The sequence below is a fragment of the Mustela lutreola genome, chromosome 1, assembly GCF_030435805.1.
Source record: "Mustela lutreola isolate mMusLut2 chromosome 1, mMusLut2.pri, whole genome shotgun sequence".
In the NCBI taxonomy this organism is placed as follows: Eukaryota; Metazoa; Chordata; class Mammalia; order Carnivora; family Mustelidae; genus Mustela; species Mustela lutreola.
The window spans coordinates 38,953,996-39,026,084 of record NC_081290.1 but is presented as its reverse complement, the minus strand read 5'-3'; positions in this window follow the sequence as shown (position 1 = coordinate 39,026,084).

Genomic DNA, 72,089 nt, shown 5'->3' with positions numbered 1-72,089 from the left:
TTTTTATGAGATGTATGTTTACTGGGCAACTATCAAACAAATTTCATTACTGTCCTTTTTAGCAAAATAAGAGGATTTATTAAAAATATAATAATGAGCCTTTTAGTAATCCACTGTAAATTAGTTTTCACATAAATAAAGACTTCCACAGGACCAGAATTATAAAACTGATGTAAAATAATTTAGTTATACAAGAATTATATTTTTGTTTTAACCTTCTCTTGAATCAGCAATTAATTTTAATCTTACAAATACATTTCTTTTTTAAATTATTTTTCCATTTGCCAATTTTCTCGGTATACACAGATGCACTGCATAATGAATGAAATAACATCACATACAGTGTTTGATGTAAAGCAGTAGAAACTGTTTCCACTGCTTAGAATGTTTAATGTGATTCTGCCTCTGAGTGTGGTCATAACAAACATTAAATAAAAATTTTAGGAAACTTACAATATAATTTTTAAATATGAGGCGAATGGACAACTCAACTTCAGGCTTTGCCAGTGGTAGTTGTCTGTGTTTGTATGTGTGGCAAACAAAGTTTGCTTCATCGATAATTTAATGAGTGATTGTGTATCAAGGATGTAGGGTTCTTGATTGTGTGTTTTTTAACAATGTTATATAGAAAATGTGACATGTCACTTATCATATAAAACAGAAAGTTATCGATCTGTCAACATTTATATTTTCTTATATATCTTAAAAGACTTTAGTTGTTTTTGTATATATCACTAACATACATTATCAAGATGAAGCGCAGTAAAAACCATACACACAGTAATATTAGGTTACTACTAGATTTTAGACTAATTGGTAGTGTACATGGAAAATCAAATTTTCCTATGCAGGTTTTTTTTTTTACATATGGTGCTCAGATAGTAATGTTCTTCAGTTTTTCAAAAAGCTCACGAAGGATTATTTTGTTTTGCTTTTAACTATATTATTTATATAAAATATAAAGTATATGTAAAGACTAAAAGATTATACAAAGTATATGAATATAAAACTATACAACAAATAAAATATATCTTTGTAATTTAGAATTTTCTGTCATTAACAAGATAATACCCCTCCAAAAAAAAACCTTTGTCCTAATTGTGAATTGATTTCTCTTTCTAATTATGTATGCTGGATAAGAGTGTTTTCTGCACCTTACTATAATTAGTATAATAAGTATTTGGAATGATTTTCTTCAAATCATAATTCCTGATGATACTCTATGTCATTTCTGAGGAAAGTCCATCTAGTGGTTAGAAGGTATAGACAAGGGGGTTCTGATGTTGGTGCAGTCGGTGATTTGACCAATCATGCTGAGAGTTGCAGGGATTCGTGGGTACTCCTTAAAATCAAGACAACAGTTCCCAAATGGAGTAACTTAAGAGAGGCCTTACGTCACTAAACTGAGACTTAATTATGGCTTCGGATCTCCCCCAAAATGGCATCTTAAACCAGTCAATCAGGAATTGCCTGATCAGCACTAGTTAGGTGATCTGTCTGATGGAATCTTGTCATCCCCTAAAAAAAGTAACTTGCAATAACCAACCCTCTTTTCACCAGTATAACTTCCTTGTTTCTGTTCCCTTCTGCCTATAAAAGTCTTTCATTTTGTATAGCTTCATGGAGCTCCTATCTATCTGCCAGATTGGATACTGCCTGAGTCAAACCAATTTTTGCTCAAATAAACTCAAAAATTTTAATAGGTCTCAGTTTATCTTTTAACAGCTCTCATGTTGGATCTGCTTGACGTGTTTAAAAAAAAAACAAAAACAAAAACAAACCCTCCAAAACAAAGAAATAAGCAAATCCCAATTTTTCTGAAGGAAACATTGAGTGAACTGATGTAAAATAAATAAATAAATTCATTGTGAGCAATTCTTCCTTAAAGAAAATACAGAAATAAAGAAAACACAGTGAATTTCATCTTGTTCCTAGGACTGAACAAAATATAGTTTCTGGCAATAAATATCTTCTTCAAAGTTCCCTCATAATATGAAGTTTCACATTCTAATATCTCTTTTCCCATAAATTTCACTTGAGAATGAACTTTGGTGGAAGAGCAATTTAGAAATAATTTATGTACTAAAGCAACTTCAGCAATGCAATTCTTTAACAATGTTATATTTAAATGTTATATATGTATACACACACACTATACACCCACATGAACACACTCAATATACATATTTTATATATTATGTATATATTATATATAATGTCTATAAAAATATATATATTTTTTAATGTATTAATGGATTTAATATATATAAAATTCACCCATTCAAGCATTCATGCAATAGCCAGTTACCAAGTGTATGCTATGTGCCGGAAAATTTACTGAGGCTCAGGATGCAAACTGTGGACAGGAGGTAGAAGAGTCTACAGTCTCTGCCTGCATGGAGATTGCAATTTAGTGCAATAATCAAATAATTATTAAAAATTAATTAATTCATTTAATTCAATTGGTATAAATTTTAATAAGAAAGATAAACAGCACTGAGAAGTGACTATGAAAATTTGTAAGTGGAAGTCTGCATATTTTAATAAGCCAATCTCAGATACTCAAAATTACATCTTCCCACTGTTTTAACTAGTCTATGTTACTTGCCTTCATGATCTTAGCAGGAACTAATTTTCTAATCTGACACACAAGTTTGGATTACAACTCCCTATTTTAAAAGGGGGTTATATATGTACTGTCCCAAAAAGTATCTCTTCAACGGTTAGAATTCCCACATCATCACTATAGAGCAATGAAAATGTATGGGAAGAAGGAATATAGATGTATTTGTTGATATCATTTATAACCAATCAGACTGTGTCCCTTTAAACTCATGTCTTGAGGTCTAAAAGGCACCCTAAAAAATTGTTTTGTAACTTCTAGTTCAGTTCTTAAATCCACTATAACCAAATTAGAATAAGATTGAAAGAGAAAAAAATAAGTCATTTCCCCTCTAGAACAACGCCCCATAGTACCCTGAAACCACCCTGAGGTGGTTCATAGGATTCTGAAATAATGTATTTTTGCCAAATTTTTAAGACTTAAACTAGTTCATTGAGTTTACCTACATTATATGTTTAAGTATTTCTCTCTGGAGAGTTTATCAGTTGATCATAAAAATTTTAAAAATCACTTTGATATATGGTCGATTATGATTATTGTAATTTTGCAATAAAAAACTAGAATTGAATAAATACGTTATCATTTAATAATCATGCGGGATATTTTGACTTTCTTTTAAACATGGATCGGATACTTAATAAAATAGAATATTATACAGGTGCCTGGGTGCTCAGGGTCTTGAGATCAAGCCCCTAGTTGGGCTCCATGCTCTGTGGGGAGTCTTCTGGAGATTCTTTCCCTCTGCCCCTCTCCCAACTTGCATGCTCTCTGTCTCGAAAATAAAATGTTCAGGAAAAAAAATAGACTATTATAGTGAGGATATAACAAATGATAAATGCTCAATGCATACCAGGAAAAAATTATTTATTATTTATGAGAAAGAACATGCGCACAAGTAAGGGGAGCTGCAGAAGGAAAAGGAGAAGCTGGAGTCCGAGATCATGACCTGAGCTGAAGCTATCGCTTAACTGACTGAGTCACACAGGAACCCCTACCAGGAAAAATTAAGTGTAATTCTCATTTTCCAAAGACTTGAAAAAGTAATATGATAATTCAGTACAAAAAAATGACAATATATTTTAAGACCTAGAAATTAGAGGAACACTCAAAGATATTAAATCGAATCTTAATATTGTCTTAAATAGTACCTATATATATAGCCAGGATTAGAATCTTTGCTATTTTGTATCCATTTATTACATTTAAACTGTGTTTTCTGGAAATACACATTTTATTTCAGGCTAAATTTTTATTTTTGTAATGGAATAAAATATTAAAAGTATTAATAAGTAAAGGAAATTACAGGTTAATTCTCTTGTCTTTTTGAAAATTTTTTAAATTTGATTTCAAGGAAAAATATGAGTTCAGTATAAAGATTATTTGGGTATATAAAAAATAAATTTAGTTTTAGTTTATATAATTGATCTCATTACTTAAGATTCATTTTGAAAAAGTTCATCCAAATTAATGAAAATATTTAATTATAATCTTTATAAATTCACTTAATCTGACTGAAAAATAGTTTAACAATACATATTGAGAACACTTCCAGTATTTATAATTCTAGTTCAGTAATTTTATTTCTATGAATTTATCCTAGGAAATTTTATCAAATGCTTACAAATGAAAACCTTAATCAAAATATTATTTTTACTTTATATTTTATAAATTTTAAATTCAGAACAATGTCTCAATATATTTGTGCTGCCAAAGTCTTATTAAAGAATTAAGTTGATATGCAATACAGTATATCAATTTTAATTTTCATTTCCTTCAACACACTTTAATATTTGATATCCATAATATTCATTCTCTGACTTTTGAATATTCTACTTGTGTTCCACAGATATTTATTATGCATTATATGTTATAATATTTGAAAATATATAGTATATTTAGTATTTCAAGAAGCAGACTTCCTTCTGATCAGGGAGCCAGATATGGGGTTTCGCATGGGGCTTGATTCTGGGATTCCAGGATCATGACCCAAGTCGAAGGCAAATGCTTAACCAACTGAGCCACCCAGTGTCCCCTCTTAACATTTTTTAAAGTGTATAAAACCATATTGTTATTTACAGGCACAATGTGGGACAGCAGATCTCTAGAACTTATTCATTTTGCATAGCAGAAATTATAGCCTCTGAGCAACAATTTCCAATTTGCTCCTCCCCTCCGGCCCTGAAAACCACCATTCTACTCTTTATTTCTATAAGTCTATTTTAGATACCTCCTATTAGAGGACTCATGCAGTGTTTGTCCTATGACTGGTTTATTTGGCTTAGCATAATATCTCATGGTTTCATCCATTTTATCACAAATGCAGGATTTCCTTCTTTTAAAAGGCAGATTAATATCCTCTTTTATGTATATAACCTTTTCTTTATCCATTCATCTGTTGATAAATATTAATTATTTTCATATTTTGACCATTGGGAATAATGCTTCAACAAACGAGAGTGTGCACTTATATCTTTGAAATTTTGACTGAAAAAGACAAAACAGGAGACACTGATAACCTTTCAGGAAATAGACGATTTTTTAAAATATGTTAAAAAGATTTTTAAACTATCTCTATTTGAAGAAGCATTTATTGTCACCATTTTTAGGAAAAATGTGTTCATATGTTTTAGTAATGCAGGTGAATTTTTCCCTCATGCTTAGAGTTTTGGAATAATTCTAATAAGTTAATGTAAAAATTATTTTTCTGATTTCCCTAATTTCCAGTGATAATTTCATATTCTCATTTCAAATAATGAATGTGTGATAACATAAAGCAAAACACTTGTATTTTATGAAACTTCTGGGTTCCATATTGAACATTCAGAGAAGTTTTAGTTATACAATATTTTATAATACACAATAATAATTATTGTCATAAACATATCATTTTAGTGACATTATATATTACATATTTTTCAGCTCTTGGAAAAATATTAGAATAAAGAAAGACAAAAGCCTTGGAAAATATATGTCTCTATTAGTAGTGTCTAACACATTATATCTTTTTTCTTCTGCAAACAATTATTTCTAAATGAAGTCACATTCACAGGTACTAGGGCTCAAGACTCAAACATATCTTTTGAAGGTACACAGTTCAACCTACTGCACTAAAATCTAGAATTCTAAAATGAAGCAAATTTTCCTCAAGGTAGAGACAGAATTGTTTTCTGTCTTCATGTCAAAGGCTTGGAGCTTCATAACTGGGGGAAAAAAAAAATCTGCATGTATTCAGAAGCCAGTTCAAAGAAGAAAAGGAATTTGACCTTTTCTCCTTTCTACATCAGAACTTTTAAATATATCCAAAGGTGGTTTCAACTCCCTAAAAATCAATTCAGCCAGGTTAATAGCAAAAGTGAGCTTTTGTGAAATGGGCTGGCATATTTCAGACTGGATTAGAAATAAACCAGTCAATTATGGCAAAGGCAGAAGAAAAGCTCAGACAAATGCACTCAAGGAATATAATAATTAAAGAACTTTTTCTAGTAAGATATTTATATGCTACATTTTAATTAATCAGAAACATAAAATACCTCAGATTCACGAGAGTAGACAACTGGAAGAAAATATCCTGCCTCACTTAATCAGAATAATCCTTGATGAATATCTGTGTTACACTAGAAATTTCATTATTTGTCTACAGGTTAAATGCTATTTATCTCCTCCAACTTAAGTACTAATAACACTGTCATAGAAGAAATGAATTAGTCAATGTTGTGAAACACACACACTCAAGTAGTTATCAAACACTAATATTAAGATCTGTTTCTTATCAGAAACAGATATTTCATTTAAAATATTTGGATACATTGTATAAAATATGTCCAGTGAAAGAAGATCATTGCCCTAAAAATGCAGGAAAAAAGGATTTTCCCAATGTAAAATTAGCAAATGCACAGCTAATGCATAATAATATGAGTTTTAGAATTAGGAAAAAACCTCCATTTATATCTTGGCTCTAGCACTCATCAGGGTATAATTTTGGACAAGAAATTACTTGATCATAATAAGCCATATTTCTGTCCTGTATACAACTTGGATAATAATACAAATGTCACAGTGATAAGAAAATAGCAGATAATGTGTGTATGCGTGTGAGTGTTTACAACATATAGTGTAAAGCTTAGCAAAATGAAAGTTCACCAAGAGCTTTTTTTTTGCATTAATATTATCATATCTATGAGAAATGTTTTCTAAAGGAAAAAGGAAGATTTTAATTTTGCCTTATGTTATATAGAAATGCAGGACATGCAAGCTGTGATGAAAAGAAAGTATATATATGCAAGGAGTCCAGACAAAATAAAATAAAAATTCAAACCTCATATTAAATGTACAACACAGATCGCTGGAGCACAATTGTCAGTTCCAGAAGAAAAATTCGTTATCTGGAGAGCCAAAATAAGTTATGCAGAGGAAGTGTAACAGAATTAAAAAAAAAGAAATGCTAGGCAAGGTTGCTGGGGTGGGGGTGTGGGAAGGATGGGGTAGCTGGGCAATGGACATTGCAGAGGGTGTGTGCTATGGTGAGTGCTGTGAATTGTGTGAGACTGAAGAATCACAGACCTGTACTCCTGAAACAAATGGTACATTTTTTGTTATTTTTTTTAAAACATTAGCAAGAAGATAGGCATAAAAATCGTAATTTGTACCCTCATTTCACAAACAAGGAAATGAAATTCAGAAATATTGTGACTTTCCCAAAGTCACCAAAAATCTGTAGTTGATGAAGCTAAGTTTCATAGTGAAACAAAATTTCGCCATACGAGGTCATCATTGACAACATATCCCACTGAATAATTTGACATTTCTGACCATTAACCATGAATAGTTAACATCTATTATACATTAAACTGGGATTAAATTATTTAATGTATCAAACAACATTGACTTCAAAATGTTTATGTAATATTTCTATTATTTTTTATGGTATCCTGAGATTACTTGAGATTATCAAACTATGTTCATTTCATAATTAGACTATTAGTCACTATTTAATGAAAACCTTTACATAAAGAAGTGTCTATATTTTATATTTTTTCCATTTAGAAAAATATATAAATATATTTGGAAAATTATTTAAAACTAATTTGTTTCTATTGGTTTCTGTGCATACAATACTCTCTTTTTTTAAGATTTTTTTTTTTTTTAATTTGACAGAGAAAGAGAGATCACAAGTAGGCAGAGAGGCAGATGTAGAGAGAGCAGGAAGCAGGCTTTCTGCTGCTCAGAGAGCCCAATGCAGGGCTTGATCCCAGGACCCTGAGATCATGACTTGAGCCAAAGGCAGAGGCTTAAGCCATTGATCCACCCAGGCACCCCACAGTCCTCTCTCGACTGCTAAGATTACTATGGAAAAAAATTGCATGGTGTTAATCTGAAAGCTATTAGTAATGACTGATTAAATATTGGTCACTTATTGAAAATATAAATGTGAAGTGTGATGAATAGATGAATGTTATATATAATATATTTTTAAAATAATAGATGGATAGATGAATGTTATATATAGATAGAATGTTATATATAGATAGAATGTTATATATAGATATATAGATATAATAGATGAATGCTATATATAATATATTTTTAAAATAAAATTCATCTCTCAGCTTTAAACAAAGAAGATTTCAGAGATCACTCTTTCTTCTGTATGAAAAATGTTTACACAAATGTCTTGAGACTTAGGACTTTTTCATGGTAACCCATATAAGCAAGTTATTTAGCAGAAATTTAAGTACTTTTCTTACAAAAAGAAAGAAAAAGTCATTAATTTCTTATCATTCAACATTTATAAATTCGGCAAATATACTGAATTTTTTATGCATTTGCCAAGCACTCTCCTACATCTTGGTAGAAACTACAACACCACACAAGATCTTTCTACACCATTTACATCTTATAAAAATTTACAATAAAAATTTACATCTTATAAAAAGACAGAAATTAAATAATAAATGAATAACTAGATATCATCATTTAAATTACTAGAAGTGCAGCAAGAAAATAAACAATTTTTTATATAAAAGACTACATATCTGAGACCTTAGATTCTCTAGGTTGGTCTGAGAAGACCTTTTTTTTTTTCTTTTTTCAGTTTATGATATAAGGCATAAGTAATGAAGAAAAGCCACTTGTAAGAACATCTGGAGCCAGAAGGGAGGGAAAGACCTTGAAGGAGGAGTCTGGTGAGTTAGTATGGACTCTGTAGTCACGAGCAAAGAGAGGGCTAGGAAACCTTGACTCAACAAAACTACTTTTGTCTATTTAAGATTACATGCTCTGATATCTGTAACTTAAGTCACAATTTGAATTACAATTTAATTCCTTTTTACATCCTGATAATTAGTTCTGATTTTAAAATAGGAAAAAAAAATTTAAATAGAGAGTTTTTTATTTCTTTTTTTTAAGATTTTATTTATTTGAGACAGAGAAAAAGAGAGAGAGAGAGAGCATGAGCAGGAGGAGGGGCAGAGGGAAAGAAAGAAGCAGATTCCCCTGTTAAGCAGGGAGCCAGATGCAGGGCTCCATCTCAGGATGCTGGGATCATGACCTGAGCCAAAGACAGACACTTGACCAACTGAACCCCTGGGGGCCTCTATAGTGCTCTATTTTTAAAGAATTCACAAGTAGACACCAATGTGAACATTTTATGTTTCATATATTATGTCTCTTGAGTGAGATTTACAGTGTTTCTCATGACAACGGGGAGACTTTTCCATCCCTTGGATTTGGGAAGACCTTGTCATTTACTTCGGCCAATAGGAAAGTAGCCACACTTCAACACAAGCAAAAATTTTTAATGCTTGAAGACCTTGAGGCTTACCCTCTTACTGCTGTGTGAACACCAGGATAACCCTATAAGATGATGATGACAGACATAGATTCTATTATTCCCAGCCAAAGTCTAGCAAATATAAAACATGTGAAATGAGGCCATTCTGTACAAGTCAAACTCTAGCTAACCTGCCAACTATAAAAAGCCTATGAGTGAACACTGATGAAACTTACTGAGCCTGACAGAGAAGAGAAAAAACACACAGATCATTCATAAACTAAAATACCATTGGGGATTTCTTGTCATGCAGCAAAACTTACCTGACACTGTTACGTTGTCAGATATTTTAATAGAAATATGCTAATCAACAGTTTACAAATAATTCTAAAAATTTTGTAAGTCTCTTGTTGCCTTGCTGTGGAATAACACAGAAGCATTCTTGCTTGTTTAATGCATCTTTACCTGCCTTACAGAAAAAGAAATTTAGAGTATACTGAATCAACATATATTTATTCTCAAATAACCTTGCTTGATGGTACAAAAAATCAATATATTTTAATTTGATAATTAGAGAATTACCTTTTATATATTGCTTTTGGTATTAAATAGAGATTAAGGTTACCCTCTTCTATCAGTTTTGGAAATGAAAGAGGAAAATAGAGTTCCACATGAAGTAAACTATAACTGTAATACACTGACAAGTAAAGGGAAAAATGGGAAGGGAGATAGGAATGAGTTGTTTAGGTCGCACAAAAAGGAAATGATATTTTATACATAGCTATATATATTTCAAAGCCTCATCAATTTAATATTAATTAACCTAGTTCTTTTATTTTACCTTTGATTATTTTAACATTCTCTGCTATATGTGAAATACATAGAAATTAAAGCATTGGTGACCAGTTGAAAAGAAACATAATCAACAAGAAATTATTTGTTTTTGCAAGATTGCATTTTCGAGTATATTCTAATGTGCTTGAGACTTAGAGTAGACAAGATAGATTGAAGTTAGCTTGTGCTTTAAATTACTGTGAGGTTATCTAGGACATTCTTTGAAGGCAACCTAATAGGACACAGAGTATTTTGTTAGATCTGCAATAAGCAGTTTTATTTTACATCAAACAGAGGTAAGTTTAATAGTTTGACCTAATTTTTTATGAACAGAGCTCTTTGTGTAAAACACTCGAGAAGATTCTGTTCTACTATACTCAAGGACATTAAGAAAATAGCTCTCTGTTATGGATTTGTTTGCAGGTTCAGGAGTTGAACTAGCCTAAATGACCTGTTGTTCATAAAATGCCCTTTTAATTTGCTGATTTTGCTCCCAAGACATACAAGTCTGCTGATGTACTGATCACTAAGTTCTGTTGGGATAATTATTTCGGAATAATTTCCCTGAGTTGCAGGACAGGTCAAAAGGGAAAAAGAAAAAAAAAATACAGTTTAATGCCTAAAGGAAGGGCACTGGTAAATGTTTTTCAATTAATGGTATAGGCGAATTTAAAAGGCAAGCTAACTCCAAATAGTTACTACATTAAAATCATTGCTTACTTCTAAATAAATACTTTATTCTGAGCCCCTGAAGGGAATGATCTCAAAAGCATTTAAGATAAAATGTTTCATAAACCAACTTATGTATAAAAATTGGTGGCAGAGAAATGTACTTCTTCAACATGAGAAGTCAGGGCTTGAAATGGACATGTTCAGTCTTAACATATTTTATATTATTAATATCTTCCCTTCCCACTCAAATGTATTGAGGTTTATAGACATGAGTATTTAATTAAAATAGTGAGTGAGACCTATAGGAGGATGGATATCACCATTCTGTCTACAGTTAGCCTGCAGAAAAATCAAGAAATTTGGTCATTAAAACCCATCATGATAAGAATCTCTATATGTCTCACATAAAAGAAAAGAGACTGAGGTAACTATCTGTTGTACCCTATTTTAATAGAATGTTCAAGATTTAAATTATTTCTGAAAAGAAATTATTATACCCTTGCACACATTTGTCATATGATAGTTTGCAAATAATCTAGCACTTCTCAATCTTATTGAATTGAAATTAAAAGAATGGGTCTGAAGCACCTTATTCCTCTCTATAATATCAAAAAGATAAGAATGTAGCCCAGATTCATAGAGCTTAAATAAATAGTAGAGTAAATACAAATAGCTCATATTCAAAGAATGTTTGTTTTCAGGTACCTCTCAAGCCTTCCAAAAGGTCACATATGCTAATAGTCTTATTCAGATTAAATTATTTATGTAATGATTGGAAGAATTTTTAAAAGCCCATATAAATATGATCACTCAACTGTTCACATAAATAGGGATTGGCAATTTACTGTTTCTGTGAATGGCCAAATTTATAATTTGTTCTTTTGTGAGGCATACAGTTTCCTTAGCAACTCAGTTATAGAACAAAAACAGCCACAGAAAATACACTAAAACAAAACAAAATAAAACAAACAAACAAAAATCTGTTTAAAGCTGTGTTCTAATAAAACTTTATTCACCCAAAGAACAAATAACCCAATCAAGAAATGGACAGAAGACATGAACAGACATTTCTGAACAGACATTCAGACATCCAGATGGCCAACAGACACATGGAAAAGTGCTCCATATCACTCGGCATCAGGGAAATACATATCAAAACCACAATGAGGTATCACCTCACACCAGTCAGAATGGCTAAAATTAACAAGTCAGGAAATGACAGATACTGGAGAGGATGCGGAGAACGGGGAACACTCCTACACTATTGGTGGGAATGCGAGCTGGTGCAACAACTCTAGAAAACAGCAAGGAGGTTCCTGAAAATGTTGGAAATAGAAGTACCCTATGACCCAGTAATTGCACTACTGGGAATTTACCATAAAGATACAAATGTAGTGATCCGGAGGGGCACGTGCACCCGAATGTTTATAGCAGCAATGTCCACAATAGCCAAACTATGGAAAGAACCTAGATGTGCTTCAACAGATGAATGGATAAAGAAGAAGTGGTATATATACACAATGGAATACTATGCAGCCATCAAAATAAATGAAATCTTGCCATTTGTGACGATGTGGATGGAATTAGAGGGTATCGTGCTTAGCGAAATAAGTCAATCGGAGAAAGACAACGATCTTATGATCTCCCTGATATGAGGAGGTGGAGATGAAACATGGGGGGTTAAGGGGGTAGGAGAAGAATAAATGAAAGAAGATGGGATTGGGAGGGAGACAAACCACAAGTGACTCTTAATCTCACAAAACAAACTGAGGGTTGCTGGGGGGAGGGGGGTTGGGAGAAGGGGGGGTGGGGCTATGGACATTGGGGAGGGTATGTGCTATGGTGAGTGCAGTGAAGTGTGTAAACCCGGTGATTCACAAACCTGTACCCCTGGGGATAAAAATACATTATATGTTTATAAAAAATAAATAAGAAATTTAAAAAAAAATTAAAAAAAGAACAAAAAAAACTTTGTTTACAAAAATAACCCTGGCCCTGTTTTGTTAGTCCCTATCGATGAACATGAGTATCCTGAGATGTTGGTTAGTGAAATACATATATTTTCAAATGTGTCTGGATAATTAGCAAACTACAGCCCTTCTTTGAGTTCTGTCTCATGGTATCATATCAAAAGTTCTGAGGTTAGTTTTTTTTTGTTGTTGTTGTTGTTTGTTTGTTTGTTTTTAAAATAGATTTCATTTGTTTTTGAAAGAGAAAAAGCATAAGTTGCGGGGCAGGGGCAGAGGGAGAAGCAAACTCCCTGCTGAGCAGGGAGCCTGATGCAGGACTAGATCCTAGGACCCTGGCATCATGACCTGAGCAGACAGCAGATGTTTCATTGACTGAGTCACCCAGGTGTTCCAAAAGTTCTGAGATTAGTTTTAACAAATCACTTGAAATTTCATTTACACAGAATTTATTCAAATTATCAATTATTTTACCCTTCTAAAAAGAGAATTTTTAACAATTACTGAAATATACAATTGCAGTCAATAAATTATGTGATTGAATTAGCAATTACCAATTATACAATTTTAATAGTAAATCAGCATATATATATATATATATATATATATAGAGAGAGAGAGAGAGAGAGAGAGAGTAGAATTACTATAGAAAAGCATCCCAGAATATCTTTTTTTTTTTTTTTAATTTTTTTATTTTTTATAAACATATATTTTTATCCCCAGGGGTACAGGTCTGTGAATCACCAGGTTTACACACTTCACAGCACTCACCAAATCACATGCCCTCCCCAATGTCCATAATCCCAACCCCTTCTCCCAAACCCCCTCCCCCCGGCAACCCTCAGTTTGTTTTGTGAGATTAAGAGTCACTTATGGTTTGTCTCCCTCCCAATCCCATCTTGTTTCATTTCTTCTTCTTCTACCCACTTAAGCCTCCATGTTGCATCACCACTTCCTCATATCAGGGAGATCATATGATAGTTGTCTTTCTCTGCTTGACTTATTTCGCTAAGCATGATACGCTCTAGTTCCATCCATGTTGTTGCAAATGGCAAGATTTCAAACGAAATGGCATCCCAGAATATCTTAAACAAAGGAAAGGAGAAATTTCTTGATTTACATAATAAAAAAGTCTTCTCCCTGAATGTATGTGTGTAGCCAAGAGAACAAAGAGTTCTGATTTATAGAACCTGAGTCATACATCTTTGGTGTGGACCAAAGGAATTGACATCACAGAGACTACAAGGATTGAGTTTCCTACTAAAAAGATATATTTCTCCAATAGTAGGGAGGTTGACTAAAATTACAGTTACTTCATTCTATTTCTAAATTCATTTTATATCAAGAAATTTTTCAATAATAATTAATACTAATCATGAGCTTTGATAACTAGGGTTGTACTTCTTTCCAAGTGAGTTACATGAAAATCATGAGGTTTTAACGGATTTTTTTAACTCTTAGAAATCACTGAGTTATTCAGCCCTTTCCAAATGTATTTGACTGAGTTCTCCCACAGGTTTGTATTAATAGACCCCAGTTTGTGTTAAGAGAACAAATTATACAGTAAAATATCATATTAATACTGCATATACATATACCCTACAATCTACGATTTTAAGGAGACCAAGGGAAATGGGGTGGAAGTTCCCTAGAAAGAATTTGACTTCTTGGAGTGCCGAATGTAATTTAATTAGTTTATTTGAATTTAATTAGTTTCCATCCATGATTGTCAACCACAAATTTTGACTGAGTGTCTCCTATCATGAGTTGCAGAGACCATTTATATGTAGGCTCATATTGAAGCTCCACATAAATAGATCAGGACCAACTTTTGTGAAAAAGTTGAATAAAACTTCTCTTTTCCCTTTTGCCTTTTCTCTTTTTACCATGGTGTCAAAATGGAAAGATGAAGGGGAAAATTGCATGGCACTAGTTTATGATAACTAAAAAAGTAACTGTGTTGCTTCAATAGAGCACATTCCAATTATTTTCTGTGAGTTCCAGAATCACCAGCCAATACTCTGAACAAATCTTAAATATATGATTGCTTCATCATTCTTTAATGTAGCTATTACCAAGCTTAAAAACTCCAAGTCATTAAAAAATTAATTGAACATTTTATGTTTCTTATAAAATATAAAACAATAGCATACATAGCTCCTTATAATAAAATAAAGCACACTTATTTGTATAATTTTTCCCCTAAATTCACAATAGGAAAAGTTTTATGTTTTACCTTGAACAGGTAATGGGCTTTCTCTTGCTTGGTCAAAAATGGTTCTTAGTGTATCATAACATTCCTTCTTCTTTCTGTGACAGGTCAGGAAATTTGGAACATTGAACTGGGTGAATCAATCAGTTTTATATTTCTTAAATATTTACTAACATATTTCAATAAGCTAAATTCTGACTTTTTGTGGTGACATTGTACACATAATGCTTTTCTCAAGATACATCATAAATTAGTTGAATTTAAAAGCCCCAAAATAGTTGTTGTTTTTATTTCTTGCTCCAGTTCAAAACTATAGCATGACTATAAAAACTATCAACATTAATCCCTTTCCTCTATACACTATTGAAGACTCCAAACATTTATAATGATTTCTCCATGAAGAGACAAAAGTAAATTACTAAGCTCAGCTTTTGCCAAAGCTATCAAATATATGGGAGATAGTAGATTAAATATATTTTCTTTCAATCAATATTACAGAATCTGAATATCCAAAGCATTTCCTTTAAACAAATAGCTAAAATTCTATCTTTGACAAACTGACAATTTTCCTTTTTATGTATATATTTTAGAAAAAAAAAATTCTGGTTCTTCATAGTAGCTTATTAAAAGATTGTCAAACTTTTAGCTATCACAGAATTACATTCTCCCTTTGAACAAGGAGAAAACTACACAAAAGATATGAAACAATGTTTTTTAATCATCATATAATAGACAGTGTAGGACCACAACCCACGAAAGAGGCAAACAAATGAGATTTTCCCTATGATATTTCATTCTTTCTGTCAGGAGGCACATTATGGATTCTTGAGCAGAAATGAAAATCCCAAATAGAGCAGAGCATATTCCCTGGGTGTAAGAGATTGAACCAGATTTCAATTGGATAGACTAAAAGTCTGAGAAATATAGAAGTTTCAAGTAGAATCACAGAGAGGAGGGAACTATGCAATGAATGAATGAATGAATGAATGAATGAATGATATAAATGATAGTAATAGCCCCAGAAACATGCTTAAGGCAGCTCTTGAGTCTTTGTAGAGTATAATGATGTGTATACATATAGAAAAAATTAATAAGGCTGAGCAAAATGTAAGTGGGGAGTGATGAGCTTGCGAACCTCAAAAATTCACAAATTGCTGATAATTTTGTGAGTTACCATAAGCTAGATTGTATATCAGGACATTCATTAGAGACAAAATAAGTATTAATTCTTAGTACAGGGGCTCAACTATTTAGAGTAAAAACTATTCTAGACCTTCCCTAATAAGCTTTTTAAGACAAGACTTAAATCTAGCGAGTTTAACTGTAACTTAATTTTATTGCTTATCAGATAAAAGCCAAAGACAACAAAATCAAGATACTTAACAGTGAGAATTACACAGTGTCCATCATCAAGTAAAAGTAATAAATAGGCCAAGAAGCAAAGAAATGTGGTCTGTAATAAGAATAAAAATATGTAAGTAGAACCAGAACTGGGACACCTGCCTGGCTCAATTGGTAGAACATGTGACTCTTGATCTTGTGGTTGTAAAATTAAGCCCCATGGTGGGTGTAGAGATTACTTTAAAAATAAATAAATAAATAAGTAAAATATTTTAAAAAATTCCAGACCTGGAAATTATATAGATGATAGAATTAGAAGACACAAAAGTTGTGTGCCTGGGTGGCTTAGTCAGTCAAGCATCTGCCTTCAGCTCAGGTCATGATCCCAGGGTCCTGGAATTGAGTCCTACTTCAGGTTCCCTGCTCAGAGGCGAATCTACTTTTCCTTCTCCCTCTTCTCTTCCTCCCTGCTTATGCTCTCTCTTTCTCTTTTTCTCAAATAAATAAATAAAATCTTTTTTAAAAAGGACACAAAAATTAAAATTGTCATTATCACTGTGAACAATTATTTAAAGGAAGACATAACGTGGTAAGAGAAATGAAAGATATAGAAGAGAAAAAAAAGGAATTTCTGGTAATGCAAACTATAATATCTGAATTTAAAACTAACAATAACCATGTAGATTAGACATTCTAAAGTAAAAGATTAGTAAACATGCAATAGATATTACACAAAATTATGAACAAGAAGAAAATAGATACATAGAAAACAGCTTCAGTTATCCATTGGACAAAAAAGTAATCTCTTTTTATCCATTCTGATACCCTGTGTCTTTTGACAGGGGCATTTAAGTGACTCTTAATCTCACGAAACAAACTGAGGGTTGCCGGGGGGAGGGGGTTTGGGAGAAGGGGGTGGGATTATGGACATTGGGGAGGGTATGTGATTTGGTGAGTGCTATGAAGTGTGTAAACCTGGTGATTCACAGACCTGTACCCCTGGGGATAAAAATATATGTTTATAAAAAATAAAAAATTAAAAAAAAAAAAGTAATCTCTCTTTAGCATTAATCTAAAATCAAATGTAATTTCAAGTCATGTCATGTTATCAGAAACTTTGTCATGTTATCAGACACTTTGTTCTTTCTTTTAATAGGAAACATAACTTATCATAAGAATAAAATAAATATACTGTATAGACTGGGTTACAATGATAGTATGTAGTATGTGAGCAAATAGCTAGAAAATAAATATTTAAAAAGAAAATTGAGAATTAATTTTAACAAATGACTTTCAGATATTATTATGAGTTGGTTTATTGTACATTGATAATTAGAAACATTCTTAATAATTTCATTATTGTCCCTAAGACAGTTAATCTGGTTTTGATGAATTATGTTTTAAATTAAAATTTTAAGAATGCATCAGTGGGAGGGGTCCCTGGGTGGCTCAGTCAGTGATGCATCAGACTGTTGATTTCATCCCAGGTCATGATCTCAGGGTTGTGAGGTAGATCCCTACATCTGGTTCTGCACGTAGGAGGGAGTCTGCTTGAGATTCTCTCTTTACTAACTTTTCTCACTAACTCTCTCCTCCCCTGCCCTGGACATGCACATACTCTCTCTCTCTAATACAGAAATAAATCTTTAAAAAAATATAATAATGCATTGGTGGGATATTTCCATGTGAATTTTAGAGGAGATGGACACAGCAAAATACCTGCCAACAATTAGCATATATAGAACAATGAAAAGGTAGAGTTGGAATTAGTAAATAATCAAGAAATTACTAATAAACAATTGGTATTACTGTAAGATGAATCTGAAAACACAGAAAATACTACTTTTAAACTAATTTTGATGTACCTACTTTTAAAGTTTGATCATGCAATCCAGTTCTTATTTGTATGGATTTTTCCAATGATTTTTAGAATGATAGCTAAGCCCAAACAATTTTCAATTTATTGTTAGTTTTATTAAGAGACCCCAAGTTAAAGGTACTTGTTATGCAGAGAAATAATTAAAAACTACAATTTATTTCAATGGACTAAAAGAGACTTCTCAGAGCAAAATGATGTTATACATAATTATGTAAACTAAATTAAATAACATGTAACCCCTGAATTTGTAGCAAACTCAAATTACCACAAAGAGAACTGCAAATTTCAATTTATGCTATCTTTCAAAATCTCCTAGGTAAAGTTACAGGCTAAATAAGTAGCTAATGATATTAAAATTACCAGAATGTTTGGTAATGAGGCCAAAGATCAAAACTAATCATATGAATTATGAACAGGAAAATGGAGAGCAATGATGATATTGGATATATAAAGAATTAAAAGTGAAATTACATGAACTGTGATTTCAGTCATCAAGAAAAATAAGATGAGAAAAAGAAATATATATGTAGTCTATCCCCAGCCATTGACATACTTAATTCTTTATTAATTAATTTGTATTCAGTCAGCTAACACTTATGTGATTTTATACTTATTGTACGTACTTAAAATAATCAGAACACTTACTGAGCTAAATTATATAGATAGAAGCTTGTACATGAACTTCAAGAAACCCATTGAACTATATTGTAACTAAGCTCATTTTTTTCTTTAAGACTTTTTTATTATTATTCTTTTGAGAGAGAGAGCAAGTATGAGGGCATGAGTAAGGGGGAGAGTCCTAGGGAGAGGGAGAGGCTATTCAGGCTGAATAGCGAGCCTGATGCGGAGCTCAATCCCAGGGCCCCACAATCATGACCTGAGCCTAAGGCAGCTCGTTCACCAACTGAGCCACCTAGGCACCACTTAAGAACAAATGTGTAAACATGTCTTAGGTTTCTCACAATATCTTCCCCAACCTAAGGTTTTTATGAACTCCTCCAAAACTGTCTCAAGTCTTCAAGCACCTGGTAAGCAAATGTCACATTTCCCCTCCTTAATCAGGGAATTTTTTTCTATGTTTCCTTCTACTTTTTCCTCTTACCTGAAATTCCTGGTATTTTTTATATCAATAGCTTGTAATTCAATTATTTTATGCTAATGACTTTATAAATTGCATCATTATTCAGGAAGTAATGGTATTTGCCTCAATTTCATAAATGCTGTATGCAGTATGATCACATTTTATAAACAACTAGTCTGTGCATAATTTTCATCTGAGGACATCACTGGAAAGGGGAGCTCACTGAATAGATGATGTTTGGTAACCCAAAACATTTAATATGGAATGTCTTCTCCAAATAGTGGAAGAATGTCCGTCACTGGTAGGGCTATAATATTGATACTTACTAAGAAAATAAACTCTTCTATGGAAACAAACACATTTACATTTAATGTGACAAATAACTGAGCAAATTGATATTATGTTAATTTTCCATATGTGAAATACGAGGCTAAGAAAGTTTGAGAAATGTATAGAAAGTTGAAGAGATAACCCTTGCAGACAAGTTCATACACTTAAAACTATCACGAACTAAGGCAACATAAAAATAGTGGTGAGAGATGCCTGGGTGGCTCAGTGGGTTAAAGCCTCTGCCTTTGGCTCAGGTCATGATCCCAGGTCATGATCCCAGGGTCCTGGGATAGAGCCCTGCTGAACAGGGAGCCTGCTTCCCCCTCTCTCTCTGCCTGCCTCTCTGCCTGCTTGTGATTTCTGTCTGTCAAATAAATAAATAAAATCTTTAAAAAAAAATAAAAATAAAAATAAAAATAATGGTGACAAATCTGACTCTTCTTTTTGCCATATATTTACCTTTTAATTATGTCCATTATATGAAGTGATATCACAGATTTCTTCTTATGGTTGTTTCTATCCTCAGATGTACTGAATTATTCTAATTCTACTTTTTTATATATGGCCCTCTGTTATTTTAAAGTGAGAATAACTCAATTAAAATTTTTATAATATGATTTGTATTTATGAACTTGCTTCTCAAACACAATGAAATTACCAGTTTCTTATATTTAACCATGTTCTGTTCCCTATTCCTTGAACCTACCACCTCCTCAAAGTTTTTTTTTTCTGTTAGTTGATGTCATAATCCCTCTCCTATTTAAGTTTTCAAGTTTTATTATGCATATATGTTTGTCCAAATAATACATGATTTAATTTTGATTGACCATTATAAGATATCATATTATATTCTTTCTTCTCTACTTCCTTTTTGGGAATGCAACCCATATTGTTATATAACTACTCCTATTTAAAGGAAGGCCACTATGTGACTAGATCATAAATTATGTATACATTTTTCTCTCAATGGCATGTGAATTATTTCCAGGTTACTTCTTTTAACTTTTACTAATAGAACAATGGCATGAACATCCTTTTCTTTGACTTTTGATTCAGATATGATAAAATTTATCTTGGTCTTACCAAGAAGTGCAATTGTTGAGTAATAAGAAACGTGACTGTTCAACTTAAAAGCATAGCACTAGCTCATTTTCGAAGCATTCCATTCTTCCCACTCCTCCAAAATAGATAAATAGTCCTACTGGTCCATATCTTTTCCAACATGTGGTATTGTCTACTTCTAATTGCTTCTATAGGTAGCATATAAAATGTTATTTCACAGGAAACTTTGATGTGCATGTCTCTTACTACAAATGGGGTTTTGCCTTTCCTCAAATCTTCTTTTGGCAACTGGTGTTGCCAGAAACTGGCGTTTCTTCTTCTGTTATCTAACTTTCATGACTATTTTTTCATGACTATCTTTTGTGTTATTGATTTTTAGGACTTTGTAATTCTTGGTATCAAATATTGGCATTTCCTATAGCTTAAATATATAAAATATAAATATCCAGTAAAAAATAAAGTATATGAAAGGCATATGTAATTTTGTGCATATACATATGTGTATGTGTGCATGTGATACTGGGGAGGCTAAATAGGTCATTCCATTTACATGACTGTGCACAGTCTTTCTATGTTACCATTAGTATTGATCTTAAATACTTAAAATCCCTTAGATAAATGGAAATGTCCTTATATTTACAATTAGTCTTAATTTTAAATTCTCCTCAGTCTAAAATTCCTTGTTGCTAGAAGTAAAATATTTGCTAACCATTGTTGTGATTGAGATAATACTTCAGAATTAGAGAGACCTTAATATAATATTACAAGAGACCATTAATTTCCTATGTTTTTATCAACTTCTGTTTGCAGACATTTTGTTAGAGATCAAATAGACCTGTGGGTAATGTCCTAACATACATAGCACACATCAAATTTGCATGGGTTAACAAAGAGCATTTTCCTAAACTTGTGATAAAGTAGTTACACCATATTCATTTTTTTTCTTATCTGGTGAATGTACTGTGAATTGTTCACCTTTCAAAATGTTTTATGAGTCTATAAGCCTTTGACCTTCTTATTACATCTTTATTATTATACCATCTCACACAATTATATTTCCATTGCCTTCCTGTCGATGATCTTTCTCCCTCCGGTCATAAATCTTGCTCTGTTGAATTTTTCCTGTTACTGCTAACCTAGCATTGGAACTGATCCACAGATATTCATTTTCTTCTGAACACTTATCAATATTTTTCATATTCTGAGTCTTTTAATGAATTAAGATTTCCTTAGAATTCTATTTCTCTGGAATCAAAGTGATGATCAATTTTCTGGTTCATTTTTCCCCTTCAATTTCTGAACTTAAAGATTTTAATATTTCCCTTTCTGTTATTTTAATCAAAGACTGAAATGATTTCATTTAGGAGTAATCCATATTGGATATTGAAAAATGCAATGTCCAATTTTCCATGAAGAAAGATTATTTTAACATTTGAATAATTCTCTCTCTTGCTTTATCACACACACTTAATACCTTGCCTTGTTGTAATTGCTAATCACTTTAAAATTTTTTTTTTAATTTATTTGACAGACAGAGATCACAAATAGGCAGAGAGATAGGCAGAGAGAGAGATGGAGAAGCAGGCTCCCTGCTGAGCAAAGAGCCCGATGCAGGACTTGATCCCAGGACTCTGGGATCATGACCTGAGCCAAAGACAGAGGCTTTAACCCACTGAGCCACCCAGGCATCTGCTAATCACTTTTTCATCCCTTAATATATGTTGCTTTACAGAGATGTTGGAATTCTGTTTTGTTTGTTTTTCTTTTCTTAGTACTTTTGTTTTGCTATAATTCTTATTGTTTCATTGGGAAAATATTTTGGAATGCTCAATTCAGATTTTATAAGCTATATTTTCTTTACTTTTATGGAAACAGTTTATATACCATCCAGAGGGCAGGAGGAAAAAAGAAAAAGAAGAGGAAGAAGAAACATTATCTTCTCTAGTCACCATAACCTGCAATTTCCAGTGGATATTTTACCCCTTCAGAGTTTAATGATTCTAGTTAAAATTGGTGTAAAACTATTTAATGGCTCTATATTTCAGAATCCTTGATAGACTGAGCTCCATTCACCTTTCCAACATTATTACCACCCTGAACATTTCCTACACACTAACATCTTCACAAATAAACTCATATTATTGTCCCAGTCTGAAATTGAACCTCCCTCCAAGTTTTGGGCTAAGGAATTCTGCTAACAAATTCTGCTAACAAATATTATAGTAAATTTTATACACATTTACTAAAGGACATAGTTCCTGAACATCCTGCAAGTTTTGATCTCATTGTCTCTGAGATTCCATCATGGTGGCTGTCATATCTTACAATAGAGTCTGTAATATAATCAATAGATTTTACTAGAAATGACACATTACTGACTGGCCAAGAGAATTCAAATATTTGTAAATGTAGACTGTTAATTGTTCTGTTTTTCATAGGATAACTTATTGGTAGTTCGAACTTAGTAGAGAGATTAGGCAAGCAGGAAATTTCTGATAAGCCCTTAAATATTCTAGTTCAGGATCAACTACTTTAATTTGGAAATGGTACCAACCTACTTATAATATTTGATCTAGAGTGTTTTACTTGGCAGATTTATTTCTGCATTCGTAGATTTATCTGAGCTGTTATTATGAACAATATGTATTTGCCTTACAGCTAAATGAGTATACGTTTTTACTAACTTAGTGGGTCTGCTGAATATTTTCTTTCTACTTGAAGATCTTGCCAGTTGTCCTATATAGTCCCGCAATTTTTTCTATTCTCTGATGGTCTACTTACAGTTAGAAGCATGAAATGCACATATGTACTATGCACAAATCTTGATCTAATTCTTTCTTTACTTGACAAAAAGGAAGAAAATCTTCTCATTCTACAAGAGAAGCAGCAAACATTGTTATCTCCACTGTCCTTTTCTTAATATTTTTAAGACTAAGTGAGTTGGCATTTGAGTGGAAAAGGGCTGACAAATTATTAAATATAGAATGTAAACCTATTATTCGGTTCCTCTAGCCGGATATCCCCATGACATACAAGACAACTGAAATGTATTTGACTTAGAAGGGCATTTTCAAAGAAGTATGAGGAAGATTTAGCAAGGTAAAATTTGGTGAAGGTCAAATTCTACACAATGTTCTATAAATGTATCCCAATTTGTTTTGATGGATTGCACTTGACAATTAATTAGGACCTTATGAATAAACATGGAAAGGTAGATTTCATTAAAGAAAACATGGCTCAGCCCTAAAAGCTCTATGCCTTTAGAATAATAACACAGATTGCAACAGTTCTCAGATACTCAAAAGTATTTCACATTCTATTTAAACTTCCCTATGATAACTTTTAGGTTTTTTTTTTTTTTTAAGATTTTATTTATTTATCAGAGAGCGAGCGAGAGCGAGCACAGGCAGACAGAGTGGAAGGCAGAGGCAGAGGGAGAAGCAGGCTCCCTGTGGAGCAAAGAGCCCCAGGTGGGACTCGATCCCAGGACGCTGGGATCATGACCTGAGCCGAAGGCAGCTGCTTAACCAACTGAGCCACCCAGGCGTCCCGAGGTCAAGTTTTAACTGAAGGGTCAATCCATCCCTTCATCCAGTTTCCTAATTCTGATTTACCTATCTCCTATAGTATTTTCCTTTATTGCCCCTCCAGTTCTACTTCCATAATTTTCTTAAAATCACTATCACCAATAATTATACCATCTCTATAGTTTTAATTTTAATCACCGCGCCACTAGAAGACTACATCTTACAGACTTGTATTCTAGGATCCGTCATTCCAGTATTTTAAAATCTTTCCAAGATTTTCCATTCATTAACCTTACTATTTTTATACAAACACATAAAAACTACAGCAACGAAACCTGTGATGGCATCTCTCACTTAAAATCTGTAAGTATACAAATTACAAATGAGCACTGAGAAGCAAAGAGTTAAAACAGTTGGCATGTGATTGTTTTGCTTCTTTGGGAGGGGAGGGAAACTCCTTTGAGACAAGAAAGGAAAAGAGAACTCAGGTCTAGGCTAGTGTTCTTGTCAAACGCACTCTTAGGTAAATACTCTTGTAAGAGCCTATTTAGCCAGAGCAGCCCCACCCCAGATGAACTGCCATTTTGTTATAAAACTTAAATTGACTCTCCCCCTCACCCAGCCAGGGGAACTTACTTAAAAACAATCCCGGAAACCAGTCCCAGGTTAAAAAAAAAAAAAAATAGCCCAAATACAAGGGTGGGTCAGGTCAGGTGGAGACATTCTGTCAGTAGGGGTGCACACTGTCTCCTAGCTACCAAGGAGTATGGGCCCCGCCTTTGGGCACCTTTGGGGAGCCAATTCTGACCAAGGTGATAGGCTGGTTCAAATGTCTACTAGGGTAAATTGTAATTCAATTGGTCACCTAGTATGACTGTGCAGCTTATTCTGCTACTATTTCATTGGCCACCTGTGTGTGGCAGGCCCAACGACAAGGCCTTTGCTCTATAAAAGCTAGTCTGTGAAACAGAGAGGTTGCCCTCTCTTGTAAGAGGTGTGTGCTCGAATGTTCGGTCTGATTCCTGATGCTTGGCGTGAAATAAAGCTTTGCTTGACTTTCACTTTGTATCAGTCTTGCTCCTTTAATCACAGACCCATTATTGGGGTACCCATTTTTCGGGGGACCCAACACACCAATGATATTTATTAGAAGGAAGACTGTAATTATAGGAGGATGACCCCTGCCTTAGAGGGTCTTTTACTAAATAAACTTCTAAGGAGTTGTCTTCAACATCCCAGGTGTCTCTCTAAATTTTTTGACCCTTTTAAATAACTAACTACTTGAAATTATTAGCAAATCCTGATCTCTGTTTCATGTAATTCCAGTTATGTGAATCCTTTGACCTATTTATTAAGTGAAAAAAAAATTCTTGCAAACATTGAATTTATGAGCCAAATCATACTTTCTTACTTTACAATACAACATTTTTGTACATTTTCTTCCATCTTTAAACTTCTGATCCAGAAAGAAAGCTAAAGGCTTTACTTTATACTTGTTATAAACAGGGGTATAATCAAGTGGGAGCTCCATAATGCTCTATGCTCTAATTTACCAACCCAAATGCAACTGGACTTACACTCTCTCTTTTTCCTCCTCTTAAAATGAATAATGCATTTTTGAACTTGTCTAAGGCTAACTCCTCTATGTGTTCCAGATTCAATATATTCTAATGACTTAAAATTAGTGATTATCCCCTCTCAACTACATTACCAAATTAACTTTCTGACATGGTCATTTTCATCAGCTAACAACACAGTCTATTTTTTTTTTTTTCTGACGTGTTCTTAAATTTGCTATATGACCTCTCTTTATTTACTACTAAAATAATCTCAGGGCACCTGGGTGGCTCAGTGACTTAAGCCTCTGCCTTTGGCTCAGGTCATGATCTCAGGGTCCTGGGATTGAGCCCTGTATCAGGCTCTCTGTTCAGCAGGGAGCCTGATTCCCCCTCTCTCTCTGCCTGCCTCTCTGCCTACTTGTGATCTCTCTTTCTCCGTCAAATAAACAAAATCTTTAAAAAAAATGAAATAAATATCTGCTCTTGTTCCAGAATACTCATTGAAAGAGTTATCCCAACCAACTTCCTCTCCTCCCATATCTCTATGTGTCCCCTTAAACCAGAGTAGTGACACCTCTTACCACACTAATCAATGTACTCCACCTTGCAGACAATCCTCTGCGTTCATCATGCCTCACCATTTGGTAGGTTCCCACACACGTGATTTTTCAACTTCTCTTTGAAAAACGTATTTCTTTTTGTTTTTTGACAATACAATTTGTCTTCTGCTGTCCCATCTCTGCTTCTTTTACTGAATAAGTTTTCAACCTAGTCTTAAAATCTGGAGTACCCCAAAGCTTGTGTCTGTGCCCTCTTCTCTTCTACACTTTTTTTTTTTCTCCAGATCTTCTCATTCAGTGTAGTCAATAAAATTAACATCATAACATGAAGATGATCTTACTCCTAATTTCTACACTTATATTTCAATGGCCAATTCATTTCCACCTGAATGTCTGTGAAGGTATTACATACTTAACTTGTCTGAAGCAAATTATTATGGTTGATTTCCAGTGGGTTCCTCTTCCTTCTCATTAATCCTTACCAGTATTACTTAACTGCTCATGCTGACATCTTGAATCCCTCACTTTCTATCACCAACACCTTTACTCTTAAAGTTCTCTCTGCTCTGAAGGCTAACTCACCTCTACCCCTGCCTTAGATTGGTTGTTGATGCTGGTTCACTGTTGTTTTCTCATTTCATGTGTTAACTCTTTTGAATGCTTTTTACTGATTATGTCTATCTACCATAAGCCTCCTTTCTTGAGTTAAGATTTCTTAAATTATCTCAATTTACTTTCTCAAGAGCATTATCATTGCTGAAATTATCTTGTATCTACTAATCTGTTTGTTTCTCTCTCTAGAATTGAGAAGCATCAGAGAAGGTGCCTTGTCTGTTTTGTTTGGGGATATTGTCTAGCACATATCCAGCATATAAAAGTCACTTTGGAATGAATTGATATCTTGCCAGGAAATCTAAGTCTGATTCATAGCTTTACCAATCAGTAGGTATGTGATTTTTTACATGTTACTGAACCATGGTGAACTTGCTTCTTCATCCATCAAAATAAGATATTAATAGATACAATTTTGCAGTATACTTTCAGAATGCACAATATAATAATCCAAGCATTATGTCTTAAATCTACAAAAAATGCACATATCTTCATCTCCTTCCCATTCCCTTTAGGCAAAGTGTGCATAATATAAAAACCTAGTTGAAATATGGATATAGATATCTAGACTATTAGCTTACAGTTAGAGATCTTATAATATGCAAGACACTGTTATAAGTGTTTTCTATGCATTAACACATATATTCTTCACTAATGCTATGATACACATCCTACTATTAACCTCATTTTTTTTTTAAAGATTTATTTATTTATTTATTTGACAGAGAGAAATCACAAGTAGGCAGAGAGGCAGGCAGAGAGAGAGAGAGGAGGAAGCAGGCTCCCTGCTGAGCAGAGAGCCCGATGCGGGACTCGATCCCAGGACCCTGAGATCATGACCTGAGCCGAAGGCAACGGCTTAACCACTGAGCCACCCAGGCGCCCCCTCATTTTTTTTTTTAAAGATTTTATTTATTTATCAGAGAGAGAGAGAGGGAGAGAGCGAGCACAGGCAGACAGAATGGCAGACAGAGGCAGAGGGAGAAGCAGGCTCCCTACCGAGCAAGGAGCCCGATGTGGGACTCGATCCCAAGAAGCTGGGATCATGACCTGAGCCGAAGGCAGCTGCTTAACCAATTATCCTCATTTTACAGATTAGAGGAAATTATGAGGTTTGTCTCTTATTGAAGTTAACTGTGCTATGAAGTGATGAGAGTAGGTTTCCATTTGAGCAGTCTGGCTCTATAGAAAGTGCTCTTACCTGTCATGATATATTACTTCTCTCTAGAAAACAGAAACAAAAGTGTTCATACATCTCCAAGCTCTATAAATGTATGTGTTTGCGTGTATGTGTGTATATTTTAAAAAGAAAGGGAAAAAAGAAAAAGTGAAACTGGAGAAAAATGAGAGATACAAGACTGAAAATTTCCAAGTATGTAACACATTGTTCCATTTTCTCTTGTTCTCCTTTAAGTTTTTTAAAGAAATGGTCATTGTTTTAGGGTCACTTTTTTTTTTTTCTTTTTAGATTTATTTATTTATTTTAAAGACAGAGACAGTGGAGAGAGGGGCAGAGGGAGAGCGAGTGAGAGATGACCTCAAGCAGACTCTGTGCTTAGCATGGAGCCCAGTATGGGTTCAAACCCACAGCCTGAGATCACAGCCTGAGCCAAAACCAAGTACTGGATGCTTCACACTGTGAGCTATCCAATCGCCCCTGTTTTAGGGTCACTTTTATTTGCAAAGGAAAGAAGACAGGAGGTAAAAATAAGATTTCCAGTCCTGTGATCAGGAGTCACCTGACCAGGTCTTCATGTTAAATGTTGTATTCTTATTTAAATGTTCATGTCATTGAACTATACTTGTTCATTTTCTTACTTGAGGTGAAAGTAAGTGGTGCCAAAACTTAGTCACAACATCCAATTATGTGCAACGTTCTTTTTTTTTTTTTTTTTTAAGTTTTATTAAACTGCTTTTGACTGTGCTTTTTGGTGCCAAGTAAAAGCTTTTTAAACCACCAATTTTTTTTTTCCTATTGAAACAAAATAATACTTAAATTGCCTAAGCAGTCTTATAGACATAACTAAATGTACAAAGGCCTTCCTGGGGTTGTAACCGTAGGATTCCCATTACAGTCAGCAGGGATCATTGACTTTAACGGGAATCATGTGGTGAGAGCCTCATGCAATACTTCACAAAATGTGAATTAGGGCTTTTTGATTAAAAAAAAGAGTCATATTATACTTTCAGAAATATACTGGAATTCTTTGTACTTTCTAGGCATTCATTTTGTGTATTTTTATCAATTTTTAAACAATTTTTAGATGAAAGAAAATTTTGTCCTGTTTTTCCATAAGTGTATGTGTTTATATACAATTAAGATAACAGTATATTAAAATCAATTCCTACTGAGACCTATTAGATATCCTGTCAAAACCAAACCAAACCAAAATGCAAGAACATACCTTCCTCTGTGAATACAATAAAATAAACAAAAAATATAACTGTTTAATGAAACCAAGATGCATGTCAAAGATACAAATGATGAGATGATACTAAATCAGAATATATATATATATATATATATATATATATATATAATCACACACACACACACACACACACACACACAAAACACACATCTCGCAAACCTTGCAAAATGTATCAGAATGAATTGATTTCTCACCGAGTGATCCAACTTACATAGTAGCAAACATTTATCTAATGCACATATCCAGCTCTGTGCTAATTGTTTTAACTTCCATAGCAACTTTGTGAGAAAGGTGTTCTTATCCCTGATGCAGTGGAAGAAACTGAAGGTACGTAATATAACACAGTGTCTTTAGTTGTGTTCTCCGAAAAGAGACTGATGAAGACTCCCGTACCAGGGTTTACTAAGGAAATAGTCACAGGAAGAAACAATTTATGCAGAAGAAAACAGGACAAGGGAGGAAACATGCCTAGTAAGAGCGAGATCTCAGGCAAAGTCTCACAAAGGAAAGATTCAACCTGATTCCACCCTTCCCTCTAGTCATTCTTTTGAGAAATGTGGGGATATGAATACCCAGGAATGCCAGGGTCTCCCTGTAAATAAGCAAAGCAGGCTCAAGTTGTTTAAAAGCTGAAATCTGCCTGTTAGAACCAGAAAGCACACTGAAGTGTGTAGGGGAAGGGAGGGAGAAAATGGTAATAAGAAATCTAGGAAGATATGATGAGAAGAATAACAGTGTCAGCTAGGCAAAATCAAGCAAAATCAAGTTCTTAACTCAGGCATTCCATTCCTGGAACCCACATCCTAAGAATAAATAAATAAATAATTATTAAATAAAACTGTTTAACCATCTTTTTTAAAAATATATTTTATTTATTTATTTGAGAGAAAGAGATAATGAAAAAAAGCACAAGAGGGGATCTTAATAATATTTCCTTTGATTATTTATGTGCTAATGACTACTTTCAAAGTTACTAACATCTTACAATAATTCTTTATATCTATAGAGCTACTTACTCCCATTTGTTCTCAAAAATATTTAGAATCAATTCCTTTCCAATTCTATATACATTCCAAAGAAAATATCCATGATATTTTTATTAGAATAACCTTGATTCTAGGAATCTGTTTGGAAATAATTAACATAATAATGACATTTAATCTCCCAAATGGAAACATACCATATTGCTAGATTTATTTAATTCATCCTCTACATTTGTCTTATTAATAATTCTGTATATTTCACTCTGGACTATATTCCCAATAATAAATTGTATTGTGTCTGTATCTCCTGTGGTATTATAGTCATCTTTTGAGTTTTTATGTAATTATTATGTTTTTTCAGAATTAGAATTCTAGTTTTTTCTCTTTTATAGCAATCCATTTCTCTGCAAATTTTTTCATCTTTACTTTTAACTCTTTGAACACAGTTCTATTATTAAAGCTTATTTGAAAAATACCAATAGACCCCAGTCTGTCTTTTTCTTTCTTTCTTTCTTTCTTTCTTTTTTTTTTTTTGTGATCTGTTTGTTCTCTTGTGTTTTATTCATTCCATTTTATCTTTTTATATGCCTGAAATTTTTTATGATATGCCAGATAATGAGTTTGCACAGTTCTTTGCAATAAACAATTTCAGGTCTAGAATAAGTTTATCTTCTGACAGTAAGAATTTTATATCTTGTTTTTGTGGATTTCCCTTACCCCTACAGTGAGACACTTCACAGTCCCTAACCTAGAGTGGCAGATTTCACCAAGTTCCCCTGCCAAAGGTTCACCACTCTGGGCCTTTGTCTGTCCCTGAAATATTGACCATTAATTCTTCAATATAGTCTTATTTCTTACATGGATTCAAATGAAACATTAGTGTTTATCCATTTTATGTAGTAATATTTAATAGAAAAAATTGAATAGAATTGAACCAGAAAACGTATTTTGAGTCCTTGAGAAAAACAATGGTGTTAGACCATAATAAAATAGTTACCTATTGATAAAGAAAAAAGTTAAGTAAAAAGATGTTATCTTTGGGGTGCCTGGATATCTCAGACAGTGAAGCATCTGCCTTCAACTTAGGTTGTGGTCCCTGAGTCCTGGGATCAAGCACCACATTGGGCCTCATCCCACTCTATCTCTCTTGCTCTCTCTCAAATAACTAAATAAAATCTTCTTTAAAATACAAAAGAAAAACATGTTATCTCATTCTTGTCTTTAACATATATTTCAAGTAGAGCATAGATTAAAATTCAATTAAACTAATTAAACCTTAAATGTTTTAGAAAAATATGAGGGGGGGTGCCTGGGTGGCTCAGTGGGTTAAAGCCTCTGCCTTCAACTCAGGTCGTGATCCCAGGGTGCTGGGATCGAGCCCCGCATCAGGCTCTCTGATCAGCAGGGAGCCTGCTTCCTCCTCTCTCTCTGCCTGCCCCTCTGCCTACTTGTGATCTCTATCTGTCAAATAAATAAATAAAATCTTTAAAAAAAGAAAAAATATGAGGGATATGAAGTTGTAATTTAAAAAATCAAGTACTTATAAATTTCACTAGATAAAAATGAAAATCTTTCATATGATTAAAATATAAGTTAAGAATGACTGGAGAAAATATTTGCAAGACATACTAAGAAATACAGTATTAACAGCACCCAAGAAGAACCCATTTTGCTCTATTCAATCACTACACATTTCTTTGTCTCATAAAAAAAAATGTGATTCTAACTTCTAATACTATAGATTCTTTTTGCCGGTTTTTTGATATGCACATTCATAGACTCACACAGCATATATATATATATATATATATATATATATATATATACACACACACATATATATATACATACATACAACTAATTTTGTCCTGTTTTTGCATAAGTGCATGTCTTCATATACAATGAAGATAACAGTATAGTAAAATAAATTCCTATTGAGACCCATTATATATATATATATATATATATATATATATGCATATATATATATATATATATATATATATATATAAATTTCATCTAGCTTCTTTGGTTCAACATGTAAAATTCATTCAGGTTGTACATAGCTGCTGTTTGTTTATTATTATTTCTACGTGGGGGGGAATATTTTGTTGAATCTGCCAATACAACTTGTAGTGTTTAACTGATGAATATAAACTGAAACCATAACGAAGTCAACCATTATAAAAATCCTTGAGTTTAGAGTATTGAGAGTAGAAAATACCCATGAAATGTTTTCTTCCTTGCAAAGTATATTTTGTTGAAGAAATAGAAATTTTAACAAATTAATTTTCAAACATAACATTGAGAATTCTACTTCTTTTATGATGGAATAAGCCAGAAAATAATGATCATTTCACCTTAAATAACTTACAAAATAGACAAAACATAAAACACTACAGTTTTCAGATACTGGACAATAGGTAATACAGGACATTAAGTCCTAAGAGAAGGGAAACAAATCAGATGAGCCATATAACTGGCTAGGCTAACTGCTTTGAGTTTCCAGGTTGTAGTGCAGGGAGTAGAAACGCTAAAAAAGACCAGAGGCTCTGCTATGCTGAGAACACAAGATTCATCACTCACGTAAATCCAGATGTCCAGAGATGGCATAGATCATCTGGGAGAAGAAAACTGCAGAGAGAGCCTTGGAAATCCAGAGTTCCTTAAGTCTTTGACTAAATACTGAACAGCACTGAAACATGAACAGCATTAAAAGAAACAGTGAAGTAAAGGAAAGAATCCCTAAAATGGGTAAGGTAGAAAAACCTACAGAGCTCATGGAGGGCTGCAAATCCATTGGGTATATAGTAGTCAGGGTGAAAAGACCTCTAACACAAGATGCCAAGTGAAGTATTCAGAATGATATTGCCTCAAGTGTAGCCACAAATTTTATCTGATCTGCAAACAAAGCTTAGAGGCAGGCTTCTTAAGGATCAAAGCCTTATCCAGTAACAGCTGAATTCCAGAAGAGTCCAGTAATATTTAAAAGAATACAAAGTATTCAGCATTCAATAATGTAGAATGTATTACATCTAGCTTTCAATTAAAAAAAAAACAGCACACAAGCAGAGTAGTAAGAATATTCAACCCATAATAAGGAAATCAACCAGTCAACAGAAACAGATTTTGGAAAGATAAAGATTTTAGAGGTAGAGGCCAAAGATATTAAAAGAGCTATTAAAAAGATACTACATATATTCAGGAAGTCAGAAGAAAACATCAGCTTGATAATGAGAGAAATAAAAGATCTAAAATTATACAAATTAATTTTTTGGAACTAAACTGATATTTTCTGAAATTAAAAAACAAAACAACACTGCACTAAACATTTGAAAAGATTACACATCATGTATAATCAGGGAAATGCAAATTAAAATAATGAGACACTACTACAAATCTTTAAGAATGTCTAACATCCAAACTGCTGGAGAAACAGAAACATCCACTTACTGCTGGTAGGGATACAAAAATAATGTAGCATTTCCAAACACAGTCTGACAGTTTGTTACAAAACTAAACAAACTCAGCAATTGTACCCTTGCTATTTACCCAAAGAGCTGAAAACTTATGTCCATACAAAAACCTGGCCACAGATGTTAATGGCAACTTAATGTATTTTTCTCCAAAACTTAGAAGCAACCAAGATGTCCTTCAGTAGATAAAAGAATAAACTGTAATACATTCAAACAATGGGATATTATTCAGAGCTAAAAAGAAAGCAGAGATTCTTATTAATCTTCTCATATAATTTTGAATTATCTATTACGTATGTGATTATATTTTTGTCCAAATGAGAACTTTATAGAATTATAATTCTTATTTTTAAATAGAGTTTATATGGGGCGCCTGGGTGGCTCAGTGGGTTAAGCCGCTGCCTTCGGCTCAGGTCATGATCTCAGGGTCCTGGGATCGAGTCCCGCATCGGGCTCTCTGCTCAGCGGGGAGCCCGCTTCCCTCTGTCTCTCTGCCTGCCTCTCCGTCTACTTGTGATTTCTGTCAAATAAATAAAATCTTTAAAAAAAAATAAATAAATAAATAAATAAATAGAGTTTATATAAACACTTTTAAATCCTAATTAGTATTTTTTTTTATGTTTCTGAATAATGTAGTTCATTATGATGTAGTCACACTTGAGATTTTTCTCAATTCCTTTTATTTAACAAATTTTTATTCCCATCAAATTTTCCCACTTTCTCTTTTCTCTTACATGGGTAACTCTGGCTCTCTCTTTAGATATCAGCTCAATATTAATTGATCGAGTATAATAAATTTTTGCTAACACAGTCTATTTAATTTTTTCCTTCATGTCATTTATCTCAGCCTAGAAATATTAGAATATTTGTTTAATCATCTCACCTCTCAGGCTCTCTGGTTTATATAGACAAGTATCATTTTCATTTTATTCAGTACTCTATACCTAGTGGTTATAATTGTGTCTGAAATATAATAGGGACTTGATAAATATTTGTTGATTGAGTGAATAACTAAACTAGAAAAAAAATTGTGGTACTCCTTTTTTCTTTTAATTTGAGGATAGCTGACACAATATTACATTAGTTTCATGTGTACAACATAGCGGTTTAAGTTTATACATTATGCTATGCTCACCACAATTGTAGTTACCATTTGTTACCATGCAACCCTATTACAATGTCATTGACTAAATTCCTTATGCTGTGCCTTTTATCCCTATTCCTTATTCATTCCATAACTGAAAGCCAGTATCTCCCACTCCCATTCACCTATGTTGCCCATCTCCCTAAGCAACCCCCTTCTGGCAACAATTTGTGAAATGCAAAACACACATGTGTGCATGCACACACACACACATCAAAAAAACTCACAAATGAATAAGCAAACATATAGCAAAAAGCAAAATCAGATCCATAAATACAGAGAATAGTGTGGCACTTTTCTATTCCATGCTTGAAGTTCACCTTCCCCTTTATTTAGGTACATTAATCACCTTACATTGCTCTTTAAAGGTAAATATTTAGCAAGACCACTTTGACTACTTCTAGTTCTTGTCCACGAGTTTATATGTTGAATTAGCACTATTGCCTTTACAGAATCATTAAGGGTCTTTGGCTACCACTCTGATTTCTAGCACTTTGACTGAATAGCCCATGAACTCACCTTTTCCCTGATCTCTTTCCTGGTCTCCAATGAAGGTCTCTTCTAATATCTACCCTAGTATTTTGGACTTGATTTCTTAACCATAATGGAAAAACTTTATGAACATACATACAAACATATAGATGAATGAGACATAGACTGTGCCTCCAAAGAAATTAAGTTAAAAAAAAAAAAAACTTTACAACTTACTTTCAATACAAGATATGCATCTGCCTCTTATTCCTCAATATCTCTCTTATTTCTTAGTCTTCTACAGATGGGGAAGTCATTTCATTCTTGTATCTCAGGACACAGAACATTCTTCTCAGGTGTATTTAAAAAAAAAAAAAACATTATAAGGTCATGATCAGTAGTTATACCCACCATGGATTAACCAGACTACTGTTTTCCACAGGTGGATAGTTGAGCCAAGATACTATGCTTTAAGCTATTTGTCTCTACTCTCATGTCTACAATTGAATGGATCCAGAGTGGATACCTGAGGTCAAGGTAGCCATCTGTAGGCTAGCCAGAGACCTATGAAGTGACTGATAGGAATACCCTGTCCAATTGAGATAATTTTGAATATGAATAACAACTTTATTTTTTAATTAATTTATTTATTTATTCATTTAAGAGAGAAAGAGAGCAAAAGCAAAAGCAGGGGGAAGGGTAAGAGGGAGGAAAAAACTCCCCCAAAGCTTAATCCCAGGACCCTGAGATCATGACTTAGGCCAAAGGCAGATTCTTAAGGAACTGAACCACCAGGCACCCTTAAATAACAGTTAAATTAATTTTCTCATTTGGGGAATATCGAAAGTGAACAAAGCAATTATTGTTTTGCTTTTCCCAAAGAAGGCTGAAACAGAGATAATAACTGATAGTCCTTTACTTTCCCAAGTATGATATTCTTTAAACTATTTTCTTATAAAAGTCTTACTAAACTTATAAATTCTAGATGCAATTATAAGTGATCCCGATTCAGTTTGTCTTGGGCTCTAGGAATCTGCACATTGGGGAAGCATCCCAGGGATAAAGATGTTTGTCAGGCATCTGAGAAACACCACTATGACATAAATAGTAAGTTTACAATAAGGTTCTGGACTCAATATTAGACATAGGTAAGCTAGAGTTGGTACCAGCAGTGACAGCACAGTCAGAGGTATGCCCCATGGTGCTTGTACACTAGGAGCAGGAAAAGTGATCATTACCATGGTAATAGCAATAGTAGGAGGAAAGATAAGGATGAGGAAGAAAAAGATGCTATGTTGGGGAAGCAGTTCCAATATAATGTCAACAAGATGACTTCTTTACCTCCTTCATGAGGCTCAGTGTGAACATGGTCACATGCTACCATCAGGCCCTCTGACCAGAATGACAGGAAATCCAGTGAAAGAATACCAGAAAATTATATGCAGAATCTCCATGCCAACTATTTTTACAGTAAATAAATAAATAAATGTTAAAAATTATGCTTATGGAGAGTTATTGACTTATTTCTTGTACACAGAAATTGCGAACAGACCACAGATATCAAGAATACAAACTTATAAAATATTAACTTTGAAAATGAAAGAAAAAGAAATATTAAGTTTGAACCTAAAACAGTTGTAGTAGAAATTTTAAAACATTATTGCTTGCTGCTACTTAAATATAAGCCAAAAAAAGGATGTGATAATATGGTATCTATGAGGACACAGCAAAAGCTCGTGCTACATTAATCATTGAAGAGTCTTAGAAAACATAGCAGGAATTTGACAATAGAAGTGCCTTAAGCTATATGCTTTGGAAATGCTTTAACAGTTTGAAAAGTCAATCAGAAAAAAGTCAGTTTTGATTTTACTCAATTTTGGTTGAAATTTATGGTTATAAATTTCCTTTCAGTTTTTGTGTTCTTGGTTGTATTAGTTTGTTAGAGAGGAGACCAAATTATAATGTACATAAGTGGATTTATACATTATCTGTGAAAATTAAACTATAGAAAACTAATGTCTAATTACAAGGTTAGCTGAACTTAATCTTCAGTATAATAAAGTTTTTAAATTTGAATCTAAGTATAACAGTAATCCACAAGCAGACCAACGATAATATCCTAATACTAAGGCAAATAAGAGATTGTTAATTTCCCTAATGAAGCTCCATTTAGCTACACAAACAGCTTGAAGGCCAGAATTCTACTCCTGTCTCATATGACTGTGACGAATTTTTCTCAGATGTTTGGAAAACATAGACAATTTGTGGTTGAAAAAATACCATGTTCTATTTCAAGATAGGAATTAAATAATTGCCAAAAAATTAAAATGCCCCAGATTTAGGAAGAAAGGGAGTAGCCTGTTTCCAATCTCACATTCCTAGAAGCCACATTCCATGAAGCCTTCTCAGGAGGCTTCACGGCCTTTAGCAATTCACATCCCCATTGTGCAGCTCTCACTTGTTGAAGAGAATGACTAAGATGGATTCCAATAACAACTATGGATATTAAGCTACCCACGATTTAGTGTGTTTTGAAGTATTAGAACCTCACAATCTACTGACCTCTGAAGATGAGAAATATGAATAGGTCTGACTATACTTGAGAAAAGTTCTTATAGGATTATGAACAGATGTTGGGTAAAGAAGCTGATATCACAGTAGATACCTACACATGTGGTTGGTTAAATATTTTAAGAAAGGCGATGACAGAAGTTTAATATAGATCAAGCAGTCTGTACTAGGGAGAAGCAGCCAGAACAAAATGGGCAAGTCAGTATCAATAAGAAAAGGACAAAGTCGAGGTTGGCAAGAGAATCATAAGGATACAGGAAAACAACTAAATCAAAAATAAAAATGTAAAGTAGTACCCATGTCATTGTCCCTGTAACAAGAACTGCAGAATAAGGCAGATGGGTTATTGAGTGTGAAGCTGCAGGAAACAAAGATGATATGAACATGTTAAGCAAATAGGATGATTTTGAAGAAGAGAGATTCCCCAAGAGAATGCGATGATGATAATAGCAGATGATGTAGAATAAGATGAAAATAAATCAAGGATCATGCCACAAAATGGCAAGAAGCACATCAAAGCATACAAGGAGAAGGAGAGAGCTATACTGAAAATCAAATCTAAGAACAATCACCCTGTTTACTATCCTCTCAAGCATCAAAAAATGATGGTAGCTGTAAATCATAGTTATGAATGAACAGATTGATATCGAGGCTAAAGAAAGTGTATATAGAGTGTATAAAAAAGAGGTAAAACTGGAGTTTTCTTCAGGAAAATCTGGAATTTGTCAATATAGAAAACCACACTTAGTGGGATATAAAGGTAGGAGCAAAAGGGTGAGAATGAGCGCTTTGAAGATAACTTTGAGAAGGAAGAATGGTAGTTACACACACTTCAAAATGTTGCTGATTGGGATGTGTATAAGAATTCAGAAACAATTTAGAACTGATGTGCAGGAAGGTATTAATTTCTTCAGGAAAAATGTTCACACCAAATAAATTAGGCAGTGGAGGTGTCCTGGTAAAATATGAAAAATGGTTTAAGGCTTAAAAAAGCTTTTCAGCTGTGGTATGGCATATTTCTTTGATCTTCACATGATGAAATTTTTTTTTAAATACACATTCATAATTGTGGTCTATGTGTTGTCTGATTTAACTTAAAAAGAATAATAACTTAAAAAGAATAATAACGTATGGCTCCAGGAATGGAAGAAGTACATAAAAAGCAATTTACAAATGAGCAACTATTTACATTCTGCTTTGTTTTAGCAAAAATTAGGATAAGATAAATAGCTCAATTATGTTTTCATTCACATCTGTTCAAATTTTAATTTCTTCCTAAGCTCTGTTATTTATTTGATTTGTATTTTGCAGAATCTTTGTAACAAGAGTATGTATTATAGCTCCATTTATAGTTTTCCTTTTTTTTTAAAATCTATCATGGACATAAATTAGCAATTTTTCATATTTACACAATTCGGAGAGCTACATTTTAGAGTTTGCCTTTTTTTAATAACTGAAAATTTTACAAGTCATGAAAGTGACTTAATAAAGTCTAAAATTTTCTATGTCAGCAAATCAATGCAAGATCTAATTCTTCTGATAAATTACATATGTAAAAGACTATGGGAAAATGCTATCTGATGTTGGTGGCTTACAAGTTATTGTAACTTTTTAATAAATATGTACTATAAAAGTTGAAGGACACTATTAGTTTGTAGCATATACTCTTTCAGAAACCCTTTAAAGGAAAAATACAGCATACAAAAGCAGTATTTTTAAGTTTGGCTTTCATTTGAACTGCCATCTAAAAAATAAATGTTTGCCTTAGTTTATATATAAACTGGAATTTTTTGCTTGAAAAGAAAGAAGATAAACAGAAAAATCAATTATAATATTTTCCCAATTAAAACATTTATAACATGCATCAAAGAAAGGTTCTCCAGAGAAACAGAACCAATAGGATATATATAGGATATATAAGATATATGTAGGATATATATATAGGATATGTAAGATATATGTAGGATATATGCACACACACACACATATACATATAAATACATATATTTATATGTGTATATATATTAAAAAAATTGTTTTAAGGAGCTGGCATCTATGACTATAGTGGCTGTTAAGTCCCAGTATCTGCAGGGTGGATTGGTAAGTTGCAGAACTAAGGAAACCACTGGCTTAGTTCCTGTTCTGGGCCAAAGACTTGAAACCCAGAGAGGTTGATGTTGCGATCTCAGTTCAAGGGCCAGCAGGCTTGAAACTCAGAAAAAACTGATGTTTCAGTCCAAGTTCCAAGGCAAGATAAATTATAAATTTATTAAAAAGAACAGAAAAAAATGGATATCTCTGTTCAAAGTCCATAGGGCAAGAATTTTGCTCCTTGGAGAAGTGTCAGTCTTTTTGTTCTACTCAGGCCTTCACCTGACTGGATGAGGTGCACCCACATGATGGAGGGCAATCTACTTATTCAGTCTACAAATTTAAATGTTCATTTCATCTGCAAAAGCCATCACAGGAAGGCCCAGACTAATGACATGGGACCTTATGTTTCAGCCAAGTTGACACATTAAGTTAACCATTGCAAACACTGTAACATACTGGTGTTTTCATATAGAAAACATAAGAATAGGACAGATTATAACAGGGCAGTCTGTAAGCATAGCGTTATAGAAAATATTTATGCAAATTTGTCACTGATGTAAGATTAATGTATTTACTAGTTAATCTTGAGGAGTCACAAATCCACACTAGTATAGAATTGATTGGGACATGTTGATCCATAGCAACATTATTATTTTGTCTTAAAACCACTTAGGCCAAAGTACTATAGTAGAATACAAATTTGTGACCTTGCTTATTTAAAAATTGGGCATTTTACATTCAAATTTACCACTGAATTTTATTACTAAAGTAACTGAAAATATAATTTTTAAATGGGGGATTATAGGGGAAATTTTGTGAAAACTTTTTAAAATTAGGAGAAAGGGGGAGGTGCAAGATGGCAGAGGGGTAGGAGACCCAAATTTTGTCTGGTCCCAGGAATTCAGCTAGATAGTTATCAGACCATTCTGAGCACCTAAAAACTCAACAGGAGACTGAAGAAAATAATAGCAGCAATTCTATGAACAGGAAAGCAACCACTTTCTGGGATGTAGGACATGCAGAGAAGTGAATCTGAGGTGATATTTGGGAAGATGGGCCACAGGGGAAGATAGCCTCCATCAACTGACTAAACACAAGTGATAGAGAAGTGGAGCACAAAATAAGAACTTTTAGAATTCTGCTCTAATGAGGGATGTTGCTCCAGTGGTGTAGTGGGGGATGGAGTCTTTGCTAGGACAGCATGGTCTCAGGACCCTTGGGGTCACAGAAAGACCAGGGATGCCTGAGCATGGCAGAGCTCTCGAGTAGCACAGTGGGAAGCCAGTAGCAAAGAGAATCAAGGAGTGGGCTTTCAGTTTGGCATTGCCATAAACCATGATCCATGGCACAGCTGGGTCATTATTGTTTGAGCAAGGATCCAGGAAGCAGCAGATCCAATAAGATTCCTCTTTGTCTCCTCCAGGAGAAGTGGCAAGGGACTACACCACAAGATTTTGTTGGGTTGTGTGTCAGAGACAGAAATCCTCAGTCCTAGGCCAGGTGAGCACTGAGTGAAACAGGAGTGATAGAATGATTTTCTCTGAGGGCTCACCAAGGAGTGGGGCCCTAAATTTTTGGCTCCTCTGTGTCAAAGATTGGGAGGACTTCAACTTTATTCTCCTCCTCCAAAACTGTATGGAAAGCTTTCAGGGAATGAAAGCTACCAAGAGCAAATCTGGACAGATTATGTAGCCAGGCCCCTGGTAAGGCCTAGGCATTCTGCCTCAGATAAAGACATTAGAGATTCACTGCAAGAAGCCCCTCCCCCAGAAGAAAAGCATGAATATCCAGCCAAGACCAAGTTTACTGATCACTGATAACTGGAAAACTCTAGGACTAGGGGAAGACAGCACATAGAATTCATGGCTTTTTTTTTCCCCTTCATGATTTTTTAGTTGCTCAAAGTTATTTTTTTAACTTTCTTTATTTTGTTCTTTCTCAATTATTTTTGTGAATTTTTCTTCTTTCCCTTTTCTACCAACATCTTTACATCTTTACATCTTTAAAAATCATTTTAAAATTTCATTTTTACACTCATATTCTATCCCTTCATTGTATTTAACATATATATTCTTTCTTCCTTTAAAATATTGGGATAGTGTTTCTTCTAGCAGACCAAACAATACCCTAAATCTAGTGTATGGCTTTGTTCTAGTCTCCAGCCTGATCACATTCTCTCTCTTTCTTTCTTTTTTCTTTTTTCCCTCTCTTTTTTCAACCAACTTCTTACTCATAAATTCCTTTTTGAAATATTTTTGATTATTTTTATAGTCATATTCCATCCCTTAATTGTATTTACCCTTATTTTTAAATATATATATAATTCTTTGTTTCTTTAAAATTTGGGGATGCAGTTCCTTCAAACAGAACAAAATAAACCCAAACTCTAGTGTATGGCTCTTTTCTATTCACCAGCCTGATGATATTCCTTTTTTTTTTTTTTTTCTTTTCCCCCAGTTTCAGGTCTCTTCTTATTTGTTTAGTGTACATTTTTCCAGGGCCATTATTCCTCTTTTACCTTTTGGTTCACTCATTCTTCTATTCTTCTCTGGACAAAATAACAAAATGGGAAAAACTCACCTCAAAAAAAAAAAGAAAAAGAATAAGAGGCAGTACCAACTGACAGGAATCTAATCAATATGAATATTAGCAAGTTAGAACTAGAGTTCAGAATGATTATTGTAAAGATACTAGCTTGGAAAAAAGCAGAGAAGATACTAGAGAATCCCTTTATGGAGAAATTAAAAAAAACTAAAATTGAACCAAGTAAAAAATCAAAAAAGCTATTAATGAGTAACAATAAAAAATGGAAGCTCTACAGAAGACCAAATAATGGAGAATAAAGAATCTGAGAAACAACTACTGGATAATGGGGGAAGAATTCAAGAGATCAGTGATACCATAAGATGAAACAATATTAGAATAATTGGGATCCCAGAAGAACAAAGAGAGAGGGGGAAGAAGGTATATTGGAACAAATTATAGCAGAGAACTTCCATAACTTGGGGTCGGAAACAGACATTAAAATCCAGGAGGTACAAAGATTCCCCCTCAAAATCAGTAAAAATAGGTCAACACACAGTCATCTTATAGTAAAACTTACAAGTCTCAGAGACAAAGAAAAAATCCTGAAAGTAGCTTGGGAGAAGAGGTCTGTAACCTACAATGGTAGAAATATAAGAATGGCAGCAGACCTATCTACAGAGACCTGGCAGGCCAGAAAGGACTGGCATGATATATTCAGAGCACTAAATGAGAAAAATATGCAACCAAGAGTACTATATCCAACCAGGCTTTCACTGCAAATAGAAGGAGAGATAAAAAGCTTCCAGAATAGTAAAACAGGTCAACAAAACTAGCTGGTTTTTTGAGCTACTTCTTTGAAATAATTAATAAAATTGATAACCCCCTGGCCAGACTTATCAAAAAGAAAAGAGAAAGGACCCAAATTAATAAAATAATGGATGAAAGAAGAATGATCACAACCAACACCAAAGAAATACAATTATAAAAACATATTATGAGCAACTATATGGCAGAAGATTTGACAATCTGGAAGAAATGGATGTATTCCTAGAAACATATAAATTCCAAAACTGAAGCAGGAAGAAACCGAAAACCTGAATAGACTCATACCAAGGAAGGAAATTGAAATAGTAATCAAAAATCTTCCGGGATGCCTGGGTGGCTCAGTTGGTTAAGCAGCTGCCTTCAGCTCAGGTCATGATCCCAGCGTCCTGGGATTGAGTCCCACATCGGGCTCCTTGCTCAGCAGGGAGCCTGCTTCTCCCTCTGCCTCTGCCTGCCATTCTGTCTGCCTGTGCTTGCTCTCTTCCCCTCTCTCTCTCTGATAAATAAATAAAATCTTAAAAAAAAAAAATCTTCCAACGAGGGCCCAGGGTCGGATTGCTTCCCAGGAGAATTCTACAAAACATTTAATGGAGAATTAATACCTATTCTCCTGAAACTGTTCCAAAGAATAAAAATAGAAGGAAAACTTCCAAACTCATTTTAGGACACCAGCATTACTTTGATCCCAAACCCAGTCAAAGACCCCATCAAAAAGGAGAATCACAGACCAATATCCCTGATGAACATGGATGCTAAAATTCTTACCAAAATACTAGCTAATAGAATCCAACAGTGCATTAAAAGGATTATTCACCACAACTAAGTGGGATTTATTCCAGGGCAGCAAGGTTGGTTCAACATCAACTAGTCAACCAATATGATATAATACAATAATAACTGAAAGAACAAGAAGCATATAATATTCTCAATAATTGCAGAAAAAGGATTTGACAAAGTACAACATTCTTTCTTGACCATAACTTTGTAATGTAGGGATAGAGGGTACATACCTCAATATCATAAATTTTATCTATGAAAAACCCACAGTGAATGTAATTCTCAATGGGGAAAAATTGAGAGCTTTTCCCTTAAGGTCAGGAACATGGAAGGGATGTTCACTATCATCACTGTTATTCGACACAGTGTTGTAAGTCCTAGCCTCAGCAATCAGGCAACAAAAAGAAATAAAAAGCACCTGAATTAGCAAAGAAGAAGTCACATTCTCAGTATTTGCAGATGATATGATATTTCATGTGGAAAAACAAAAGACTCCATCCCCAAACTGCTAATACTCATACAGGAATTCAGTAAAGTGTCAAGATACAAAATCAATGGAGAGAAATCAGTTGCATTTCCATACACCAACAACAAAACAGAAGAACAAGAATTTAAGGAGTTGATCTTATTTACAGTTGCACCCAAAACCATGAGAAACATAGGAATAAGTCTAACCAAAGGGAAAAAAAATCTATATTCAGAAAACTATAGAATACTCATGAAGGAAACTGAGGAAGACAAAAAGAAATGGAAAAATGTTCCATGCTCATGGATTGGAAAAATAAATATTGTGAAAATATCTATGCTACCTAGAGCAATCAACACATTTAATGCTATTCCTATCAAAATAGCACCAACTTTTTTCAAAGAAATGGAACAAATAATCCTACATTTTTTATATGGAACCAAAAAATACCCTGAATAGCCAGAGAAATTTTGAAAAAGAAAGCCAAAGCTGATGGCATCATAATTCTAGACTTCAAGCTCTATTACAAAGCTGTAGCCATGAAGCCAATGTGGTACTAGCCCCAAAACAGACACATAGACCAATGAAACAGAATAGAGAGCCCAGGTATGGACCCTCAACTCTATAGTCAACTAATCTTCAACAAAGCAAGAAAGAATATCCAATGGAAAAAAAGACAGTCTCTTCAACAAATGGCATTGGAAAAATTGGACAGCCAGATGCAGAAAAATGAAACTGGACCATTTCTTTATACCACACACAAAAATAGACTCAAAATGGATGGAAGACCTTAATGTGAGACAGGAATCTATCAAAATCCTTGAGGAGAATACAGGCAGCAACTTCTTCATAGGAACATTGTCAAAGGCAAGAAAAGCAAAGGAAAAATGAACTCCTGGGAATTGATCAAGATAAAGCAAAGGAAACAGTCAGCAAAACCAAAAGACAACTGACAGAATGAGAGAAGATATTTTCAAATGATGTATCAGATAAAGGACTAGTGTCCAAAATCTATAAAGAACATATCAAACTCAACATTCAAAGAATAACTAATCCAGTCAAGATATGGGCAGAAGATATGAGCGGACATTTCTGCAAAGATGCCAACAGATGCATGAAAAAGTACTCAACATCACTCAGCATCCAGGAAATGCAAATCAAAACCACAGCGAGACATCACCTTACATCAGTCAGAATGGCTAAAACTCACAAGTCAGGAAATGACAGATTTTGGCAAGGATGTGGAGAAAGGGAAACCCCCCTACACTGTTGGTGAGAATGCAAGCTGCTGCAGCCATTCTGCAAAAGAGTATTCAAAAGTTTCATTTCCAAAAAGTTCGAAATACAGCTATCCTACCACTGAGCAATTGCACTACTGAATATTTGCCCCAAATATACAAATGTAGTGATCCAAAGGGGCATGTATGCTCCAATGTTATAGCAGGAATATCCACAATAGCCAAACTATGAAAAGAAACTAGATGTCTGTCTACAGATGAATGGATAAAGAAAAATGGTATATCGACACAATGGAATATTATGCAGCTATAAAAAATTAAATCCTAACATTTGCAATGACATGGATGAAAGTAGAGTGTATTATGTTGAGCAAAATAAATCAATAAGAGAAAGACAATTATATGATCTCACTGATATGAGGAATTTGACAAACAAGGCAGAATATCATAGGGAAAGGGAGGGTAAAATGAAAAAGGTGAAATCAGAGGGGGAAAAAAACCTTAAGAGATTCTTAATCTCAGGAAACAAACCGAGGGTTGCTGGAGTGGAGGAGGGTGTGAGGGATGGGGTTGCTGTTGGCTGGATACTGGGGAGGTCATGTGCTATGTTGAGCACTGTGAATTGTGTAAGACTGATGAAACACAGACCTGTACCCCTGAAACAAATAATGCATTATATGTTAATTAATTTTTGAATCTAAAGAAAAAAAATAAAATAAAATTAGGAGAAAAGAATATAATGAATTGTAATTTGAAAAAAAGAAACTGAAAAAATACCCCAAATCATATAATCCAGATAATAATAAAAGACTTTTTTATTAATTAACCACCCAGCACACCTATATATATTTATATGTATATGTGTGTATATATATTTTGATTGTACATTCTGATTGTCAAATATTAATTAATAATTAACATTTACTAATGTTTTGGTATAGAGGTAATAGAAAGCTTATATTTTTTTCTTTAGTATCATTTATCATCTCTGTTCTTTTATTTGTTCTAATTATGTGGTACAGTATTGTTATGTGTATTTCTAGTACTGTCATGTTTAGGAGCTTTCTATAACTTTATTTCAAAATGATGGGTTTCAAATGTGAGCATAAATAATAAGAACATTTTTATTCATTCATCTGTTGATGGACATCTGATATATATATTATATATATATTATATATATATATATATAGGAATACTACAGCCATCAAAAGAAATGAAATCTTGCCATTTGCAACAACATAGATGGAACTAGAGGGTATTATGCTGAGCAAAATAAGCCAATAAGAGAAAGACAATTATCATATGATCTCCCTGATATGAGGAATTTGAGAGACAGAGTTGAGGTTTGGGGTGTAGGGAAGAAAAAAATGAAACAAGATGGGATCGAGAGGGAGACAAACTAAGAGATTCTGCATCTCACAAAATAAACTGAAGGTTGCTGGGGAGGGTGTGTGAAGAGGTTGGTTGGGTTATAGACATTGAGGAGGGTATGTGATATAGTGTGTAAGCCTGACGATTTGAAAACCTGCACCCTTGAGGCAAGTAATACATTATATGTTAATTAAAATAATTAATAGAATAAATAAATAAATGTCGGGGTCACGCCCCTAAGATGGCGCCAGTCACGCCCCTAAGATGGCGCGGCTACATAGCCCGAGCAGCACAGACAGCCTGAAAAACATCCGCCCTGGCCACACATGACCTCGTGCTCCTCATGTGAACACCTCTGTGATTGGCTGTTATGCCACCACTGCCTACGAGCCCCAGATACCTCCTGTTCCCGTGAATACCTCTGTGATTGGCTTTATACCTCCTATTCACGTGAACACCTCTGTGATTGGCTCGTATGCCCTATATAAGGCAAGGGAACTTCCCTGCCGGGGGAGGAGAAAGATCGACCAGGGAATAAACAAGAGCTTGTGCATCGGCCTGTGTGTGTGTTGGTGTTGCGTCATCTCTGCAGGCAGGGAGAGCGCGACATTTGGTGCCAAAACCCAGGAACTGTGAGTATATTTAAAAATAGCAAAGATACAGTGAAGGTAGAAATTCTGATACTGGTTGAGATATGTTCTGATTTACTGATAATATTGAGGTATATTTAACTTTTTAATTTTATGTGCATTGATCTCACATTGAACAGTTTTGTCAGAGTGAAATACAATGTTTCCATTTTGTTTACTTGATTTTTAGAAGTGGTAGTTCTAACAGGAAGATTTCATGGAATAGAAGTTGTGCAGCTTTTTAAACTTAGCGTTTTAGGGAGAAGGTGAGAGAAGGCAATACATGAGTACCTTTTCCCCCTCGTCATATTGCACGTTTGTCACTAGGACGACCACAAAGGAAAGGTTAGAAGTTTGCTGATGAGCAACCACAAAGGGACAGCAGCTGTATGATCGCGGATCGCGACTGTAAAGGTGTTAGAAGTTTGCTGAAGAGCAACCACAAAGGGACAGCAGCTGTATGTTCATGCATTGTGACTGTAAAGGTAAAGATAATGGGGTCGGAAATTTTTAGACTCCAAATGGAGAGCCCCTTGCAGGCACTTTTGAAAGCTAACGGAACCCCTCTTGAGGGTTATTTAAGAAGGAGGTGGGAATTTGAATAGTAAACCTGCGGTTTTTTTTTTGTGAAACCTTAAGATGATGGAATAGAACCTTTCTTTGTTCCTATTTCTTTAGTTATCACTCTCTTATCTAACACTTTGAACCAGTTAACTCAGTTGGAGCATGATGCTAATGTGGCTAAGGATGGGAGTTCAATCCTTTTATAGGTCCCTTAACTTTACACACTTACACAGAACTCTTCATAGCTACAGATTGCCACTTCTTGTAGGTATATATCTTGCAATTCAGCTCTTAGTCACAGGGAAGGTGAGGAGTATAGCTTAGCATAAACCTTTCATCTCAAATGGAAAGACAGCTTAAATAATTGGTATATGTGATACTATAGACTTTTAATCTAATATTTAAATTAAACATAATAATGTAATATCTAAAATATGTGTCACTATAATTTCTCTGGGTAAGACCATTTTCTAAATAGTATCTTTTAAAAATTAAATTTCAATAAATTAAGTTTCAGTAAAAGTTAGGTACAAATACAAATAAAACATAGTAAGAAAAGGTGAAGTCCTGTTAACACTGAGTTCTTGTGCCTAAGTTTGGGTTTATCAAAGGAAAGTATACTTGGTGCTATACAAAGCAGCAGAGTCTTCAGTTCACATATACTATTCAGTATCACACAACTCCTAATTTCTGTTCTTGACCTTTGCAGTTTATGTTAGTACCAGTTCATGTTAGTACTTTTCTCAGTTATGAGTTATGATTTGTATTATTTTTAGTACAATTTTTTGGTAAAAGATGTTAGAAAAGTAAATAATGTTAAACACTTCAGTTGCTCTTAAGCTCTTCACATGCTGTTTAATCAGAAGAGTGTTGATTTGATCTCCAGAAAGAACCAAAGAAAGAGTTTACAAAGTATTTTGGCTATTGTACTGACCTAGATTAGGATAGTTGCTGTCTGTCATTGCTCATTTGATATTGCGCTGCTAAACAGTATCCAGAACTGAGGGACTACCCAACATCTCTATGCTGTTTTACCTCTTCTACCGTCTTAGGTATTCTATACTTGACTTTGCTAACTTTGCAGGTCTAGGGATGAGAAGTTTATTGAGGTAATGGAGGGTTATAATAAAGTAATTTGCTTCTTCTAGAGATAAAGTGAATGGATTTTGTAATGAGTGGTCATGATCAGAACAAAGGTTAAAAGGAAGCAAGCATTATCAGATGTTTTTTAAAACTATACATGTTATGTCCTAATCTTAAAAATGTCATTTAGAGGGTGCCTGGGTGGCTCAGTGGATTAAGCCGCTGCCTTCGGCTCAGGTCATGATCTCAGGGTCCTGGGATCGAGTCCCGCATCGGGCTCTCTGCTCAGCAGGGAGCCTGCTTCCCTCTCTCTCTCTCTCTCTGGCTGCCTCTCTGTCTACTTGTGATTTCTCTCTGTCAAATAAATAAATCTTAAAAAAAAAATGTCATTTAGATTCAGAGCTACATTTGTGGCCTTTGAAATAGGCCAACTTAGAACATTTCTGTATTTGGCAAGTTGTGCCCCTCTTATCCCAGCACCCTCCTTTGGAGTAAACCCACGTGGAATACTACCCAATCATGTGTGGCAAATGGATATTACACACATCCCTGAATTCGGCAACTGACAACGATGGACCCCGTATGTCTACTGTGGATACTCATCCTACCCTTCAGTGTTTTGACTCAACCATGGCGAAATAGAGAAGTACAATTATGGGTCATGGTGCAAGCCTGGCCCGCTCCTCTGCCCCTCTCTAAACAACTCGACAGTTTTTCCTTTGTTTTTCTCTACCAATGCAAATACCGGCTTTCCATCTCTACCATACGAGAACACCGAAGCAGCTTACAACATCACTTCCTTACTCCTTCCCGGGAGCCTTTGATTCTTTGTTCGTTTTAACTATTCTTCTTCCTTTCAACCCCCTTGTATATCACTCATAATGATCCTCAATCAAAGGGTTGATCTCCTCCAGGAACAAATGAACCTAATGTCGCAAATTCTCTCCACCAGTTGTATCCAGCCCTTATCGGGCATATGCATCACATCTAACTTGTATTCTAATCTCTCCTGAGCAGCAGACCTCTCCCGAGAATTATCTCAGATGCTCAATGGCACCTGGTCAGCCAAATTCCACAATCTGACAGCCTCCCTCCGGATGGAGAGTCTGCAGATCAATGCCACGAGAGTCAACCCTCTCACGGCCTCCCAATTCCTACAAACTATGTAGGCAGTGGTGGCTTTTGGGAAATCCTGGTTTGGGACTATTGCACTCGGCTGTATTGTGCTCTTCGTCCTCCTCCTTGCGCTGCGTTGGATAAGGGCCCTTCAACGCACATTAGCCAGAGACCGGCAGGCTGTACATCAAGCCTTGGTAGCCACAGAGCATGGTAGCTCACCCCAAGTATGGCTTAGCATGCTGGACCTGTAGTCAATGACGGGTAATGAGAACGATAATGGCGTACCAACCTAAGACAGAAGCTACAGCATGCTCTGCAGTATTTGATGACGGGTAAGGGCTCAAGTTGATCGTCCCAACCTAAGACAGGCATGGTCCCTTATCCATACAAATAAATAAAGAAGGGGGAGCTGTTGGGATTGACCCCCTAAGATGGCGCCGGTCGTGCCCCTAAGATGGTGCCAGCTACATAGCCCGAGCAGCACGGACAGCCTGAAAAACATCCGCCCTGGCCACACCTGACCTCGTGCTCCTCACGTGAACACCTCTGTGATTGGCTGTTATTTTTTTTTTAAAGATTTTATTTATTTGACAGACAGAGATCACAAGTAGGCAGAGAGGCTGGCAGAGAGAGAGAGGAGGAAGCAGGCTCTCCGCCGAGCAGACAAACCGATGCAGGTCTTGATGCCACGACCCTGGGATCATGACCTGAGCCAAAGGCAGAGGCTTTAACCCACTGAGCCACCCAGGCGCCCCTGTGATTGGCTGTTATGCCACCACTGCCTACGAGCCCCAGATACCTCCTGTGCACATGAACACCTCTGTGATTGGATGTATACCTCCTGTTCACATAAACACCTCTGTGATTGGCTGTTATGCCATATATAAGGCAAGGGAACTTTTCCGCAGGGGGAGGAGAAAGATCGACCAGGGAATAAACAAGAGCTTGTGCATCGACCTGTGTGTGTGTTGGTGTTGCATCATCTCTGCAGGCAGGGAGAGGGTGACAAAAAAAGAATTTCTTTCATCCAGTAATAATAATAATAATAATAAGGACAATTTGTGTGAAACTTTTTTATATTTAGCAACATTTCTTAGGACTGTCTTCTCTAAACCCCCAGGCCAGACTAGCTCTCACTGCTTTGAATTTCATATCATCATATAGCACTTTCATAGCACTTGCTGCAATTGTTTATACACTTTTATATTATTTTTTTTTAATTTTTTATTTCTTTTAAACTCTAAAGTAAGGAAAACAGGCATTGAGTCTATTTTCCTTATTATTTCATTCCTAGAGCCCAGCAAAGAGCTTGACACATAGTAAGCATTCAAAAATGCATCCATTAATTTAGTGAAAAAATTGGTGAGGAAGTTTTTTTGAAAAATAAAAAGAATATTTAATATGAGATATTTGTATACTTTCATTACTGCTGCATTTGACAAAGGTCATTACCCTACTAGGTAATGACCACATGCCCCTCTCGTTAAGTGCTCTCGAATATAGTATTATCATCCACATGACTTGTATGAGGAAGCTTGAATTTTAAGAAACTTTGTGAATCATAAATAGCCAATAAGTTAAAGAGAGATGGTGTTTAAATCCTGACTCTCCTATTATTTCCAACTATTATGTTTTGCCACAATGTATAATAAACAACCAAAACTCATGGGCATATATCAATAAGCATTTATTTAGTTCTTATTACCATGGACTGGCTGAAAGTTAACATATCCAGGTTTGGGACATTTGTGGATTCTACTGATTACAGCTGAACTCCTTTACATTTAGTGGTAGGCTAGGGGTGGGCTAATTTAGATGGATAATTCAAGGCAGCTGCTAAAGACTCTATTCCACCTATAACCCTTCTTTTGAGAATATTTGAGTAGTCTAGGTTTATCTGTTTATAATAGTGTCAGAATCATGTAACAGCTGAAGGGTAATAGAATATGTCACCCCCAAATATGCGTGTTTGGCATAAACCTTAATTTTGCACAGGAGAAATTATGAAAATGGAGTAAAAGTTACCTTTCTGTAGGAGAGTTTGCATTTATAAGGGAAATCTCCATTTCTCTCTCCATCTCTTTACCAGGAAGAGGCTGATGGTCAAATCAATAAATATACCCATGTTTAGTGTGTTTTTCCTGGTAGCTTCCAATAACTGGCCTCCCAACCACCCCCAACACCTTTCTTTCATCTTTAGCACTAGGTGATCTTAAGGTGGTGACTTGGGCCATTTATAGGAGTTACTCAGCTTCCCTGGGTATCTCATACATGCAGGAAATACATATGTTATTTAACTTCTGTTTGTTTTTCCCATTTATCTATCTTTTATCACAGGGACATCTCAGCCAAGAACTTAAAAGTGTAGAGGGAAAATTCTTTCTTCCTTTATAATTGTTTTCCAAAGACATTAAAATTTATCTGTTTTGTCTGTTAAAATAAATAAATTTTCATTATTGCATATAAATACAGACTAAATTGATGATATTAAAATTATAAATAACCTGATTTAAGTAAAAATAACTCAATTTTCATGTAAAATTTTTCATGTACAATATCACCAGGCATATTTATTTCAACTACATTTTGAAAAATACTTAATTTTACATATTACAATTTTGTCAGATATATTTATTTCTATTTCAACAGTTGTAAGACTTTAAAATAAATTTAGATAATGTTATTTCTGGTGCTTTTCTTCTTCTGGTGCTTTTCTCTTTCTGCCATTTCAGATAACATCTGGCATCATTTCAACAATTTTACTTCATAATTTCTTGTACATAGGTCTGCTAGCAAACTCTCTCTCACTGTTGGTTTGTCTAGAAATCTGTTTATTCCCCTTCATTTTAAAAGAATAGTCTCATTGAATAAAGAACTTTTGGTTGATAGATTCTGTCTTACAAGATTTGACTATGTCATTTCATTATTGTCTGGCTTCTCTTATTTCTGATAAAAACTAACCCATTTTTTAATTCATTGTTTTATAAATGTGAAATTTTTTTTAATCTTGCTGCATTCAACATTTTCTCTTTATTTTTGGCTTTATACAATATCATTATGATGTATCTTCATGGGATTTTCTTTGATCTTCTTTTATTTGGAGTTCTGTGGACTTCTTGCATGTTTAAACTAATTTTTTTCTCCAAATTTGGGAAATTTATAGACATTATCTATGCAAATATTTTTGACATAAAATTTTATGCTCATTGCTCTCATTTTGATATATTTAACATCCATTTTGATTCTTATAATCTATTCAAATTGTAAAATCAGCTACATTTTGTTTTTACAACAAACATAAACTATTAAAAGGAAAATCTTAAATGATCTTCATTAAGTGGGAAAGTAATTTCAAGAGCACTTTCATTATTATGATAAACTTTTTTCTTCACTTTATAAGGGAAATAAAATTTAGGCTAAACTTTACATTAAGAAGAAAGAGAGACATTGGATTCCAAGACATAGTTCATATTTATCCCAGGATTCAAATAGTAAGGCTGACAATCTCTTTCCTTCCTTTCTGTTCTAAACATAAAAAAAGAGACATATTCTGCCTTGAGCAAAAATGAAAGTGAGACTTTTGCTGTAGAATGACAGTTATTGCCAGTAATGGTCTAGTATATGTCATTCAGTTTAAACAGCAAATTCATCATTTTAGCTCTGGGCATAAATAAATAAGATAATCACATACTCTTAAAAAGCAGTAATTTTTCCCCCCCTGTGTTCAAGTTGAAGGAAAGTGCATTGGTAAGTAGATAAAAAGGTAAATTAAAATTGTATTGCAGAAAAAATCCATAATTTATAAAATAAAGGTACAACTGTAATTATAATGATTGACTTAGGTTAATAAATATGAGTCAAGTTTAAATATTGAATATTGTGCTTACATTTGCCAAGGGACCTGACATCACAAAGGTATAAATAATGTCATGTTTTTTGCTACTTTTCTAAGCAATTTACTAAGAAGCTAGTTAGTTATTATGCAGTTCATTTTCAGATAAGTATACAAATGAATAATGAAAATTCCAGTCTTAAAAAAAGAACACATTTATAGACAACATCTTTTAGTGTTGTAAGATTTTACATATTTATGTACTTAATTCTATAAAATTATTTACTTAATTCCATAAAAATCTGCTATATAGGTATTATTCTCTCAACATGATACAAAAATTGAATCATGGAGACATTAAGTGACATAAATAGAGCACATCAAGTTAGAATTTAAACTGAGTTTGTTTCTAGATCACATACTCTCAGGCATCATACCACACTTCTTTGTTATACAAGAATTTTGAACATTAACCCCTGCTAACGCTAACAGTATGTGTAATTTTTCTCATTTTTTGCATCAATAACTTATATGCCAGGAGAGGGAGGTGGTGGAATGAACTAAATAAGAAAGGGGATTCATGAATGGACTATTCATGATCAGTGTAGGATGATATATGGAACTGTTGAATCTATATTGTACACCTATGTGAACTAACTGGAATTAAAACAAAAACAAAAACAACTTATTCACCAATTATATTTAATCATTTGACATAGTTGATAATTCTCTGTTTTAAATTATAAAATAGGAGGGGGATATTCAAGCTCACTCTTCATTATCAATTTTTTTGTATTTATTTATTTCCAAATATATTGATTGAACTAGTCACTGGAAACATAGCAGTAATAAGGATTTAAAAGTTCTGTCTTCATGGGATTTAAATTCTGATGACAATAAGAATAAGAAAACTGAAAAGTAGAAAACTACAGGTCATGCTAAATTATTTGCAGGATGGATAAAAAGTGATGAGATAGAATATATATGGTAAGGAAGCTAATTTCCATAGGGTTGTCTCCCTGTAAAAGGTAGGCATGCAAGCAGAGACCCTGCCCAGATTAAATTTTGTAAGATATATAGAGACACATTCCATCTAGAAGAATAGGAAATGATCTCCATAGTTAAGAATCTTGGAGTGCCAGAGTGACTCAGTCATTAAATGTCTGCCTTTGGCTCAGGTCATGATACCAGATTCCTGGCATCAAGCCCCATGTTGGGCTCCCTGTTCAGCAGGAAGCCTGCTTCTCCCTCTCCCATTCCCTCTGCTTATGTTCCCCCTCTCTCTCTCTGTCAAATAAATAAATACCTCATATCATTTGCCTCCCTCTCAATATTTATCTTACATTATTTCTCCTCCCCTTCCCCTATGTTCATTAGTTTTGTTTCTTAAATTCCACATATGAGTGAAATCATATGGTATTTGTCTTTGACTGACTTATTTTGTTTAGCATAATACACTGTAATACTACCACATTGTTGCAAATGGCAAGATTTCATTCTTTTTGATGACGGAGTAAAATATATATATATTATCTCACCTCTTCTTTATCATCATCAATTAATGGACATTGGGACTCTTTCCATAATTTGGCTATTGTGGGTATTGCGGTTGTAAACATTTGAATGCATGTCCTCCTTAGAATCAACTCTTTTATCCTTTGGAAAAAAAATATCCTTTGCAATTCCTGAGTGGTAGGGTAGTTTGAGTTTTAGTTTTAACTTTTTGAGGAGCATCCATACTGTTTTCCAGACTGGCTGCACCAATTTGCTTTCCCATCAACAGAGTAAGAGGGTTATACTTCCTCTGTATCCTTCCCAACATTTGTTGTTTCCTGTGTCATTAATTTTGGTTATTCTGGAAGGGGCTGAGGTGGTATCTAATTGTGGTTTTGATTTGTATTTCTCTGATTATGAGTGATATTGAACATTTTTTCATGTGTCTGTTGGCCATGTGTACGTCTTCTTTGGAGAAATGTCTACTTATTTCTTCTGTCCATTTCTTAGTTGGATTTTTTTTTTTAATTTTCTGAGTGTTCACTTTGACCAGTTCTTTATAGGCTCTGGATAAAAGCTCTTTATCCAATATGTCATTTGCAAATATATTCTCCCATTCCATCAGTTGCCTTTTATTTCTGTCATTATTTCCTTTGCTGTATAGAAGCTTTGTATCTTGATGAGTTCCCAATATTGCATTTTTGTTTTGGTTTCCCTTGCCTCCAGAGATGTGTCTAGTAAGAAGTTGCTGCAGGCAAGTGTTGATGGAGGAGAGGTGGATAGGAGATAGGTAAATGGGTGATGAACATTAAGGAGGGTCTGTGTGATGAGCACTAGGTGTTATATGTAAGTAATGAATCACTAAATTCTACTCCTAAAACCAGTACTACACTATATGTAAACTAATTTGAATTTAAATTAAAAAAATAAATAAAAAGGAAGAAGAAACAGAAAATTAGTGGTCCACAGCAGAGAAAAAAGTTTACTACGGACAAGAAACTGGGAAAACAGAATGTTTTCAGGATAGTGGGATATAGAAACAATGATACAAGGTAAGATTGCAGAGAAGGTAAGAATAGGAGTCACGAATATGTGCTAAAAGATTATAACATATATTTGCTGAAAAATACTGCCTTATTCCCAATAACAGCTTCCTCTCATATCCCCGATTTTGGACTTGGTCTCCTAGTTACAACTTATTCGTTTAAGTTGGGAATTCATATTTACCTTCCTGGGAATTTTGAATTAAAAATATAACATAAAATATCTGAGAATATTGAGAACTAAGTTACATTATTCGTGGGGCGCCTGGGTGGCTCAATGGATTAAAGCCTCTGCTTTTGGCTCAGGTCATGATCCCAGAGTCCTGGGATCTAGCCCTGCATTGGGCTCTCTGCTCAGCAGGGAGCCTGCTTTCCTTCCTCTCTCTCTGCCTGCCTCTCTGCCTACTTGTGGTCTCTGTCTGTCAAATAAATTAAAAAAAAAAAAGTTATTCATGACTTGCAACCGATGAATATCTTCAGCTGAGAACTCTGGAACAAATGGAAGTATAATTTTGGAATTTTAGGAATTAAAAGGAAGGTATGAAAAATAACATGGTAAGTAATATCCCTTCCAAAAACCTCTAACCTGAAAACTATCAACAGAGTCTCCAGTTGTTTTTGATGAGACCATAATAATCTGCAAGGCATCTAAGAATGAGTCCATTCTCCATCTTAATATTCACTTCTTGTCTCTTCCAAAATGACAGAAGTGATGTCTTCTAGATATATTTATATAAATGAATAAACATTACTTTAACTCATAATTTAACTGCAATTTTTAGTGTCTGTGATATTTAGCTATCTTGTCATACAAATTATATTTATCACCACATTTCATCTATTGTTATCTTATATCTCATTTATGTTATTTTGCTCTTGTAATTGGAATATCATATTTAAAAAATCATTTACTATACCCATTAATCATACTCCACAGAGTAGGAAGAAATTTACTTTCTACTTCAAATTGATAACTCTTGTAAAGAATATTTTGTCTTTAAAGATGAATAGGTAGAACAAAGTTAGGTTGGAGGTAGAACAGTTAAGACAACAAGCAAACCTTCAGATTTTATGCAATGTTTTATAGATTAAAATTTAAATAAGAAGTAAGATCACTTGATTTTGGATAAATCCTTTGCCTTCAGGTTTGTATGCACAAGATATATATTATATTTGTTAATTACTCCAGTCTTAAAGATTAGCATAAATTAAGAGTCTTAGATAAGGATGATTGATTTTATGTTTGGCATCCTAATTATTGTCTCCTTGACTAGGCATTCAAACTCAATTAAAATATGGTCTTTAAAAAGTAACTGGAGCCCTGTGCATGCAATTATTTATACCAATCTTAAATTAAGACTATCCCAGACATCAAATGGGCAGTGACTTTATATGTGTAGAAAAACTACCATAAAAGTTAATGGTGCCTCATGAAATAATAATTGACATTATTAAACTATAAGCAGAGCATTACACACACACACACACACACACACACACACACACACAGAGTCATTTAAAGTTCTGCTTATATCAGCATTTTATTATAGTGGAAAAGAATATTAAATATATTTTTTTCTTTTTTAAACAAAGAAAGCCTAAGTTTTACAACCTTTCATAATGTAAGTACACAAATTATTTGACTACATGAAAAGTACAGAAAAAGTAATACACAGTAGCATTTACAGTTAGAACTTCAGTCAAAATATATTTCTTGAACTTGATATAATTCTAGACATGTGATAATGTGAAGAAAAATATAAAAAATAAGCAATTGTCCTCTCCACTCAAGGAGCTCTTTATACAATAGATAAGTATGTATGTGTGCTGTGTATGAATATAAAATATATATAAAACATGTATATGATGATACAATTTGTTTGATTTAACCTTGCCTAATTTTAACCAATACTGTTTTTGTAAATAGAAATATATATAGGTATATATGCACATTTAGACATACAAAAATTGACATGACCATTTATTTTCAGAATGGAATACTTTAAATTTATTCCTAGAAAAATTATAAAAATGAAAAATGAAATTCACTTTGATCTGAAAGTACAGATTGATATTAACTTTATTTAGTATATTTTATAAAATTTCTTCTAGATAAGATGTATACTGAATATAAGATGTAGGGTATGAGTATATAGTGTTGTTTATGTGGGACACCTACAGTTAACTATTTCTACCCATTTGAGAGTCCTTGTCAATATCCATAGATACAAAGAGGAAATAATGTGCACATAATACTCAAATTTCATTTGTTTAAAAAAACAAATTTCATTGTTTAAAAAAATGAATTTTTTGAATATGTTGAAAATTTTATTAACAATTAGTTTAAAACGCTTTATACCTGTGCCATGCCAAGACAAAGAAGGTTCTTAAGTTCCCTGTTAGGGTTTGCTCCTTGGTTTTAAAAAAAGTGAGTATCTTATGTACCAACCTATTTTTTTCTTTTTTTTTTTAACATATGACATGACCACCCAAGTACCCAGGCTGGTGTAACACTCACCTCTGATTTGGTTATGGGTCAGAGAATAAGAATGATCAATTATTACCTGGCTGTTAAAGATTCCACCTGGAAATGACATACATAAACATGGTTCAAGGCAACCCACTGTGACATACCCAATTTGAAGGAGTAAGGGAGTATAATTCTACATCTGCCCAGAAGGAAACCATAAATATTTAATGAAAACACTGATGTGTATAATGCATACACAAGAAATATAAATATAGGAAATAAGGAAATATAGGAAATAAGGAATAATAATGAATTATTATTCATCAATAAAATTATTTGAATTTACTAAGCATAATGTGTAAAGAAATATAAACCGCTGAAAAATTCTGAAATCTCAGTAAGGGGGTCAGGTGTACAAGCAAATGCTAAAAAATAAATATTTCTTAAACTTTAATAGCATTTAGTAAGTACAGTTTAAAAAATTCCCACCCCAAATGTTTAAACATAAAATCTAGAAACATAAACTTTTTTAGAAATGCATAGAATTTATGCAAAAGAAATTATAAGTCTATTTTGAGATCCAGGGGGAAAATGCTCTATATGGTGGAACCATGTTTTTAACTATAAATTTACAATCTTATAAAAGTGTTCAATGTTTCTAAATCTTTCTATATATTTAATGTAATCATAATACAAAACTTTATAACACTACCTCTCAGAAATGATGAGGAAAAAAGTGTAATGAGTCCTGCCAGGAAATCTTAGCTGGATAAAAACTGAATAAGTACAAAGATTTGGTTTTATATGTTACGAAAAATGTGTGTTTGGGCATTAACATTTTGAGTAGATACAGGGACTAAACCATAAAACTAGAACAGAGTTGTGTCTATTCCCAATTATTCTAGGCTATGTTCTCTAATTTTTGGACTACAAGGAAGTCCAGAAGTACTGATAAAGGGAAAGGAGCAAATAAGGACTTGGTGCAGTGACTATTTACTAACCAATGTAGAAATATTCAAATTCAACATTTGAACAAATGGTTTAGATATACAAGATAATAGCTAAATACCATCTCTGAATGTGGTTTTGATGCCAGATTGAAAGTGTAAGGAGGAATTTACTTAAAAGTATGAAAATCTATTAAATTATTTTAACATCTGGAAAGAATATAAATATAAGAAAGCCAAATAACATGCTACTAAACAATGAAGGTCAACCAAAAAATAAAAAAGAATTTTAAAAAACAACATGGAGACAAATTAAAATGAAAGCACAGTGTTCCAAAATCTTTGGGATGCTACTAAAGCTGTTCTAAGAGGGAAGTTTATAACAAAGCAGGCTTATTTCAAAAAACAAGAAAAATCTCATATAAACAGTTAATTTTGTAACTAAAGGAGCTAGAAAAAGAACAAATAAAGCCCAAAGCCAATAGAAAAAGGATATAATAAAGATGATATCAGAAGTAAATAAAGACTAAAAAAAATAAAACAGATCAGTAAAAACAGCAGCGGTTGCTTTGAAAAGATAAGCAAAGTTGATAAACCTTTAGCCAGACTCATAAAAAAAAAAAAAAAAAGGACTAAAATAATATTAGAAATGAAGAAGAAATAACAACTGACACCACAGAAATGCAAAGGATTTTAACAGAATATTGTGAAAAATTATATGTCAACAAATCAGACAAGCTAGAAGAAATGGATAAATTCATAGAAACATATAATGTTCCAAAACTAAATCAGAGAGAAGTAGAAAATTTGAACAGAGTGATTTCTAGCAATGAAATTGTATCAGTAATCAAATATATCCTTAAAACATAAGTCTAGATGTCATCAAAGATGAATTCTACCAAATATTTAAAGAGGAATTAATACCTATTCTTCTCAAATTATTCCAAAAAATAGAAAAGGGAAGAAAACTTCCAAATTAATTCTATGTGGTAGCATTACCTCAATAACCAAAACCAGATATAAACTAAAAAAAAAAAAAAAAAAAAAAAGAAAACGAAAACAATAGGCCACTATCTCAGTATCTCTGATGAATATATTTGCAAAAATTCTCTACAAGAGCACTTGGGTGGCCAGTCAGTTAAGCATCTGATTCTTGGTTTTGGCTCAGGTCACGATTTCAGGGCCATGAGCTCAGTATGAAGTAAGCTTCAGATTCTCTCTCCCTCTGCCCCTTCTGCTCATGCTCATCCTTTCTTTCTAATATAAATATATAAATCTTTAAAAAAGATCCTCAACAAAATTATAAGCATACTGAATCCAACAATACATTACAAAAAATTCATTCACCATGGTATAGAGGGATTTATTACAGGGATACAAGAGTGGTTCAATATTCACAAATCAATCAACTTGATACATAAAAACCTAATGTCCGTCTCAATACATGGAGAAAAAGTTTGTGATAAACCTACTTTCAGTGAAGGAGGTTTAGAGGAAACATACCTCAACATAATAAATGCCATTTCAGAAAAAAACAACAGCTAACATCATACTCAATGGTGAAAATCTGAGAGCTTTTCCTATAGTATTAGGAAAAAGAAAACAATGCCCACTCTCACTGCTTCTACTCAGCATTGCACTGGAAGTCATAGCCACATAAATCAGACAAGAAAAATAAATAAAAATCTACTAAATAGGTAAGAAAGAAGTAAAACTTTCACTACTTGCAAATGACATGATACTATACATAGAGAACTCTAAATATTTCATTAAAGAACTAGTAGGACTCCCTGGGGATAAAAATATATGTTTATAAAAAATAAAAAATTTTAAAAAAAGAACTAGTAGGACTGATAAGTGAATTCAGTAAAGTTTCAGGATGCAAAATTAATATACAGAAATCAGTTGCACTTCTTTATGTTAATAATGAAGTGGCAGAAAGAGAAATTAAGAAAATATTCTCATTTAAAATTATAGAGATAAAATTATAGGAATAAAATTAACAAAGGGGGGAAAGCCCTCTGAAAACAATAAAACACTGATAAAAGAAACTGAAGGTGACACAAACATATGGAAAGATATTTCATGTTCAGAAATGGAAAAGTCATTATTTTTAATTTTTTAAAAATTTTTAATTTTTTATTATCATATAATGTATTATTAGCCCCAGGGGTACAAGTCTGTGAATCACCAGGTTTACATACTTCACAGCACTCACCATAGCACATACCTTCCCCATTGTCCACAGCACTCACCAGAGCACATACCTTCCCCGTTGTCTCCCTACCCCCATTCTTCCCACAACTCTGTTTGTTTTGTGATATTAAGAGTCTCTTATGGTTTGTCTCCCTCCCAATCCCATCATGTTTCATTTTTTCCTTACCTACATACCAAACTCCCAACTCTGCCTCTCAACTTCCTCATATCAGGTAGATCATATAATTGTCTTTCTCTGATTCATTTATTTCACTAAGCATGATACCCTCTAGTTCCATCCACGTTGTCACAAATGGCAAGATTTCATTTATCTTGATGGCTGCATAGTATTCCATTGTATATATATACCACTTCTTTATCCATTCATCTGTTGATGGACATCTAGGTTCTTTCCATAGTTTGGCTATTGTGGACATTCCTGCTATAAACATTCAGGTGAAGGTGCTCCATTGGATAACTACATCTGTATCTTTAGGATAAATACCCAGTAGTGCAATTGCTGGGTTGTACGGTAGCTCTATTTTCAATTTTTTGAGGAACCTCCATGCTGTTTTCCAGAGTGGTTGCACCAGCTTGCATGCCCACCAACAGTGTAGGAGGGTTCCCCCTTCTCCACATCCTCGCCAGCATCTGTTGCTTCCTGACTTGTTAATTTTAGCCATTCTTACTGGTGTGAAATGGCATCTCATTGTGGTTTTGATTTGTATTTCCCTGATGCCAAGTGATGTGGAGCACTATTTCATTTGTGTGTTAGCCATCTGGATGTCTTCTTTGCAGAAATTTCTGTTCATGTCCTCTGCCTATTTCTTGATTGGATTATTTGTTCTTTGGGTGTTGAGTTTGAAAAGTTCTTTATAGATTTTAAATACTAGTCCTTTATCTGATATGTTGTTTGCAAATATCTTCTCCCATTCTGTCAGTTGTCTTTTGGTTTTGTTAACTCTTTCCTTTGCTATGCAAAAGTTTTTGATCTTGATGAAGTCCCAATAGTTCATTTTTGCCCTTGCTTCTCTTACCTTTGGCGATGTTCCTAAAAAGAAGTTACTGAGGCTGAGGTCGAAGAGGTTGCTGCCTGTGTTCTCCTCAAGGATTTTAACCGATTCCTTTCTCTCATTGAGGCCCTTCATCCATTTTGAGTCTATTTTTGTGTGTGGTGTAAGGAAATGGTCCAGTTTCGTTTTTCTGCATGTGGCTGTCCAATTTTCCCAACACTATTTGTTGAAGACTGTCTTTTTTTTCCATTAGACATTCTTTCCTGCTTTGTCAAAGATTAGTTGACCAAAAAGTTGAGGGTTTATTTCTGGGCTCTCTATTCTGTTCCATTGATCTATGTGTCTGTTTTTGTGCCAGTGACTTATTATCTTGTTGATGACAGCTTTGTAATAGAGCTTGAAGTCCGGAATTGTGATGCCACCAACTTTGGCATTCTTTTTCAAGAAAGGTATTCCTCTGGCTATTCACAGTATTTTCAGGTTCCATAAAATTCCATAAATTTTAGGATTATTTGTTCCATTCCTTTGAAAAAAAATGGATGGGATTTTGATAAAGATTGCATTAAATATGTAGATTGCTTTAGGTATCATAGACATTTTCACAATATTTGTTCTTCCAATTCCAGGAGCACGGAACATTTTTTCATTTCTTTGTGTCTTCCTCAATTTCTTTCATGAATACTTTAAACATTTTTTGAGTACAGATTCTTTGCCCTTTTTGTTAGGTTTTTTCATGTATCTTACGGTTTTGGGTGCAATTGTAAATGGGATTGACTCCTTAATTTCTCTTTCTTCTGTCTTGTCATTGGTGTATAGAAATGCAACAGATTTCTGTGCATTGATTTTATATCCTGACACTTTACTGAATTCCTGTACATGTTCTAGCAGATTGGAGTGGAGTCTCTCGGGCTTTCCACATGAAGTATCATATCATCTTCAAAGAGTGATAATTTGACTTCTTTTTTGCTGATTTGGATGACTTTAATTTCTTTTTGTTGTCTGATTGCTGAAGCTAGGACTTCTAGTACTATGTTGAAAGCAGTGGTGGTAATGGACATCCCTGCTGCATTCCTGACATTAGTAGAAAAGCTCTCAGTTTTTTCCCATTAAGAATGATACCCATGGTGGGTTTTTCATAGATGACTTTGATGATATTGAGGTATGTACCCTCTATCCCTACACTTTGAGGAGTTTTGATCAAGAAATGGTGCTGTACTTTGTCAAATGCCTTTTCAGCATCTATTGAGAGTATCCTATGGTTCTTGTTCTTTCTTTTATTAATGTATTGAATCACATTGATTGATTTGCAAATGTTGAACAAATCTTGCAGCCCTGGAATAAATCTACCACTTTTTCATGGTGAATAATCCTTTTAATGTACTGTTGAATCCTACTGGGTAGTATTTTGGTGATAATTTTTGCATCTGTGTTTATCAAGGATATTGGCCTGTAATTCTTGTAGACAGCAAATTGATGGGTTTTGCTTTTTTATCCGTTCTGATACCGTCTTTTGATTGGGGCATTTAGCCCATTTACATTCAGAGTAACTATTGAAAGATGTGAATTTAGTGTAATTGTATTACCTGTAAGGTAACTGTTACTGTATATTGTCTCTGTTCCTTTCTGGTCTACTACTTTGAAGCTCTCTCTTTGCTTAGAGGACCCCTTTCAATATGTCCTGTAGAGCTAGTTTGGTGTTTACAAACTCTTTTGGTGTTTGTTTGTCCTGGAAGCTTTTTCTCTCTCCTATTTTCAATGATAACCTAGCTGGATATAGTATTCTTGACTGCATGTTTTTCTCATTTAGTGTTCTGAATATATCAAGCCAGTCCTTTCTGGCCTGTCAGGTCTCTGTGGATAAGTCTGCTGCCAGTCTAATGTTTTTACCATTGTATGTTACAGACTTCTTGTCCTGGCTGCTTTCAGGATTTTCTCTTTGTCACTAAGACTTGTAAGTTTTACTATTAGATAACAGGGTGTGGACCTATTCTTATGGATTTTGAGGGGGGTTGTTTGTGTCTCCTGAATTTTGATGTTTGTTCCCTTTGCCGTATTAGGGAAATTCTCTACAATACACTCCAATATAACTTCTGCTCCCCTCCCTCTTTCTTCTTCTGGAATCCCAATTATTCTAATATTGTTTTGTCTTATGCTAGCACTTATCTCTCGAATTCTCCCCTTGTGGTCCAGTAGTTGTTTCTCTCTTTTGCTTAGCTTCTTTAATCTCCATCATTTGTTCTTCTATACCACTAATTCTCTCTTCTGCCTTATTTATCCTAGCAGTAAGAGCCTCCACTTTTTAAAATTTTTTTTAAAATTTTATTTATTTATTTGACAGATAGAGATCACAAGTAGGTAAAGAGGCAGGCAAAGAGAGAGGAGAAGGAAGTCTCTCTGCTGAGCAGAGAGACCAATGTGGGGCTCGATTGCAGAACCCTGAGATCATGACCCAAGCCGAAGGCAGAGGCTTAGCCCACTGAGCCACCCAGGCACCCCAAGAGCCCCCACTTTTGATTGCACCTCATTAATAGCTTTTTTTTATTTCAGATTGGTTAGATTTTAGTTCTTTTATTTCTCTAGAAATGTCTTTTATTTCTTCAGATATAGTTTATCTAATATCTTCCATGCCTTTTTCAAGCCCAACTAGCACCTTGAGAATTGTCATTCTGACCTTTAGGTCTGACATATTACCAACATCTGTATTGATTAGGTCCCTAGCCTTTGGTACTGTCTCTTGTTCTTTTTTTTTTTTTGTGGTGAGATTTTCTGCCTTGTCATTTTATCTAGATAAGAATATAAGAATGAGAGAATAAAGTACTAAAAGGGTGGCAAAGATCCCAGAAAAATGTGCATTAACCAAATCAGAAGAGACCCCAAATTGTAGGGGAGGTGGATGGGGGTAAAAAGAAATTTTAAAATGGAACATTATATATCTATATCTATATCTATATCTATATATATATATATATATATAGATATTAGACTGGTGAATATAATGGAGCTATCCACTTAATTTAGGGAGTATTTTGGTCTCATAGAAGAAACTACCTCCAAAACTTTAAAGAAAGAAAGAAAAATTATATATATACACACATATATGTATATATGTGTATATATATATATATATATATATATATGTATGTGTGTGTATATATATAGGCACACACAAAAATGAGGGTAAACACAATGAAGAGATGGAATATGGCCGTAAAGATGAAAATTAAAAAAAAAATTTCTAAAAAATGAATTAAAGAGTTGATAAGATAAGTTGACTGGGAACAGAAAGAAAAAGAAAGTGGAAAGAATTTGTTCAGGCTGGAGGCTAGAACAAACCTGTGCTAGATCTATGGTATATTTTGATCTATTAGAAGAAGTTGTATCCCAAAATTTTTTAGAAGAAAAACCCCAATGTGTGTACAAAAGATAAAGTTAGATACAATGAAGGATAAAATATTACTATAACAATAAAGGTTCAAAAAGATTTTTTAAGAAAGTTATTGTTAAGATAAATTAGTTGGAAAATGTTAAAGAGTAGCAGTTAAAAAAATTAGGGTAGAAAAAATTTAATTAAAATTTTAATTAACTTTGCAAGACTAAAGAATCTGGGGAGAATCTGGGGAGAAAGCCATGAATTTTGTGCTTTTCTTTCCCTTTCTCTGAAATTCCTCTCTTCTCCTTGACCAATGAGCTTGGTCTTGGCTGGATTTCTTGCTGATTTTCTAGGGGGAGGGACCTATTGTAGTGATTCTCAAGTGTCTTTGCCCCAGGCAGAATTGAACCGCTCTTACCAGGGGCAGAATTGCACTGCCCTTGCCAGGGGCTGGGCTAAGTAATCTGCTCCCATTCGCTGTCTCCGGAGCTTTTGTTCCCTGAATGTTTTTTGTACAGCTCTTTCAGAAAGTGGTCAATTTTCTGTTTCTAGAATTGCTGCTCTTCTTCTCTTTGATCTCCTGTTGTATTTGTAGGTGTTTGTAATGGTTTGATAATCATCTAGCTGAACTCCTGCTACCTGATGTCATCTCAGCCTGCTACTGCTCCACCATCTTGACTCCTCAAATCATTATTGTTAAAATGTCTATACTATGCAATCTACAGACTCATTGCAATTCTTATCAGGTTGCCAAAAACATTTTTCACAGAACTAGAATAAATATATATGTTACGCAATATATATTTGGCTATAAAAAATAATGAGGTCTTGCACTTGCAACAACATGGATGGACCTGAGGGTATAATACTTAGTGAAATAAATTAGACCAAGAAAGACAAATACTATATTTCACTCATGTGGAATTTAAGAAACAAAAGAGATGGACAAAGGAAAAAGTAGAAATAAAACACAGACTCTTAAATACAGTGAACAAACTGGTGATTGCCAGTTTAGAAAGGTAGGTGGGAGTGCCAGAAGACAGGTAGGTGGGTAAGTGGATGAAGGAAAGGAGTTTAAGAGTATATATACCATGATGAGCACTAAGTAATATAGATACAATGATTATTTGATGAAATTGAAGTGACCCTGCAGTGGGTGAAATCCATATTTATGTGGCGTGGCCCCAAATACCACTCTCTAGTGATTAGAGAGTGATTAGTTAGGGGTGGTAAGAACTCATGGGGCTCCATTGTCACTGGCTTAAATGTGTCAGAGGTGGTCAGGGCTGTTGCTGAGGGGAGAAACCCAGAAAGAAGAGTGCCTTGTAACATGAATACAGAGACTCCACATATAAATGTCTTCAAATCCTTGGCTGATCAGTGAGCTGAGTATGTACAGGGGAGATTCCAACAGGCCCAGGGTAAAACTGCTGAATCAACTCCCTTTACTTTCATTGGGAAGGTCTGAAACTCTTCCAGGCAATAAACTAGTACTACACAAGGCTCCCCTTGTTTACCTTCCCCTCTCTCACCATCACTGCCCTGTGTTGCCTGTCATCTCATGTCTGACAAAGTTTTTTTCCTTATATTTCTTCCTGGATTTTCAGTTATTTCAGGCAAGAACTATTACTTCATGATGGCTGAAAGTTGCTGTCCTCTACCTCGTCTTAAAATGATATGGGAGATTTAGGAAGTTTTAGAGTAAATTTCATAGTACTTTTCCACCTGTGTTACATGTACTTTAAAACTATACTCAATGTATTATGTACATAGCAAGGGATTTTATATCACAGAAGCAAAGAAAACACATAATTTTACAAGATCAAAACTAAAGTGGTTCTTGTTATTGCTCTACTTTAAAGTTTTGTTGAAATATAAACTTTCCACTTTTTAGAGACTAGTAGATAGTTTGGAATTATTTCCTAAATAACATTTTAAAATTCCTTTCACTGGTGCCAAAGAAAACAGAATAAAACAAAACAATAGATGGGCTTTGTGTAGCATGAAAACTTAGCACTAATTCCCTTGCACATGATCTTGCCAAGGATGGGAATAAGAATTTACATAAAACACATGTATATATGAGTCTGAGAGCATTGAAAGATAGGAAGATAACTGTTGACTGCAAGGCAAAATTATAAAAATATATACATCACAATCTGTCAAAAATGAGTCCAATGATATTCTTGGTGCCTGGCAGGGTGATCCAAATTTTAAGATATTGTTTTCAGCCTTCAAAGCAAAATAGGTTAAAAAGGAAAAAGTCAGAAGAATTGCAACACCACCAGCAATAGATGAGATCTTGCCAGGCTAGCCAGGAAGGTTCCCCTTTGACTTTTGATTCTGAGCAGTTTCAAGGCATGGACTATAAAGAGAGCATCTATTTTACCAAGCCTGGCATGCCTTTTGTTATTCTAGAGCCTCTCTTGAAGTAAAAGCTCTGGAAGGTATTCTTGGTGTCTTTGGATGCTGACAAAATTTAACCCCATACAGAGACACAGAGGTTGCGCTTAAGATAAGATGATTCAGCCCTCTAGGAATAAATGATTTTAATTTGCTCTAAGTGAAGGATGAAACAAAGAAGATTTTACTATCAGGTTCTAAGAATCAGCATTTCACAAGTTTTAGTCCTTATATCTCTCTGACACATACAAAACTAGTTGAAAAATTAGTAGAAATTGTATTGGTTTATTAAGTTCCTGAGTTTGGTCTTCTGAAAAATAACATTTATCAGCTCTGTAGGCCAAGTCCAGTTTTCTCTCCTGGTGATTTTTTTTTTTTTTTTTTTTTACCCCCAGGATCTTTATCTTCCAGTCTTTCTACAAAATTTTAGTTTCTGCTATCATACTTTCAACTCTCACATTTTGTTGAATAAGTGTTTATTACAGCATTCTTTTATTATGGATACTCAGAACACTAAAAATATTAATGGAGATCTTTTTAGTTTTGTTACCCCAGATTTACCTGTTCCCTTCAATTTGTATTTTTTCTTTGTTTTCTATTGTTTCTGTTTTTAATTTCAGATATATTTCCTTAAGATATTTTCTTTAGAATACTTTTTTTTTAACTTAAATATATGGTGATCTGTACCTGCCACTTTGTACCCAGTGATAGAAACTAAGAAAATGAGACACTTGGGTGGCTCAGTCAATTAACTGGTGGACTTGATTTTGGCTTAGGTTGTGATCCCAGGGTCCTAGGATAGAGCCCCATCTTGGGCTGCCTGCTCAGTGGAGAGCCTGCTTCTCTTTCTCTCTTTGCCATTACCCTCACCACCCTCCACTCTCTTTCCCTCTCTCTCTCTCTCAAATAAAGAAAATCTTAAAAAAAAATGAATGAAAGAAAACTAAGAAGCTGATTGAAATGAAAAAGACCATTACATACTTCCTTCATGTGTTAAACAAAACACTGATAACCGAGTGGCTTATAATCCATTTAGAGTATTGGAATAGTCCCCTTTCTCTTAAATGTGATTAATGTAAAAAAAAAAAATGAAAAAGATACTTCGATAATGTGTGTGTGTGTGTGTGTGTGTGTGTTGGGTGATGGGAAGTCTTTTTTTCCAATGCACAATCTGAGTGGTACCTGAGTTCTCTACTATTCCTGACATCCAGAAACCTTCTCTCTTACCCATTGGAAGAATTAAGCATCCACTTCTTTTAGAAGGCAGTGGTAAATTCATAGTTGTAGAATAGATCCACTGGCCTCTTTCTTCAGGAAGACTGTCACAAAATCCTCTCATTTTTCTAAATCCATCATGTCTTCCCACCCATACCATCTTCTGTGTTTGGCGTATTTATAATATAGTTGGTATCTTCCTCTCCTCTCCTCTCCTTTCATCTCCTCTCCTTTCCTTCCCTCCATTCCCCTCCCTCTCTCTCTCCATCGCTCTTCCTTCCTTTCCCTCTTTCCTTTTCTCTCTCTCCTTCTCTCTCTCTCTTTTTCTCTCTTTCTTTCATTTTCTCTTTCTTTCATTTTCTCTTTCTTTCATTTTCTCTTTCTTTCTTTCTTTCTCCCTTCCTCCCTTCCTTCCTCTCTCACTTCCTTCCTTTCTTTATATCCCTCTTGTCTTAGATTCAGAGACTTTTACTCAAATAAACCAGCTCCCATTCATCTATCTCCCTACTAGATCTCATCAGTATATATTGCTGTTTTCTCCTTTGTTTTGTTCTTGTAGGAAATATCTTTTAAAATTCCATTATGAGGGGCGCCTGGGTGGCTCAGTGGGTTAAGCCGCTGCCTTCCGCTCAGGACATGATCTCAGGGTCCTGGGATCGAGTCCTGCATTGGGCTCTCTGCTCAGCAGGGAGTCTGCTTCCTCCTTTCTCTCTCTCTGCCTGCCTCTCTGCCTACTTGTGATCTCTCTCTGTCAAATAAATGAATAAAATCTTTAAAAAATAAATTCCATTATGATAATTTTAGTCATTTGCAGACATAGTAGAACTTACTGTTCAACTCACTGGTATTAATCATAAGTTTTCGTTTTCTTAAGTATGTCCAGTTATCATGTTGCACTAGGTAAAATAATTCAAAATTGGTTAAAAACGTGCAACACTTTATAACTACCACCATAATTGATCTATATCTTCATATTAAGAAGTACATCATGAAGTCAACTCTCAAATACATTATAAGCTTACCAAATCATAAGAAGTCTGCTACATGGGACATTAATCATAAAATTACTTCCTTGTGTTTCTTTTCATAGCATATTTTTAGCACAATTTGTAGTAGTATCTGACAAGCATACATACAAAGGGAAAATGTACTGAACTAGAAATTAATGGAGGCTCCCTATTTATTTTCCAAAAATATATAGTAGAAAATTTATTTTAAACATTTCACTATATTTTCATTCTCACAGTCATCACAAACAGCAGAAAGATACATATTATCTTTCTAGAAGATTCATTTTCTTAATAAA